Raw genomic sequence first — 72,089 nt, 5'->3', positions numbered from 1 at the left:
CATAGCTTGGCAGTAAAACTCTCAAGTGATAGAAGAAATATTGTTTTCTCTGAAAGAAATCTTACATAACATACCTCTGAATGGGAACACAGTGTAGGAAGCCGTTACTAGGAGAAACCAAACTATTGTCCCTGAGTCGGTCGCGTCGCGGAGAAACGCAACTCTGGAATATCCAAATCACCAAAAAAGCAAGGGACGTCAAACTCTTCCTCAAAGTCTCAGGGGAGATCGAGGTAGTCACGTTCCTCCTCGATAACAAGTAGAGAAACCGCCAGTGAGGAATCATTAGAAGCATCACATTTGAACCCACATCCTGGATAGTTGAATACCCGAGTTGTTAGAAAAACCTCTAAAGCTAAAAGACTACGATGGGAAGGGAGATCCCGACGAGCATGTAAAACTCGTTGACGAATATTTTAACTACTTCCACATTGATGAGGCAGCAAAGTGTAAATTACCTACACTAACATTAACGAGGGTCTGCTAAAATCTGGTTGAAAGCTCTACTAGACGATAGCATTAGGTCGTGAATCGATCAATGTGAGAGCTTCGCTGCTTATTTATCAGCTCGAAAAAGGAAACCAATATTTTAACTACTTCCACATTGATGAGGCAGCAAAGGGTAAATTACCTACACTAACATTAACGAGGGTCTGCTAGAATCTGGTTGAAAGCTCTACTAGACGATAGCATTAGGTCGTGAATCGATCCATGTGAGAGCTTCGCTGCTCATTTATCAGCCTCGAAAAAGGAAACCAATGACAATATATACTCTTGGCGGAAATGGGAAGAAAAAGAGTTTTCGGTCGTACATCGACTGTTTCACGCAAGTAGTGGTGGAAGTATAAGGAGCTGGAGAGGACCTCAAGTGTTGGATATTTGAGGATGGGCTAATACAAGATAGCTTTTTCAGGCAGAAATCGGAGGGCATGGAGATCTGTAACGTGAAAGAACTATTGAACAAAGCACAAGCCTTCATTAACCTGGAGGAGAAACTTAACCTCCTGAGTTGACAACTATGTCATAAAGGATGCATGGTCCAGAAGGTTATCCGAGAAAGTTCCAACTGACAAAGACAGGAATTCGATTGTAGAACTTATGGTTGGTACTAAAAATATACCCTTATGAACACTTCTCATGAGTAGATATGCCAGGAGTGAGTCAACATAGAATTCTGGAAGGTCGGGATTAGAAATCCATTACTTGTCATAAAATCTTGCAAAATTGATAAGACGAAATATTGTCACTTTCACATAGGCCATGGGCACACCATAAATGACTGCATCCTATAAAAAGATCCCATTTAGGGTTTAATAAAGGGGGTACGCTTGTTCGAGTATACTAAACGTATAAAGAGAGATAAAAAGCTTCTTCGGATAACAAGTCCCCATTGAAGATTATGGAGGTCGTCAATAATGGCGAGGGGACTAGTGGCGAATATAAAAGAGCAAGTAAGGGGAAGCTTCAACACATTGCGACCATTACCAGGGGAGCTCCTTAGGCGAACACCCCTATCAAATTGGACAATAAAGAGGAAGAATACGAAACTGATGGTCGTGTGTAAGAAACACGAAAACGCCTTCGCCAAGACCCTAGATAGGCCAATGCTCGAATTCCAAGATAATGAGAAAGTCAGGAACCCTAAATGATATATTACCTCTAGTCATAATTGCCAAGGTCGGCCATTTTAACCTGATGCAGATACTCATTGATGGTAGAAGCTCCGACATAATGTATTCAAAGTTATTTGAAAATATAGGCCTCAAGAAATAAAATTTTTAGCCTTATGAAGGGTCGGATTTGCAAGCGTTTAGCAACACGACTACTCACCCCTGGGATACATTGAATTAATGATATATGTGAGAGAAGGAATGGATGTCAAGATCGTCGACTCCCAGTTCGTTGTAGTTCACTTTAAGAGCATCTACTATCCGTCCCCATGGATATCCATTTACATCCCTATCTACAACTACATTCTCGGTAGACCTTTTTTTGAAGGCCCTTGATGTTGTGACTTAACTGATCCACCTAAAATTCAAATTCCACAACCTTCACCACGGCGAGCTGGTCACAATTAATGGTGACCTCGAAAGAAATAAAAAAGATCTACTAAACACTACAACGAGACCAAAGAAAGTGTGAAGCTATGGGGTCAATGTAGCTTCACTACAAAAAGAATTTATGAAATATTATATATATATATATATATATATATATATATATATTGCCGAACTAAGGGGTAGCCGAGCAAGGCAATGGCCTAAGGGTCTGTTTGTTAAGTCAAATTTTGAGCTTATAGCTTATAGCTTATAGCTTATAAGCTCATATGATAAGAAAAGACCTGTTTGGTAATGGTCTTTCTATAACGAGCTTATAGCTTATTTTACTGACTTATAGCTTATTTTCCAGACGCTATTTCAAATAGCGTTTTAGCTTATAGCTTATAGCTTATCGTTTTTTCTTCCAATTTTATCCTTATTATTTTAATTGAATTCCACTTTTATCCTTTATAATATATTTTAATATAAAATATAAAATAATTATGTATTATATTAGGCCCAACCCAATTTAATTAATAATTTAAATAAACCTAATTTTATACCGTGTGAATTGAAGCTAGGTTACCCGTGTGAATTGAAGCTAGATTTCGGCAAAGTGGAGCAGGAGCAGGTCATCAATCTCTTGCAGGTTTTTTATTCTATTATTTTTTAACTATTATTGTTATATCACTATCATCATATGATAGAGGTGTGTTTCAATATAATTCATGAATAGCAACTCTTCCTAATCATTTATTGTTTTTTTATGCAATATAAATTATATCTTTAGCAGCATGATGTGATTCTATATGGTTAAATATTTAAGAAAAGGAACTAAAAGCCATGGCGTCACGTCACCAATGAAATTAATAGAATTCTCCAGATTTTTTTAGCAGCTATGTATATAGGTGAAGCAATGTTTAAGAAAAACAACTAGTAGAAATGTTATTAATTTATTTAGAGAACTTGAATTAACACAAAATCTAATTGAATTAACACAAAATTTAATTAGAAAATTATACAAAATTAATCGCAGAACTTTAAATTCTCAAATTCAAAGTTAATATTTAATTTTAATGTTTTTTCTTCTTATTATTGGATTGTAGTTTTTTTTTAAATAAATTATTTGTTGTTTAAAAAAAAATTTGTCATTGTTTGCTTGTACACCATGTATTTTTTTTTAATTTATATGATTCAAAAGCGCTAATCTTCAATATTGTGTGTTGTCAAATTTATAAGATGGCCTCAAATAAAGATAAAATGGAAGGAATCAATTTTAAATGGTCAGATGATCCTGAGTATGAAAAGGTTTTTTGTGAGCTTTGTATCAAGTTCATTCGAAAGAATGGACGTGTATCATTTAAATGGAAAGAGATTAATCAAGAGTTTGAAGCTGCTGTCAAACGAAAATGCTTAGCAAAGACCTTGAAGAATAAGTTTGATACAATGAAGAAAGATTGGCGCATTTGGAGGTTTCTGAAGTTTAGTGAAACTGGCTTAGGATGGGATCATGTTACGGGAAAGCTTAGTTGTTCAGATGATTGGTGGGATAAAAAAATTAAGGTTAGTTTGTTTATTAAATACTTTTATTTAATTTACAATGAAAATGATTTAATATAAAATCTAAAAATTAATGGTTAATTTTTTTTTTTGTAGGAGAAACCGGAAGCTAAAAAATTTCGTAATAAATCAGTAGATCCTGCACTAGAGGAATATTGGAATCAACTATTTGATGACAATTATGCAGGCGGGGATGAGGTTGTTGCACCCTCTGTGGATCCTGAGTTGGTTCAACCTGGGGAACATGTTAATATTGAGGAAGAGGATGAAGAAAATGGTAGGGAAGATAATCATCCTTATGAGAGTGATGGAGCATATGTTTATGCAGAATATCAACGACATGCTTCTCAAGTGGAAAATTTACTTCAAGAAGAAAATTCTTTTTGGCCTGATTTTGTGAATGAGGTGGGTGGTATCCAGTTGCCTAACCAAGGTGTTGGAGGTACACAAGTACATGGTGAAGATCTTGAAGGAACTCAAGTAACTGGTCAAGACGGAGGCACAAAAAAAGTTGCACAAAACATGACTAACAAACCTATTAAAGGAAATCGTAAAAGAAAACAAACAGGAGGGGCTGCAAAACTAGGTGGTCATATAGAAACCTTGATATCTCAATCTCATAAGGCATTGGAAATAATGCAATCTGATGGAAATGCAAGTAAAGAAGTTAATGGTAGTTCCACAATTGCTAGAGCAATGGCAGTTATAAATCAGATGGTTACCAATGGTGTTTTGGAAAAGGGTAGTGAATTGTGGTGCTTTGGGGCTTGTTTGATTGAGAATGAATCAAGGCGAGAGATTTTTCTAAACATGGTGGATGACGAGTCTAGAAAATTATGGTTAACGTATATGCACTCCAAAGAGAAATGAACCTTTTATGAATATTTAGTTTTTAAGGCTTGTTCTTCTGATTTTGACTTAAAATTTGTTTCAATTTTATGAATGTTGACATTTGTTTGCAAGGCTTATGCCTCTGGTTTTGATTTGAAATTAGTTACAATTTTTTGAATGTTGAAATTTGTTTGCTTTTGGTTAAAATAAATATGCAATCTATGTTGAATTTATTGATGTTGGTGTTGAATTGTTTGTGTTGAATATGGTTATTAATAATTAAATATATTTATTTATTAGTAGGTACATCATGGATATTGCTGAAAGGGAAAAGAAGAGAAGAAACTATGCACTTTATTGGATTATAAGATCAAGTACAATAAGTGCAATTGCTACATATTATTATAAATATATTTATAAAGAACCATGTATGACTTCACTTCAAAGAGGACAAGATTGGATGAATGAGATATTGAATGGACACCCTGTTCGATGTATGAATGCCTTTAGAATGGATCCAGCTTTATTTACACAACTGTGTGAAGACTTGCAATCTAAATATGGATTACAACCAAGTAGAAGAATGACAGTTGTAGAGAAGGTGGGCATATTTGTGTATACACTTGCTATGGGTGCTTCTAATAGGGATGTTAGAGAGCGATTTCAGCATTCTGGAGAGACCATTAGTAGAGCATTTCATGAGGTTTTAGAAGCAATTAGCGGTAGAAGTAAGGGGTACCAAGGCCTAGCACGTGATATCATAAGACCAAAGGATTCAACTTTTCAGTATGTACCACCTCATATTGCTAATGATGAGCGATACATGCCTTATTTCAAGGTGTGTGTGTGTGTGTGTGTGTGTGTGTGTGTGTGTGTGTGTGTGATAGCTTATTTCTTATCATGATGGACACGCCTTTATCTTATTTTTTAACAGGATTGTATTGGATGCATTGATGGTACTCATATAGCTGCATGTATTCCTGAGGCAGAGCAAATGCGATATAGGGGTAGAAAAGGAATCCCCACCTTCAATGTCATGGCTAGTTGTGATTTTGATATGTGTTTCACATTTATATCAGTTGGATGGGAGGGATCAGCACATGACACACGTGTTTTTCTTCATGCAATCAACACACCGGCGTTAAACTTTCCAAAGCCACCAAAAGGTATTATTATATGTATTACTATAAGTTTATTTTCTTTTTCTTTTAGGGGGAGTTTGTTTTATAAAAAAATACATCTTTACTCTTTTTGTACAGGTAGATATTATTTGGTTGACAAAGGATATCCTGATAAAGAAGGATATTTGGTGCCTTATCCTAAGATAAGGTATCATCTATCGCAATTTGAAAATGAATCTCCAACTAATGCACAAGAAGCTTTTAACCGTGTACATTCATCTCTTAGAAGTTGTATAGAAAGGTCATTTGGAGTGTTAAAGAAAAGATGGAAGATACTTAATAAAATGCCGCAATTTAGTGTTAAGACTCAAATTGATGTTATAATAGCAACATTTGCATTGCATAACTATATTCGCATCAACTCACGTGATGATCCAATGTTTACCGTCCTTGACCAACATCCAAATTATGTACCTCATGATGATCTTTCAGATAGTGTTGTTGGTCCTCAAGGTGGGGACATACCAGAAGGAGACGCAGGGAGATCAACCAAGACAAAGGAAATTCGTAATAATATTGCTGCTTTAATTTGGAATAATAGGCGATAGACTTATTTTGATTATTATTGCTGTTTAATTTGGAATAATAGGCGATAGACTTATTTTAATTATTATTTTAAATTAATATAACTATTTGAGATTATCTTAATTTTTATTATATGTATTGCAACATTTACATATGTGTGTTTAATATATTTTCTTATTATGTTTAATTTTATGTATCTTAAATATTAATTTAACATACATTTTATTATAAATTAATTTTTTTTATATTAGTATATGTTTGCCAATTTCGCATGGAATCGTTTTTCAAGTTTCGTAGTTTACTATTGTATGCGTACACCTCGATATGAAACAATAATTTTTTATTATAAAATTGAAACAAATTATTTTTAAAAATATTTAGAATATGAAAATTAATATAACAATAGTATATAAAAAATTTAATAAATTTAAATTACTATATTTTAAAATAACTTAAATATAGATTGTATTAAAAATCTTAGAAATGTCCTTTTATGTCATTTTACATTAATCAGCTAGTAAACCGCTAAATTTTCCAAACACTTTAATTAGCTTATCAGCTATCAGTCATCAGCCATCAGCTATAAGCTATAAGCTATCAGCCATCAGCCATCAGTCATAAGCTATCAGACATAAGCTAGCTTATCAATCAACCGCTATTTTTACCAAACAGAGCCTAAGGCCTCCAAACTCTTTTCCAATTAGTGCTATATTTAAATTAACATCTTCTCCAAACAATATTTTATAGTATTTAAATATTATAATCACCATTACTATCTTGTTTTTTTTAATAAAAAGATTAACTTTGCGTTAAATATAAAAACTACAAAACTATTTATATATGAATATTTTTATATTTTTAATTGAAAGATGCGAGAGTATTCGTGACTGGATTTTTTTAGAAATTAAAAGTCTTTATTAATTGATATTGTCGTGTTAGAGTGTGTCCTCTCAATTCTAGTAAAAGGATTAATATATATTTTATTTATATATTAACTTTCTTTTATCTAGTTCTAATATAAAATATGCATTTTGTTTAATTTTTTCATTTTAAAATTATTGTTTTCTTATTTGTCATTATTGTAAACTAGTATTTTTACCTGTGCGATGCCCAGAAAAAATTAAGAATAAATATTTGATTTTTATAACAAAAAAATATGAATGTAAAAATATTTATATGTTTATATGTTATGAATATAAAAATAATAATAAATTAGTGGAGTGGAGTTTTTGAAATTAACAATTAATTAAGAATATGAAGAGTTTTTAGTATTGAAGGATATGAATAATTAAATGCAATTAAGTGGGATATTGATGGATTTAATGAAAAGATAGGAGGGAAATCTTGTATTTTGTCTTAATATATTAAGGATTTATTTTATTTTATTTAAAGTGCTGTCAACCAAATATTTGAATTTTCACTACTCAAAACAAAAACAAGTCGTTGAAATTTTAATTGAATGACAAAAAAAAAAGAAGCTAGTTTAACCGTAAAGTTTAGTGTCATTGAATAAATAAATTAAAAGTGCAACATCTAATAAAGAAAAAATAAAAATAAAAATTTATTATTAGAAAAATTCAAAAATATAAAATTATAAAAAAAAGTTTAAAATTTAAATAATTATGAAAATTTTAATAAGTAATTTATCAATTAAAAACTAATAATTTATTAATTAAAAGTTTAAATAAAGAATATTTTTTTATTCTTAATAACTTAAATTACTTTATAATAAAATTGGCCTTGGCCTCCATATATGTTGGACCGGTCCTATATCTATATATATATATATATATATATATATATATATATATATATATATATATATATATATATATATATATATATATATATATTACTTATGTACACAATTATCATTCAGTTGTTTACAATTTTTTTTATGTGAAATGCTAACATTATGTTATGATGATTGAGTGTAAAACAAGTTATTAGGACAAGCTGGTCATGAAGTATAATTGGATTGATGTTTGTATAAAATAAAATTTAAGAATTGATATATTATAAGGACTATGAAACTATGATTGATTTACATGCAAAATAAAAGAGTAATTCTAAATATGAATTTAAAGATTGCTTGTTTAATGTTATGACCAAAAATAGTATGTGGAACTCAGTTATAGGATCAAGACAAAACAATTTCGGCTAATAATTTTCAGTGGAGATACGAGGTTTTCTCCAAGCCTTATACTATGTCTGTTGTCCCTCTCACACCTCTATTTAAATGTCCTCATTGAACATTGAGAACCAGCTGCTTCTGGCACCTTCTCCCTCGAATTGAGAAGAAGGATCCAGGCCAGGTGTAGGCTCATACTCCTCTAGTTTCGAACCACCTTAATCATCAACGATCGCGTGTCACGTTTGTTTGATTCAAACAAACATGACCCGCCTTCGCACCATCGCATTCCTTTCCATATTATTAGTACTCTTACCTGCCATTGTCGCCGCAAAAGGTGGCAATGCTGGTAAGGGAAAGGCACAACATAACCGCGTAGCTAATATTCACAATGTTACTTATGATGGCAAGTCACTCTTTGTTAATGGAAGACGCGAGCTTCTCTTCTCCGGTTCCATCCATTACACTCGCAGCACTCCTGATGTATATAATCTCGTCTTTCTTTATTATATTCATCATTGATTATTGTTATAATAACAATGAATAATGGATTATGATGTTGTGTGCAGATGTGGCCAGTCATTCTTGAAAGAGCAAGACATGGGGGTTTGAATGTTATTCAAACTTATGTGTTTTGGAATGCTCATGAGCCAGAAGAAGGCAAGGTATATAATTTATAAAACCACGAATGTATGCAATTTGTTTATGTGATGTGAATGTGGTCGTAAACTTGCATTATTTTGCAGTTCAACTTTGAAGGCAACTGTGATTTGGTGAAGTTCATTAAGTTGGTTCAAGAGAAAGGCATGTATGTGACTCTCAGGGTTGGACCTTTCATTCAAGCCGAATGGAATCACGGGTATGTGTGTATGTATGTTTATACATTGTTTAATATTATTATGATGATTCTTTTAACTCGAGAAACAATTTTGTATATCAGAGGTCTTCCATATTGGCTAAGAGAGGTTAAGGGGATGGTATTTCGTACTGATAATGAACCATATAAGAAACACATGCAAGCATTTGTAGGAAAAGTTATACAAATGATGAAAGATGAGAAACTCTTTGCTCCCCAAGGAGGACCCATCATCTTGGCACAGATTGAAAATGAGTACAACCATGTCCAACGTGCCTATAAAGAGTTCGGAAAAAGATATGTCCAATGGGCTGCAAATATGGCAGTAGCTTTCGATGTTGGTGTTCCGTGGATCATGTGCAAGCAAACTGACGCTCCTGATCCCGTCGTAAGTTAATTGATTGAAATGTTTTTCATTATTTTATATATACAATTTCTTCTAGGTCTAATAGCCTAGTGGAAGAAATTTCACCACTTAAGGGTGAATAACAGAGATGTCGCAGATTCAAACTCGCCTCCCCTGCAATCAGATATTCCTGCACAGTTACCAACTGAACTGTCTTAACGACACTTTATATATACAATTTATGCACGAAAGAAAGTGCTAAGACTAATAATTTATTTGGCAGATCAATGCATGCAATGGAAGACATTGTGGTGATACCTTTACCGGACCAAATAAGCCATACAAGCCAGCTCTATGGACTGAAAATTGGACTGCCCAATACCGATCTTTTGGTGATTCTATATCTAAGAGATCTGCAGAAGATCTTGCCTTCTCAGTTGCCCGATTTTTCTCCAAGAATGGAAATTTGGTCAACTACTATATGGTAATTATTATTATTATTACTATATAATTGTAATGTAATGCAAATGGTGACTCAACTTAACTTGAATGAGTGATTGAATTGTAGTACCATGGTGGAACAAACTTTGGAAGAACCAGCTCCGCCTTTACAACAACTCAATACTACGACCAGGCTCCTCTCGATGAATATGGTCTTGAGAGGGAACCAAAATGGAGTCATCTTAGGGATGCACATAAGGCTATGCTCCTTTGCAGAAAGGCTATTCTTGGAGGTGTTCCCACTGTCGAGAAGATCAACGCCTTCCACGAGGTATAGTAAAGTTATGCATATGCAATACGCAGGAATCTTCATCGTAATAACTTTGAAACGTAACACATTGTGCAGGTTAGATTATTTGAGAAGAAAGAAGGAAATATCTGTGCTGCTTTTATCACTAACAACCACACTACTCAAGCAGCTACCATCAGTTTCAGAGGTTCTAACTACTTCTTGCCTGCACATTCCATCAGCGTCCTCCCCGATTGCAAGACTGTTGTTTTCAACACACAAAGCGTAATCATCTACCTATCTAACTTATGTGTTTATTGTACATTATTTCCAACCATCGAACTACGATGATAATTGATTGTTTCGTTCGTCATATAATGATCAAACAGATTGTATCCCAACATAATTCAAGGAACTTTGTGAAGTCTGCTGTCGCAAACAACTTCAAATGGGAGGTGTTTTCTGAGCCAATTGTAAATGCCAAGAAAGTCCCACCAACTGAGTTAAAACCAGTTGAGCTTTACACCATGCTTAAAGACACCTCTGATTACGGATGGTTCACCACTAGGTGAGGATTCATTCATTCAACCGTAAAATTGGCTCGCTCGTTGCTTCGCTATATCGTATATATATGTGAAATAATGTATTTTCTTCTGCAGCTTTAATTTGACTCAAGCAGACATGCCAAATAAGGGTGGAGCAACTCCGGTTCTTAGCATTGAGACACTTGGACACACACTATCCGCATTTGTTAATGGACAATACATTGGTAAGCACACAAACTTTAGTACTGAATAAATGGCTATTTCTGTAAGAGGTAAGAAATTTGATATGATTTTAACTTTCGGTTTTAAATAGGCTTTGGACATGGTTCCCATGAAAAGAAATCTTTTCTATTTGAGAAACCTGCAAACTTTAAGGTTGGAACCAACTACGTATCCCTCTTGGCTACCACTGTTGGACTACCAGTAAGACACTTTTCCCTTTTTAACTAACGACCACGACTAAACAAACTATTGTTAATGTTTTATTGCTTGAAATAATACAGGACAGTGGATCTTACATGGAAGCTAGGAGTGCAGGACCCGATACCATATTCATCATTGGTCTCGCCAGAACAATTGATCTATCAAACAACGGTTGGGGCCATAAGGTAAAATCGAAGCCGAATTTATTCATTTTTGCTATACATTCAAGTGAAGGCAGTGTCATAATATACAAAATTTGATTTTCAGGTTGGTCTCAAAGGTGAGGAACTTCGAGTTTTCACCGAGGAAGGATCAAAGAACGTTAAGTGGACTCCAGTAGCAGGGCCTGCGCGCCCTGTCTCCTGGTTTAAGACGAGATTCGCCACACCAGAAGGAAAAAGTCCAGTTGCTATCAGGATGACAGGTATGGGAAAAGGCATGATTTGGGTGAACGGTAAGAGCATCGGCCGTCACTGGATGAGCTTCCTTTCTCCTCTCGGTATACCAACTCAATCAGAGTACCATATCCCGAGATCTTACCTTAACGCCAAAGACAATTTGCTTGTTATATTGGAAGACGAAAAGGCCTCTCCCGAAAATATTGAGATAATGAATGTTGACAGAGACACTATCTGCAGTAACATCCGAGAGAACGATCCTGCCAATGTCAATTCGTGGGTATCTAGACACGGACAGTTCCGTGCAGTCACCAAAACTTCAGGGCCACAGGCTTCACTCAAATGTGCCACGGGCAAAAAGATTGTGGCTATCGAATTCGCAAGCTTTGGTAACCCTTCTGGTGTTTGTGGAATGTTTAACCTCGGAACCTGTAACGACGCTTCTGCTAAAAGCGTCGTTGAGAAGGAATGCTTGGGGAAAGAAGCATGTTTGGTTGCAGTGAACCGTGCAAACTTCAACATGAAAGGTGGTGATGCTTGCCCGGATTTGGTGAAGAATCTTGCTATACAAGCAAAGTGTTCTTACTAGAGAAGGGTTCGGTTCGATTTGATCATAAGAGCGGAGAGAAGCTTTAAAATGTCATTGTAGCAAATCAATGTATCTTTTATGCTTTTCACAGCTTCTTATAACTTCATTTAATTAAATATATATAAATATACAAGAAGTTTACAGAAATTTAGTTTTGTTTTGTATGATCTTGTTTGTGTGTGTGTGTGAGACTCACATCAATATCTCTCAATTTTGTTACTTATATAGTATCAGAATATGAAAACTTATTTTCCAAACAAATATGAATATACCATTATCTAATTTCTGTTCACTTATTTATATTACATATATTATATATCAATTATTCCATTCACAAATAGTAAAAAAATAACCCTTAGCAGACTTTAAGAAGGACACAGCTAGTTTTTCTCTTTTATCTCTTTTAGGATCTCAAATACTAGTTAGCATATGTGTCATTCATATCATCAGTTGGCATATTATTATCATATTTTCCATATTTATGATGGAAACAAGATGTGTGTCTATCTTCCTTGACTATTATGCTTTTCTCTCCTGTTTTGCTTACAGCTTAATGTGTTTATCATATTTATTTATAGACGATGATGTTAGTGGAAATGATATGTCAGATCACTCAGATGAGGCGGTTGTCCTTTTCATCACCTCTTTCTTTATTGATGCTGACGTGGCATACAGGTCATAAAAAATTTAAATAAAATTCAAAAAAATCCGCCTTCAATTCTAGGCTAAGGCAAATTTTTCGAAATTTTGTTTGGATTCATGATGACCTGTATGCCACATCAGCATCAACGAAGAAGGAGGTGATGAAAAGGACAACCACCTCAACGAACACGTTTGGCAATATTTGATAGAAAGGATTAGTTTGATACTGTTTGACAATGTATGGGACTAACTTGAACGTTTTAAAAGATATAGGACCAAAATAAACCCAAAGGTATTAGTACGGGACTAAAAAGAGTATTAAGCCTTTATAGATGATTCTATTTCATCTTAGTAGATACAGACTCAACAATCATTTATAACGTTTTAATTATTAAATTTTATTTTGACCATTTTATTTGTAGTATTGTAACTATTTAATATCTTGAAATAAGTTTAAAAGCTAAATTACAAGTTAGGGTTTCTGTTGAGCTTACTCGAAGTTGCGAGAAAGTTTGTTCGTAGACAAAGTTGAGAGTTGTTCAATGAATGCTTAGCCATTACAATCGCTCAGAACAAAAAATTAGTCGGATCAAAGGGTTGATGGCTACACACGAATACTTGGAGTAGAATTATTGTGCATGTGAAGAATCATTTGATCAAGGTTTTTTGAGATCTTGTTTTGTTAGCAGTTTAAAGTGTCAGCATCAATATTGTGGTTTATTGTTTAACATCATGTTGTTAACAAAACACTTATCAAAATAATCAAATATCATGATTATTTCTCAATGGTTTTAGCGCCATTAAAGGCTGGAGTAGAAAATGTAAGGACGACAGTCGAACCACTATATATCGTTGTGTATCTTTTCTTCTTCCCTTACCTCTTTTACTTTTCAAGCATTAACTACCTTGTTGTTGCATGTTTGCATTGATTGTATACCACATAAGTTGGAATTTTTTATAGCAATTTATTGCATAAGCTTAGGTCTGTGGTGTATCAATCTTATTGAAGTATCATGACTTAAATCATGTTTTATATAATGTATAAACTATGTGTTTTGAATAACTTTGTTGAAAGGCTAATTGTGTGGTCTTGTGATTAACGTGCATTCGAAGTAATCAAATGCATATATAACATCATGTACCATTTCATATGTATTATTTCATTGAGACGATTTCAAGCTCTCGTATTTTGTGTTTTGCTTTTGCACTTTTTAAAATCTCTGATTTCGTACATAGAACCTAAAATTATTTTCTAAAAAAGTCTAATTGGAAAAAGGGTATATTCGACCCTTTTTCTAGACCTTTGTTTTCCATATTCTCATCCAACACCAATTAATTGGCCTAATTGATTAGCTAATCAAATATGCGGTGCAAATAATCAATTATTTGTGTAAAAATAGAATATTTGGATAGTGACCAGTTACCAATCATTAAGAGACTATAATAGACTATAATAATCAATTATAGAATTAATTATGCATCATATAATTATTTAGCCTATAAATCCAATCGATTAGATAACTTAAAAATAATATTTTTTTGATTAAGCAGACAATCCCCTAATAAAAAAGCTAGGCCCAAAAAACTTTTTTTTGTTGTTTTAGTTAAAAAAAATTGAGAGGATTCTCAATGTTTTTAAGTGTGTGTGTGTGATTCAAGGAATTGTGTGAGCTTCAACAGAGATTTAACCATCACTAATGCACTAGTGGGTTTGACAGTGATAGAGGTGTTGTTGTTGTGTAGTGAAGTAGTTGAAGCAGACAACTAGCTATTTTGTTGCTTCAGTAATAGCAACAGCTATTATACTTTTAGTCCCACATCGTTTGATAAAAGAACAAAACTAATGTTTATATATCAATCAACCCTATGCACTTACGAACTAAAAGAAATGTGAGAGGAATAAAAAATGGAATCTAGGCTGCACGAGGGCTATATCAACGGAATCTAGAAATTATGAGGGTGGTTTTAAAAAAAAATCTTTTACAGGGGCTTAAACCGAATTTCGCTAATATTACATGGGGTTTGTATATTTAACCCTAAAATTTATTATAATGAAACAAAAAAATAGAAGAGACGGGAGACTAATGAAGATGAAAAAGAATTTTTTTTAGAGATTAGAGAAGAAGATGTGCGATAAAAACAAAACTGAAATACGGAACATTTATAAAAAGATGAGAAAGTGAAAAAAAGAGAATATAAGAGAATAGAAACTATAGAAGATCAGGGAAGATGTATGTGGCAAAAAAGTGTGATAGGGATTGAAATTATGTGTAAGGAATCGGAGCACAATCTTGGATAATCCAGTGTTGATAGTATATTAGAATGATATATGAACGCAAGATTGGCCCTCCGAGGCAAAAGCCAACCTGACCAACTGAAGGTTTCCTTCCTAAATTAAAGCTACAAAGTGTTGCGAATAAAAGTTAGTGGCTTCCATCGCCTCTGGAAAAATGACGGATAGCACTGTACGCACATTGATGACATCGTTAGGGGCATTATTGGGAGGGGGAAAAGGGGGTAAATCGACAAGATAAGAGTTTTGGATATCTATCCTAATACCCAACCCTTGGTTGATATATCCACCACGGCCAGCACCTAGGTTGCGACCTCCAAGACCTCGAGCGCCATGTCCGCAAGAGACACGATGGCGTGGTCCATAGTCTCCACGGATGGCTTTTAAAAAAATTCGAACCAACTAAACCAAACTAATGCGGTTTGGTTCGGTTCGGTTGGTTCGGTTTTTTACAAATATTTTACTAAGCCATACATACACATATAGATGACAACATAATTTTGTATTTAGACATTCATACACTATCTAACAACAATAAAACTCGTCATATTTTGACAAAAAATTTCTATTTAATATGTAAAAATTAAATTAGACAAAAATGGAATATTAAACAAAAAATAATAACATAAAACAATATAAACATTATTATGATGAAACAAAAAAATAGAAGAGATGAGAGATTAGTGAAGGTGAAAAAGAAGAAAAAAAGTTGAGAGTTTAGAGAAAAAGATGTGCGATAAAAACAAAACTGAAATACGGAACATTTATATAAAAATGAGAAGGTGAAAAAGAGAGTAGAAATTATTGAAGAACATAAAAGATGTATGTGGCAAAAAAAGTGCGATAATGTTATTAGATATTTGAGATGATCGGATTGAAATTATGGGTAAGGATTAAGGGTGTTTCGCGGTGCTGTTTGGACAGTTTTGACGGAAAAAAACCATCCGATCTGCAAGAGGAAAATCGTGCGGTTTGGTTTGGATTGGTTGACTTTTAAAAAACATCTGAACCAAACTAATGCGGTTTGCTTGAGTTTGGTTGGTTCAATTTTTACAAATATTTTGTTGAGCCATACATACACATATAGATGACAACATGATTTTGTATTTAGACATTCATATACTATCAAATAAAAACAAAACTCATCATATTTTGACAACAATTTTCTATTTAATATGTAAAAATTACTTTAGACAAAAGTGGAATATTAAACAAAAAATAATAGCATAAAATAATATAAAAATTATTATAATGAAACAAAAGATAGAAGATACGGGAGATTAGTGAAGGTGAAAAAGAAAAAAAAAGTTAAGAGATTAGAGAAGAAGATGTGCGATAAAAAAACTGAAATACGGAACATTTATATAAAAATGAGAAGGTGAAAGAGAGAGTAGATATTATAGAAGAACAAGAAAGATGTATGTGGCAAAAAAAGTGCGATAATTTTATTATATATTTGAGAAGATCGGATTGAAATTATATGTAAGGATTAGGGGTGTTCGCGGTGCGGTTTGGGCGGATTTGACGAAAAAACCATTCGAACCACAAGAGGAAAATCGTGCGGTTTGGTTTGGTTCGGTTTGCTTTTAAAAAAAACTGAACCAAACTAATGCGGTTTACTTCGGTTCGGTTTTTTACAAATATTTTATTCAGCCATACATACACATATAGATGACAATATGATTTTGTATTTAGACATTCATATACTATCAAATAACAACAAAACTCGTCATATTTTGACATCAATTTTCTATTTAATATGTAAAAATTAAATTAGACAAAAGAGGAATATTAAATAAAAAATAATAGCATAAAACAATATAAAAATTATTATAATGAAACAAAGAAATATAAGAGTCATGAGATTAGTGGAGATGATTTTTTTTTTTAGAGATTAGAGAAGAAGATGTGCGGTTAAAACAAAACTGAAATACAGAACATTTATATAAAAATGAGAAGGTGATAAAGAGAGAATATAAGAGAGTAGAAATTATAGAAGAACGGGGAAGATGTATGTGGGAAAAAAATTGCGATAATGTTATCAGATATTTGGGAAGATCGGGATTGAAATTATGTATAAGGAATCGAAGCACAATCTTGGATAATCTAGTGTTGATTGTATATTAGAATGATATATGAACGCAAAAATGACCCTCCGAGGTGAAAGCCAACCCGACAAACTAAAGGTTTCCTTCCAAAAATTAAAGCTACAAAGTGTTGCGCATAAAAGTTAGCGGCTTCCATCGCCTCTTGAAAAACGATGAATAGCACTGTACGCACATTGATGACATTGTTAGGGGCATTATTGGGAGGGGAAATGGGGGAAAATCGACAAGATAAGTGTTTTGGAGACCTATCCTAATACCTAGCTCTTGTTTGATATATCCACCACGGCCAGCACCTAGGTTGCGACCTCCAAGACCTCGAGCGCCACGTCCGCAAGGGACACGCTGGCGTGGTCCATAGTCTCCACGGTTGGCTTTCCAAAAAAAAATCCAAACCAACCAAACCAAACTAATGCGGTTTAGTTCGGTTCGGTTGGTTCGGTTTTTTATAAATATTTTACTAAGCTATACATACACATATAGATGACAACATAATTTTGTATTTAGACATTCATACACTATCTAACAACAACAAAACTCGTCATATTTTGACAACAATTTTCTATTTAATATGTAAAAATTAAATTAGACAAAAGTGGAATATTATACGAAAAATAATAGCATAAAACAATATAAAAATTATTATAATGAAACAACAAAATAGAGGAGACGGGAGATTGGTGAAGGTGAAAAAGAAAAAAAAAGATTTGGAGATTAGAGAAGAAGATGTGCGATAAAAACAAAACTGAAATACGGAACATTTATAAAAAGATGAGAAGGTGAAAAAGAGAGAATATAAGATTGAAGAAACTGTAGAAAAACAGGAGAGATGTATGTGGCAAAAAAAGTGTGATAATGTTATTAGATATTGGAGAGGATCAGAATTGAAATTATGTGTAAGGATGAGAAAACTGTTTGTAATCATAAGGCTATTGTATTATAGGTTTAAGTTTTGGTTGGATGAGAGTTAAGTAAAAGTTAGGTTGTAACATAATGCGGCTTGATTAAATTTACAAAATACAAACGAAACCGAACCGTGCTGTTTAGTTAAAAGATGGCCCAAACTAATCAAACCAAATGCGGTTTTTTGCGGTTTCGGTTTGGCTTGGTTTGGTTTGCGGTTTTCTATTGGGTTGATTTGGTATTCAACACCCCTAATCAAGGTACAATCTTGGATAATCCAGTGTTGATTGTATATTAGAATGATATATGAACACAAGATTGGCCCTCTGAGGCAAAAGCTTCAAAGTGTTGCGCATAAAAGTTAGCGGCTTCTATCGCCTCTAGAAAAATGACGGATATCACTATACGCACATTGATGTCACTGTTGGGGGCATTATTGGGAGGGAAAAGGGGATAACTCTACCGGATAAGAGTTTTGGAGACCTATCCTAATACCCAACCCTTGGTTGATAAGTCCACCACGGCAACACCTAGATTGCGACTTCCAAGACCTCAAGCGCCACGTCCGCAAGGGACACGCTGGCGTAGTCCATAATCTCCATGGTTGGCTTTTAAAAAAAATCCGAACCAAACCAAACCAAACTAAAGTTGTTTGGATCCGTTCGGATGGTTTGGTTTTTTACAATTATTTTATTAAGCCATACATACACATATAGATGACAACAATATTTTTGTATTTAGACATTCATACACTATCAAATAACAACAAAATTCGTCATATTTTGACAACAATTTTCTATTTAATATGTAAAAATTAAATTAGACAAAAATGGAATATTAAACAAAAAATAATAACATAAAACAATATAAAAATTATTATGATGAAACCAAAAAATAGAAGAGATGGGAGATTAGTGAAGGTGAAAAAGAAGAAAAAAAGCTGAGAGTTTAGAGAAGAAGATGTGCGATAAAAACAAAACTGAAATACGTAACATTTATATAAAAATGAGAAGGTGAAAAAGAGAGTAGAAATTATTGAAGAACAGGAAAGATGTATGTGGCAAAAAAAGTGCGATAATGTTCTTATATATTTGAGAAGATCGGATTGAAATTATGTGTAAGGATTAAGGGTGTTTCGAGGTGCTGTTTGGGCAGTTTTGACGGAAAAAAAACCATCTGAACCGCAAGAGGAAAATGGTGCGGTTTGGTTTGGATCGGTTGGCTTTTAAAAAAAATCTGAATCAAAGTAATGCGGTTTGCTTCGGTTTGGTTGGTTCAGTTTTTACAAATATTTTATTGAGCCATAAATACACATATAGATGACAACATGATTTTGCATTTAGACATTCATATACTATCAAATAACAACAAAACTCGTCATATTTTGACAACAAATTTCTATTTAATATGTAAAAATTAAATTAGACAAAAGTGGAATATTAAACAAAAAATAATATCATAAAACAATATAAAAATTATTATAATGAAACAAAAAAATATAAGAGACGGGAGATTAATGAAGATGAAAAATATTTTTTTTAGAGATTAGAGAAGAAGATGTGCGATAAAAACAACTGAAATACGGAACATTTATATAAAAATGAGAAGGTGAAAAAGAGAGAATATAAGAGAGTAAAAATTATAGAAGAACAGGGAAGATGTATGTGGGAAAAAAAGTACGATAATGTTATTAGATATTTGAGAAGATTGGGATTGAAATTATGTGTAAGGAATCGGAGCACAATCTTGGATAATCTAGTGTTGGTTATATATTAGAATGATATATGAACGCAAGATTGGCCCTCCGAGGTAAAAGCCAACCTGACCAACTAAAGGTCTCCTCCCAAAAATTAAAGCTACAAAGTGTTACACATAAAAGTTAGCGGTTTCCATCGCCTCTGAAAAATGACAGATAGCATTGTACGCACATTGATGACATCGTTAAGGGCATTATTGGGAGGGGAAAGGGGGAAATCGACAAGATAAGATTTTTAGAGACCTATCCTAATACCCAACCCTTGGTTGATATATCCACCACGGCCAACACCTAGGTTGCGACCTCCAAGACCTCGAGCGCCACGTCCGCAAAGGACACGCTGGCGTGGTCCATAGTCTCCACGGTTGGCTTTCAAAAAAAATCCGAACCAACCAAACCAAACTAATGCGGTTTGGTTCGGTTCGGTTGGTTCGGTTTTTTATAAATATTTTACTAAGCCATACCTACACGTATAGATGACAACATAAAAAGATGTGCGATACTAAGCCATACCTACACGTATATTTTGTAGTTAGACATTCATACACTATCTAACAACAAAAAAACTCGTCATATTTTGACAATAATTTTCTATTTAATATGTAAAAATTAATTTAGACAAAAGTGGAATATTAAACAAAAAATAATAGCATAAAACAATATAAAAATTATTAAAATGAAACAAAAAAATAGAAGAGACAGGAGATTAGTGAAGGTGAAAAAGAAAAAAAGGTTTAGAGATTAGAGAAGAAGATGTGCGATAAAAACAAAACTGAAATACATAACATTTATAAAAAGATGAGAAGGTGAAAAAGAGAGAATATAAGAGAGTAGAAACTATAGAATATCAGGGAAGATGTATGTGGCAAAAAAAGTGCGATAATGTTATTAGATATTTGAGAAGATCGGGATTGAAATTATTTGTAAGGAATCAGACCACAATCTTGGATAATCCAGTGTTGATTGCATATTAGAATGATATATGAACGTAAGATTGGCCCTCTGAGGCAAAAGCCAACCTGATCAACTGAAGTTCTCCTTCCCAAAATTAAAGTTCTCCTTCACTAAATTATTATTCAAAGTGTATCCATTGCACATTCGACCCATGTCATTAACTCTGAACCACTAAAATATGATTCAGAGTACATCCATTGCACAGTCGACCCATGTCGTTGACTCTAATCCACTAAAATATGACTCCAAGTACATCGACCTATATTGTAGACTCAGATCCATTAAAATATGATTCAGAGTACATCCATTGCACACTCGACTCATGTCGTAGACTCTGATCCACTAAACTATGATTCATATTACATCAATTGCACAGTAGACCCATGTCGTAGACTCTGATCCACTAAAATATGATTTCAAGTACATCCATTACACAATCGACCCATGTCATTGACTCTAATCAACTAAACTATGATTCAGAGTACATCCATTGCACAGTCGACCCATGTCGTAGACTCTGATCCACTAAAATATGATTCAGAGTACATCCATTGCGCAATCGACCCATGTCGTAGACTTTGATCCACTAAATTTTGATTCAGAGTACATCCATTGCACAGTCGACCCATGTCGTTGACTCTAATCCACTAAAATATGATTCCAAGTACATCCATTGCACAGTCGTCCCATGTCGTAGAAGCTGATCCACTATTATATGATTCCGAGTACATCCATTGCACAGTCGACCCATGTCGTTGACTCTGATCCACTAAAATATGATTCTGAGTATATCCAATGCACAATCGACCCATGTCGTTGACTCTGATCCACTAAACTATGATTGAGAGTACATCTATTGCACAGTCGACCCATGTCGTAAACTCTGATCCACTAAAATATGATTCCGAGTACATCCATTACACAGTCGACCCATGTCGTTGACTCTTATCCACTAAACTAAGATTCAGAGTACATTCATTGTACAGTCGACCCATGTGGTTGACTTTGATTCACTAAATTATGATTTAGAGTACATCCATTGCACAATCAACCCATGTAGTTGACTCTAATCCACTAAAATATGATTCAGAGTACATTCATTGCACAATCGACCCATGTCGTTGACTCTAATCCACTAAAATTTGATCTGAGTACATCCATTGCACAGTCGACCCATGTGGTTTACTTTGAACCACTAAAATATGATTCAAAGTACATCCATTGCATAATTGACCCATGTCGTAGACTCTGATCCACCAAAATATGATTTCGAGTACATCGACCCATGTCGTGGACTCTGATCCACTAAAATATGATTCCGATTACATCCATTGCACAGTCGACCCATGTCGTAGAATCTGATCCATTAAAATATGATTCCGAGTACATCCATTGCACAGTCGACCCATGTCGTTTACTCTGATCCACTAAACTATGATTCTGAATTCATCCATTGCACAGTCGACCCATGTGGTTGACTCTGATCCACTAAAATATCATGTTTATGTTTATGTAATATATAGATATGCAATGCAATTATTAAACAAAAATCTGAAGTGGCTTAACGGAAAGATATTAATGCTATGACTAAAAGGGTTAGGGTTCAAATTTCAACACTCTTTGGGACCAATTTTTAAAAATTGAATCATTTAACATTTTTATAATTAGATAATAATAAAATAGTTTCCAGTTTACGTAGAATTTTATAAAAATAAAAAGATATATGCTTGCCGCGTCAACAACGGTAGCCTAGGTAAAATTTAATTAAAATAAAAAAATAAAATGTTTGCCACGTTAGTCTTGTAGGCATTTTTGTAAAATAATTTTAACGTTAGCAACTTACGCCAACAAGAACATGAGTTATAGAAACTCAAACAAAAAATTAAATATAAATCAAAATAAAAAACTCGTTAACTTACCGGTACAGAAATCAAAAGGCTTTAAGATAAAGTAGAACATGTTTTTATAAATAAAAATCAATTTTATAGAGCAAGAAATCAATTTATGTTAATTATTCTATAAATTTATTAATATCAGGATGTGTCAAACTGACATTCCTATTTTTGCTTCATACATCGATTTTTGTGTGTTCTCTTTCAAAAATATTAACCAATTCCACATTTTGTGAAATATGAATCTGAATTCAAATCAGAAACCACATATTGTGGAGACCCGAAACCTAACATATTTAAAGGACCCTAATTCAGATATTTGCTCAAATAAACCTGTAGACAAAATATGAATTGAAACCCTAAGCTTCTCAAATATTAAAAAATTTATAAAACGTTTGATTCCCAACCAAGTTCAATTTCATTTGTTGATATGAATAAAAAAATTCGAGGAGCTTAATAACCACATTTGGTTGGTCAAATTTGCAAGTTGCTTCTATTCTTATAATTTCATAAAATAAAACAAAACAAAAAAACTAAGGTAATTTCTGTTAATTTTTCGAAAAACCAGATGGTGTGCACTGTTCTTCTGTCAACCTATTTGAGTATACATTGAATTGTTAATTAAGGTACAAGTAGATTTGATCACCGGATAAAATGGGTGATAGAGAGATTATTAAATATAAATGTCCTATAAAATAGCGGTTGATTAAAAAGTTAACTGATAGTTGATATCTTGTGGCCGATGATTGATAGTTTATAGTTTATAGTTGATGCTTGAGACTGATAGCTGATAAACTAATTGAAGTGTTTGGTAAAATTTACGGTTCAACTAATTTATAAATGTAAAACGACACAAAAAATATTTAATACATAATAATTTCATTTTAAATTATAATAAATTAAAAAGGATAAAATTGAATTTTTGTTAAAATAATAAGAATAAAAAGAGAAAAAAAAATGATAAGCTATAAGTTATAAGTTAAAACGCTATTTAAAATAAACTATAAACTATAAACTAACAAAATAAACTATAAGCTCGTGAAGAAAAAACATTACCAAACAGATCTAAATTATTATTTGAGCTTATAAACTATAAATTATAAATTCAAAAATCTATCTTATCAATCAGACCTATAATATATTGCAATAAGAGGATGTTATTTCTACAAAACCAAATGGTCCAGCACACTGTAATCCACCACAGATTAGAGAACTTAGACTTGAGACTGTGAAGGAACCTCACATCCTCCAAACCAAGCCAAACAACCAACTTGTACCAAACTTTTGCGCTAATTACACAGCTAAAAAAACATAATACAAGAAGAAATCTGCACTAGAATCCGTAGAAATGTTTCAAAATATATAATTCAAAAATATAATTACGTGCGGATGTAGATTGGATTTTTGTTCAAAAATATAATTTTCACAGCAAAATTCATAGATATCTATGCCAAATGTTTTACAAAACCATATTTCATAGGAGAATTTATTTTTTATTTAATACTATTGCAGAAAAATCCGCAAGTGTTCTTGTAGATATTCAAGAAATTTGAATATTTCTAATAATGTGATAACCAAACTCAATGTTTTATTTATTTCAAAAACACAACCCAGCAAAATATTTCTTGAGAAAATGGGTGATGCACTGACAGTGTAAAAAAGTTTTACACTGTCAACCAATCACAACCATGAATCAGGACAAGTCAGACTGTAAGTTTAAAAAAACTTATATGACATGGCAAAACGATTTGTTTCTATTGGATGACAGTGTAAAACTTACACTACCTTTAACCTCATATTTCTTCTTCTCTTTTGTTGAACAACACTAAAATTCCATCACATAAATGTTGAAAAAACTTATATCCACTTGATGGTGGTGGATCAGTAGCACTTGCACAGGCTAAAGTCAACCATAAAATTGAACACGCCTCAAACGGGTAGGCAAGCAACGTCAACATGAGGTGGGACATGATATTACATGAACCATGCAAATTAAGGAAACATGAATTCTAATGGTCCATATATGAACAGGACCACATGTTGACATTAAAACACGAGAATCACGGGCAACTACTCATTCCAATATATTTCCTCCGTCTCAAATTACCAGATATATTTTGGAAAAAAAAGTTGTCCTAAATTATACTCCCTTGGTTCCTTTTTAAACGTCATTTTTTTTTTTATAATTTTTTGTTTTTTATTAACTGTATTTTTATCAACATTACCCTTAATTATGTATTATGATAAATCAAAAAGTGACACTTAAAAAAAAATGAAGGGAGTAAGTCATTTTACATTAAAATCTTAATATAGTTTTTTTTAATATACCTTTTATCATTTATTATTTATTATTTTTTATATTTTTTTAATTTCGCGTTTAAAATATCTTATAATTTAGAACATATATAGTATATAAGATTATATTATTTCCTTCATCCCACGGTGAGTGATTCAGGCCACTATTTCACACAAAATGAATAAATATAAGAAAAAAAATTTACCCACCTCCCTATGGAGGTCACCCCCAGCGAAAACCCCACTTTACCCCTGCTTCGGAAATGCATTTCCGAAGTATTTTCTTTTTAAAAAAAAATTCAGACTTCGGAAGTGCATCTCCGAAAACACCTCATGGGGGGTGTTTTCGGAGATGCACTTCCGAAAACACCTTTTTTCAGATTTTGGGGGGTTTCGGAAATGAACTTCCGAATTATGCAGAAACTATGTTTTTTTTTATGTTTTTGGAAACAGTATCGTATTTTTAATTAAAGGAAGACGACAAATAAAATAAGCGACATATAAACAGAAAATACTAATATGATAAAAATAGTAATATATACAAGCCGATCCAAATCCAAATAATAATAGTGTGCGAAAGATACAATCCGAAAACAAAAAAAATAAACCCGACCACTACTGGATATGCCTAACTCTCTCTCCCTGGGACCTCCTCTGTCGCCTGTATGTCGCCGCACGGCCCGCATTAGTGACGATCATCTCCATCACGGAGACTGCCTCTGGACCGCCCTGATGAACGACACCTCGATCCAACGCGTCCCGCCCAAGCATCTCTATCCGCTGGCAGATCGGCAGGAGATCAATGGCGTGGTCATCCTCGGCCTGCTGGTTCTCCAGGATCTCCTCGTGTGCTGGCCTAGGAGCGCCGGGAGCGTCGGGTGTTAGCAGAGGATGTGACACCCGATAGAACCATGTGGCGTATCCCTCCACACTGTGCCAGTCTTGGGTGACCCGAATGCGACGATACTCCTCCGGTACCACATGATGCTCCCAATCCTCAAATATGGCAGTGAGCTGCACTCGGGTCACTGTGTCGGGAGCAGCCTCAAAAGGTGACCTGGGTATCATCTGCACAAATCCGAACTGCCTCATGCACCGCTCAGGGAGATACCGGACCATGGTGCTGGTCCCGCATGCCAACCAGCCAGAATATAAAGATATGCCGTCAAAGGGGACAATCTGAGTGTAGTCGCTGAATGGCCTCCAAGTGACGTCATCGTGCATCGTGCGGTCCAGGTACCCACGGTATGGTCCCACCGCATTGTTCCCCCTCTGGAGAAAGTATCTGGCGGCCCTGGGCATGGCGTCAACGTACTCAGGATCAATGTGGAAGCCGTGGATGCGGGAGAAGTAAGAGATGATCCAGCTCTGAAACACAAACACGATAATGTATTAAAAATAAATACGAAACATAAATAAATACGAAACAATTAAAATGAAACGTACCGTAAGTAGTGTGCAGGATCCGGTCAACTGCCTCGTCCTCCAGTTGGAGGCCTCATTCAGCTTCTAGTATAGGTATGCCAGAGTAACTGCCCCCCAGTTCCACTGGTGAACGGTAGTCAGGTCCATGAAGTAGCGGAGGTAGGTCACGTCGACGTACCTTGCACTCTTTATTTTTTTTTTGAAATAAAAGAGTATATAATATATTTCAAAAACAATTACAACTAGGCGATCAAGAAGATCCTGCCCCTCCTAAAACAAACTATAACATGAGCAAAGCAAGTTTGTTCCTATGTTTGGGTTTCATCCACCCTCTTTGAACTATCATATCAACTATTTTCCTAGCAACACTATCAGTATTATCAACATTTTCCCTATCAAATATATTGGTATTTCTGTATATCCACAAACCATATACAGTTTCAGCAATAGAGAGCTTAAGCATGTTCTGCATAAAACCCTTCCCACGAGTATTACTAGTTAACCATGTGATTTCTTCCAGCCAGTTACAAGGTGTATGCCTCACTTGAAGCCATTGAAGCACATTCTTCCAAACAACAGAACAGATTCTACAATCAATTAAGAGGTGATTAAAATCTTCAGGGGCCTCATTGCAAAAACTACAAAACTCACTTTGCAGAATCCCGATTCTTTTGAGTCTAACTTTGGTGGCCAAGCGATCCTGACAAGCCAACCATAAGCACACTACAGCTCTAGGCCTCGCTTGATTGTGCTGAATAAGGCTACTCCAGCTCACAGTAGGAACAACAGGGACCAAACTCTCATACATTCTTTTCATGGAGAATTTACCTATGGTCTGCATCATCTGCCAGGTTTGCTGGTACTCATGGACATCACTTCTTCTCTCAAATATAGCTTTCATGATCCAGGAACTGTTGGAACGTACCTTGCACTCTTGTCCACAAAGACTGCAGCGCCTACCACATGCATGTACCAACACCGGAGAGCGCAGCCACGGTGATACTGTGTAAATAGCTCGTCACCCGCCTGCTCGGCATCGACCGCTGCGTCCAGGTGGTGCTCGAAATATATAGCGGCTCAGTGTGGTGAACCGGATATGAGGCCCAGATGTCGTGATGCACTCGTAGTCAGCAACTTCGGGCTTCATACCCAAATAGAGCGCCATCCACTCACTGGCTTCGATCCTCTGGATCCGGGAGTGGGTCAATAGTGCCCCCTAATCGGCAGGTGGATAAGACACTGCACATCATGCAAGGTGATCGTCATCTCCCCAACCGGCAAGTGGAAAGAAGACGTCTCCTTGTGCCACCGCTCCACAAAGGCCCCCTGCATGCCGTGGCTGATGGTGGAATACCCCGTCATGCAGAGCCCACTAAGCCCTGAAGCTCTCACAGCGTCGTTAAACCACTCAGCAGTCGGTTTAAACAGACTGAAAACCTTCCGGGCGTGGTTCACCATTTTCAACGGCTCTCTCTCCTGTTACAAAAAAAACAAATAAAAAAGTATGTTAAATAGACCGCTAAGAAAATATTGAATAAACGTCTAAATTATAAACGGTTAAATAATGTAGTCGGGCAAATTATAAAAAATACCTTTCCCTCCCAGATACGTCGAGCGACGTGCTCGTGGTAGGTAAGCAGCACGGAAGTGTCACTGGGCCCTCCCGGGTAGCCGTCCTCCTGCTCATCCTCCTCCCCGAGTGGAGGGTCAACATCTGGTACCTCCTCCGCCTCGTGGTATGGCACTGCCTCCTCCTCCTCCTCCTCTCGCTGGCGGGAAGAAGATACCCGAGCCATCCGACTCCTCGATCCAGATGTAGAGGTACCCTCGTCCATCTCCACGGGAACTCGCACACATCGTCCCCGACCCTGCCCCCGTCCCTGTGTCGACGCCAGTTGCGCCGCCGCCCGCTCGCGTCTAGCCGATGCAGTCTGGGTCTCTCTACCCTGTCTGATGCGTGCTTGGTTGCCTGACATGTTCCTGAAAACAATTGAAATCGATTAATATGCGAGACAATAGGAAAAACTAAAAAAAATTGCACTTCTGATACAATTCAGAAGTTCATTTCCGAAACTGGGAATGGAGGTGTTTTCGGAAATGAACTTCCGAAACACCCCTGCGAGGAAGTTTTCTGCAACTTCCATGGCAGACCCCAAAAACAAACTTCAAAACTATGTTTACACATTCTAAACAACCTAAATATTAGTACAAACCTAACCTAATACATTTTTTGCTATTTGTAAACACCCTAATATGAATTTTAATCATAGATCTTAAAATCGAAATGCTTACCGATTGAAGAGATTGGAGGGCTTTTGAATGTAGTATAGGAAGCTTATTGGAGCCTTTGATGTAGCCTTGGAAGTGTTTGCACAAATTTTCTCTGGGGTTGTGTTTGATGTTGAATTAGGGTAAATGAATGGGGGAGGAGACTGTTTTGCTTAATCTACAAAACGCGCAATATTTCGGAAATGAACTTCCGAAATGGTGTTTTCGGAAATGCATTTCCGAAATAAGTCAAATTAAAAAAAAAGCGCTTTCGGAGATGCATCTCCGAAAACACCTTTTTCTTGCATTTCGGAAATGCATTTCTGAAGTCAGGGGTATATGTGGTTTTTCACCAGAGGTGACCTAGAAGGTTGGGAGGTGAGCAAAGAATTTTTCAAAAATAATAAAGAGAATAGTATATTTACTATAGTACCCCTACCCTTATTATGTATTGAGAATGATGAATTTTTTTATTAATTATAAGATAAAATTGTAAAAGGGTATTGAAAACTGAAACGAGTCATTCATTTTGAGACATCATTTTATTTCAAATGAATTACTCATTATTATAGGACGGAAGAAGTAATTAATATTATCCGATAGTTATTTTTTTATAAGCAAAAAATATTTATTAATTGGAATGAATATTAGAAATACTTAATCCGGCATATACAAGATGAGATTAATTAAGTGCTCTAATTATATCCTTAATTTTATCTTTGAATAACACTTATTTTTACTATACACCAAATCAACCAATGAGGAAGGATTCTTTCCATTTCTCAAAAGAAATGGAGATATCCATTATTATAATTTTTGTGTATAGATTTGTAATTAATATGTTATATTTTTAAAAATGTATGAAAATATATTTTTTTATTTACACCAAAATTATAGTAATGGATATTTCTATTTCTCTTTTTTAAGAAATGCAAAATATCCTTACTACACATTGAAATAGATAATAAGTCACTGAAATCCCTCGTAATATTAACTTTAAAATATGTCTTTATCTCTACATGAATGCTGATCCATGCTAGGATTATTTTTTTTTTCACGTGACCTTAACCTACTGTATTAATTAATATTTAACTTTTTTGATAAATATTTTTAAGATTGATTATATGTATGGTGCAACTTCCATCTTCGTAATAAGTTTTACTCCCATAATCTTGCAATACACCTTGAATCAATCAATGTTAATAATAATACTCTTGTAGTAACCAATATTTTGTGCAATTATGATTGTATTTAGATGTCATTGACTTTCGGTCAAAAAAAAATGTCATTCATTGACTTGAATATTGCAAATGTCAATAACTATTTCTCCATCAATTTTCTCTTACACAAACTGTATAATGGAATTTGTGATTACAACACAATCACACAATAATGTTAAACTTCAAAAACTGAAGAAAAAACAACAGATGTCGTCATATTACACATAATACATCCACAACCACCCCTTATAAAATACAACCTAGTAACAAACCCGTGCGTTCACACGGGTTCTGGTATGGGACGCGCATTTGTTTTAAATGTATATTTTTTAATAGAAAATGTCTGGTATTCGTAAAAAAAATTTTAAATGTATAGAAAAAAATCTGGTACCCGTAAAAAAATAATAATTGAATGTATAGGAAAATGTATGGTACCCGTGAAAAATAATAATCAAATGTTAAGAAAAATGTCTAGTACCCGTAAAAATATTTAGATCAATAAGACTATGTTAATATATCCAAAAATAAATACTAAAAAATTTAGTAATATAAATAATTATAAAAACAACAAAATTTATTCTGTGTTTGGATTGATACATTAATTTTAAATATATTTAGTTTAGGATATTACAATTTTATATTCTTATTATTTATTACAAATCTGAAACATATTTTTATTTATTAATTATGTACAATTGTATATGATTTTTCTCATATGATTGATTTGTTAAGTTAAGAGTCTTTGTTAAGAAAATTTGTATTAACTATTTTAATTTTGAAAAAATTATCAAATTCAACCATCATATATAAATATTTAACATTTTTACTTTCATATATTTACAATCATATCTAGAACAAAAATTGTTAACATTATGAAGATTATTCTATATATTAAAAAATTATCAATAATTGTATTAATTTAGATTTAGAAATACTATCAATTTGAAATAACTATTATTGAATGATGAATGATGTGTTTCTCACTATCATAAATAAATACTATAAAATAAAATATAAAAAAGAGATTTGTATATAAAATAAGAAATAGAGAACATAATATAATAATAGTGATTATTAGTTAGTGTTTAATTTTGTAATAATGGTCATTAAGTATCATTTGATTTTGTAATGGATTTAAATATGTAAAATTGCTTCCATTAAATGCATAAAAATTTATGTTGTGCACCTATACAATGATATTGATAAGGAATATAGATACAAAATAATTATCAGAATATATTATACTCCTATTTGTTATCAACATTATGACAATAGTATTATTTCTCTTTACATGTATTAATTTATCAATGTGACATAAAAATATTTAAATTAAATAGTATGATTTTTCCCGCATATTTTTAATTTACAATTAAGTTTGTTTTCATTATTATTCAATTCTATATCAATGGCTTAATTTTCCTGTTTCATATAATTTGTATATTAAGAAAAAACAATAAAAAAATTATTTTTATTATAAAGAGAAAGTCTATTTTAATCATTTTAAATGATTCTTAATTTACATTTAAAATAATATTTAATTTTTAAAAGTTAACTTAATTGTATTTATTACACCAATTGAATTTTATAACAGAAAAAATAACTTAATATTATTTTTAATTTAAGATGCAATATTTTTAATAACATAATAATATTGAGAGGTATTAGACTTTTATAATTATAATTCAAAATAAAATTAAAATGTTATAGTATTACATTTTAATCAAAATATAGTATGGGGAAAAGGGAATATATCTTTCTTGGGTGAGAATGAAAAGAAGATCTTAAAAATAAAGTATTGATGTGATTATACAAAAAGCAAACTGAGTGACTTGACAATGTCATTATTACATACTATTACATATTCATCTTACACTTCTATTATCTATTATTTCTAACTAACCGCAATTATACAGCATTTTTCTTATAATATCTAATATTTCTATTAACATAATTTTTAGGCTTAATTGCAACTTTAGTCCCCCTATTTTGTCTTTTTCTTGATTTTGATCCCTCTATTTTAAAAACCACTATTTTAGTCCCCTTTTTAAATTTTTCTGTGCAATTTTTGTCCCCCTATTTTGCTTTTTTCTGCAAAATTAGTCCCTATTTATGTCTCTTTTTCAACAGAAAATTCAGAAGGGGGACCAAAATCGTGGTTTTAAAAATGGAGGGACCAAAATCGAAAAAAAGACAAAATGGAGGGACCAAAGTTGCAATTAAGCCTAATTTTTATTTAAGTAAACAACACTATATTTTTGCTAATATAGATTTTGTAATTACATGTCATATTATCTTATAAATAAGCTAATTGTACTTGTTTGTCTGTCCTTCAGACTCACAAACCAAATACACACTGCACCACTTAATAAAATATTATGTTAAAACACTTAATAAAGTTTTGATAAGATAGAATATTTTGTCTTGAAGAAAAATAAATTTATCATTGATGGTACCAATAGCACTGTTGGATAGTGACGTGACAATGTAAGGACTGCACTTGATAGTATCATGTTGCCTTCATCTACAGCTTTGGACAACTCATGGGGTTCTGCGTTAAACTCCCTTGTATTTTATCTTATTGCTCTATCACTCTTCAACATTTTTCTCTATGCAAAAGTTGAGAAATAAAATGAAGGTTTTATGAACTATCTTCGTGTTAATTCTGCATTTTTTCTAATAATAATAGTCAAAATTTTGTTATTTTCTTATATAATAATAATCATAATTTTGTTATATAGTAATTAAAGTTAATTCAATTAATTTTTTTTAAAGGCGAAAGCAAAGAAAAATTATATTAAATAGTAGGTTTAAGAAATGTCTGAAGAAAATATAAATACAATGAACCATCGTATACTTGTTTCTAAAACTTTAGAGAAATAAGACAAACCAACTACCCCTATTTACTCTACTTTAATGACAAACCTTATATCAAACCCCTATTGTTACTGCAGTAGAAACCCTAATGTTACGGCAGTAGAAATAAACAAAAATTATATTTAATATTTTATAATATTTATTATCTTTTTAAAAAGTAATAGTAACTAAACAAATTTAAAATTTAATAAAAAATTAATATATTGTACATTATAATGTAATAAAGTTCTCTGAAAAATATGTATCAATTAGACATAAATTTATAATCATAATCGTATAGTAAAAAATATACAAAATAATAGTACCAATTTGCCATATATTTAAATTTAATATATTTTTATACCAAAATAGTTTTATACAAAAATAATAATATTATTATTAATTATATTTTAATATGTGTTAGTATTAGTCATTGTAGTTAATAGAGGACATATCATATGAGAATGACTTATTTATATGAGAATGTGAGAATGAATCTGAACCATTGGGTTTTAAAATAAATGGTGGAGATTATAGGTGAATATTTTTTTTCTCTCTCATACATTTTGAAATAAATGAAGTAGGAGAGAGAAAAAAAAGATCCAGCTATAATCTCCACCATTTATTTTAAAATGCAATGGTTCAGATTCATTCTCACATTCTCATATAAATATGGCATTCTCATATGATATGCCCTCGTAGTTAATATATTGTATTTTAGAAAAAGAAACATCAAATAAACAATCATATACTTAAAAAAATAAATTAAATATTTATTTTTTATATTTTTTTAAAATTTATTAATTTAAATTAATTAATAGTTAAATATTAAAATTATACTTTTAATAATATTTTAACATTTTATCATGTCATAAAAAGTTATTTAAAATATCTACTATCAACTTTTGTAAGAAAAACATATATTAAAATTGGTAATAAAATATTTCGAGTTTCAATAATTTTATAAACATTAAGTCTATTATTTAATATAAAATGAAATATTTAATAAAAAATAAAATATAATCCTTAACATATTTAATAAAAAACATGACGCATATATAATTAATAAAATATATATGATAGAGTATAAAGATAAAACTTAATTGAATGTGTAAAAAAATTGATATAAGATACACTTATGAGATTACATTGTATATGTCAAATCATAGCATTCCTAGGTTGAAAAGAGAAAAGAAAGTGTAAAGAAAAAGAAAACATCATTGTTTGGTTCCATCATTGTCACTATTTTGTCTCAACTCAATCCAAAGTAGGGATGTCAACTTGCCTCTGTTAGCGGGGATCTCCGTGGGGATTCTCCGTTTGGGGCCCCAAAGATGGGGAATTTTCCCCCCGCGGGGATGGGGATGGGGATCAAAGTCTCCCCGAAGGCACTTCGGGGACGGGGGTGGCGTAAATATCCCCCGCCCCGTGGAGTCCCCGCCCCGAATAAAATAGCATAATGTCCTTAATTTATATATAATTTTAAATTATTATGTAAGTTTATTTGACATTTTATATAATTAATCTTATACACAAATTTAAAATATATATGTATTGTTAGTAAAAGAGTGATATAAATGATTTTTTCATTTTTTTTAGTTTGAAAATTTTGTTCGATATTATAGATTAAATATTGTAAAAACAATATATTTATTGGTTAATTTTTGAGGCTTTTACTATTAATTTGGTTTAAAATTATATATAAAAAAAATCATGTTTATAGATCTCCGCATGAACCGTGGGGACCCGCGGGGATCCGCGGGGACGGGGATGGGGGACAAAATCCCCCCGAAGCGGGGACCCGAAGTGGGGATGGGGAATAGATTCAATGGCGGGGATTGTGATGGGAATGTATCCCCCGTCCCCGCCCCGCCCCATTGACATCCCTAATCCAAAGATATGGTATAATTTTATATGGTATAATTTCAGATCTGAAAATTTTTGTTCCATCTCATTATAGTCCACATCTACAAAAATTAGCACCCAAAATATTAATGAAATGCAAAAAAAAAATCTTTTCAAAAAAGTAATAAATATAATGGTTGAATCTTCAAAGTAACAACACAAAAAAGATAGTAACTTAAAAATCATAAAAGTGAATGGAAAATATAGAGATTAGAAAGAGAAGAAGAGATATGAAGTAAATATTTTCTAAAAAACCATGTTTGAGATGAAACACAACATAAAGATTGAATCTTTAAGCAAGAGGTTAGGGAAGAAAGAAGAGAGAATGTTGAGATAAAAAAGAAAGATGCAGTAAACAAAGAGAGAGAGAAGAGAGAAAGAAAAGTGGATGGAAAAAAATGAGAATAAAATATTAATCCATGCTAAACATGCAAATGGTAGAAGTAACAAATGGTTTTGGGAAAAGGCAAGTTGTGTAAAGTTATGGAAATGGAAAAGAAGAAAGTAGAGGGTGTCCACGTGAACAGCTTCATTGATGAGTATTGGGAAAAAGGGCAAAAATGGTATTTCAAGAACATCTATATTTCTTATATGATAGATATTTAACTAAATCTTACCATACTTTTATATAAAAATATAAGAAAAAAAGTCAAATACAAATTTAAAATATTTTTCATAAATGTATTTTATAATAAAAAACTTAAATATATTATATAGCATTAAACTCTTCTATAACTAGTAACAAACCCGTGCGTTCGCACGGGTTCTGGTATGGGACGCGCATTTGTTTCAAATATATATATTTTTTTAATAAAAAGTATTTGGTTACCCGTGAAAAATAATAATTAAATATATAATTAATAAAAAATATTTTGATCAGTAACTTCATGTCCCGTTAATAATCAATATTTTGATTAATAACTTCATGTCCCGTTTCAATGTACATTCTTTTTTAAAATTATTTGGGAAATAAATAATCAACATTAAGTAACTTCATGTCCCATTAAAAAATTATTTTGATCAGTAACTTTATGTTCCGTTAATAAAAAATATTTTGATCAGTAACTCCATGTCCCGTTATTAATCAACATTAAGTAACTTCATGTCCCGTTAAAAAATATTTGTAAATATTAATATTCATTTTGCTCGTAATAAATGTGGATCAATAGTTAAGTTGTTCCATTTTATTAAAATTTTACTGACTCACTATAGTTTTGAACGCGTATTTGTTTGATTTAAAAACACATGCCTTTATATTTTTTGCATATAAAAATATTTGAATAGTTAATATATTTTTTCTCGTACATAAATATTATTTATTTTAGCATTAATTAAAAATATATTTATTTCTCATTTATAAAAATAACATTGTTTAAAAAAATCCGGATAAACAATATTTTTTTCCTATATAAAAACATTTACATAAATAATACATTTGTTACCTTATTTGTAAATGTACATCATATAATATTTTAAAAAAAACATCAAATAACTATATATTAAAAAAAAACTAAAATTTGACTATTATAAAACTTTTATATATATAATGTGGCTATTAATTTAATGTGGCTATTAATAGAGAGAATGTTAATAATTTAATGTGGCTATTAACTTCTCTCTCTTGGTAAATTCAATGGTTGATATTTGTTCCTCTCATCTCTCATTATAAAATGCTCTCACTTGATATGCTCCATATATATATATATAACACTTAAAATTATTAAAATTTATAACTGTTATAACACTTGTTCCGGCTATTACTAAAAAAAATTTAATCTAAAATTTATATTGATATAGGATAATTATGAACCTATTTAATCAAATAGGTAATCAAATTATGAACCTATTGTGTTGGGACATGAGATAAAAGTTTTTTTTAACTGATATATTAAGAGAAAAGAAAACAGATACAAAAAGGATAGGGGGACCAGACCAAAACCCTATCAAGAATTCACAAACCTAACGAACGACAAACTTAAAGTAGAAGCATATGTGTGATAGTAATAAATAAGGAATAAGTAAAGTAGAATAATATTATTTGAAATGATGTAGACATAATGTTATTATATCTTACAAAAATATTATATCTTAAATTAAAAGTTTATTCAAACTATTTTTCTTTGTTGTAAAAAAATTAGTAAAAATAATATTTAATTTTTGTGTTAATTTTTTAATCTAAACAACAAAATTAAAATATAATATTTTTTAAATATTTAAAAACAATTTTTAAGCTGATTTATAAAAACAATAGTTGTAGAGACAAAGTGAAAAAAAATTGTTTTCTTTTGTTTTTAAAAAGCCTCATGTCTTGAATAATAAATACTATAGAGTTAGAGATTGGTATAGTATAGCAATATGTAGATATCCATAGAGTTAGAGATTGATAACTGTGCAATTTGAAAAACTAATATATTAAAATGCAAAGAATTGTTACTTTTGAGGAGATGTAGAAGTGTTGTCATCTCATAGCAGTAAAAAGGATGAGAAAATTAAATCATGATACACAATAGTATAAGTCATAGGGCATAACATATATCTTAAGATACATGACCCATTATATGGTGTATTACTCTCTCATTTAAATTAATTATGATAATTATTTTATAAAAAAATAATAAATACAATTATTTTTATTATTGTCTAATATCTTTTCCTTAATGGGAGAAAATTATATTCTCTAATTAATTAATTGATTTAAATTCTACAATTTGACAATATCAAATCATAAATTTATATTAAAAATATGTATAATACATATTTATTTATAGAAAAAAATTATATAAAGATGATAAATGATAGTCTAATTTATTATGCATTTATTAAAAATCATTTGCAATGCTAATTTAATTATAGAAAAACGTGTGAGACACGCAAATGATAACATCTACTAGAAATATTAAGAGAATAGTAGTACGAATTATTTGACTTAACAAAAAAATTCAAATAAATATAGATTTTGAATAATTAATTTAATATTATTAATATTATCATTTATTATTAATATGAATATCTTAACATATTATTGTACATGTGTAGCATACTCCAACACATTCTAGTAGATCTTTACTCTATAATATATTTTATAATTACTTTTGTCTTGAGACACACAATTTATAACCAATGTGTCTTTGATACTCATCTCAATATTTTACTTCAATGTCATATTTACATATTTTAATTCATCATTAAATATATTTTATATGACATAAACATATTTATATATTCATAATCAAAATAAATTCAATAATAAAGCAAAATAAAATAATGACAAATTAATGATATTTAAGTATATTTAATTTCATAAAAAAATTATAGAAATCAATCAAAGGCATGTTATAAATAAATGATAAAAATAAAATAAAGGGGTATTCAAAATAATATGGCTTGACTCTCTTATATTTTTTTATTCCTCAGAACAACTTTATTCATTTAGTCCTACATCAAAACCAGAGTTTTATTTTTTTCAAGGCATACAATAGAATGAAATCAGCAGATAAATATGTGCTATAATAAAGATGATGAACATATAAATTAGTCCTGCATCAAAATCAGAGTTTTATTTTTTGTAACTCTCCATGAAATCAAATATAATATCAATAATGTTTAAAGATACAACACTTCAGTTATTAGTTCCAGATCCAAAATGTAATTTTTTTTTTTAGATTCGAAGAAGAAAATAGTAGATCAACAATGTTTTTTAGATTTGAAGAAAAAAAGAAGACTAAGAAAGAGTTGATGATATTTATTGTTGGAGTAAAAAACTTCAACAAATAAAACTTCTGGAACGAATAAAACTTCTGCAACAAATTGTTGAGACTCACAGCAAGAGGAAATACAATTACAAAAATATATTTGGTCTCTCTTTAAATTCATTTTCAAATTAAAATCTGCAAGTTTATAACAAATTATTTTTATAGATCTGGATTTAAAATATAAAGTAAATATCAATATATAGCTTAAAGAAGAGAACCAAGAAAAATATGCTTAGAATTTGAAATGGAAGAAACATAATAGAAATTTAGAGAGATTTTACCTTGTTTAACAAAGAAAAAATCCTTTGACAAACTTGCATGAATCTTAATTGCATGTTGAGATCTTGTGAAATATCTACAAAAATAAAAACAAAAATGATCAAAACAAAAATTATAAAAAAATACGTAGATGAGAACATAAAATAATAGGAGAAAATGAAAAGAGAGGTGAGAGAATAAGAGAAAAGAGGAGAGAGAAAGAAGTGTGATGGAAGAAGACAAATAGTTTAATAATTAGATAAAAAAGTTTATGTCAAAAAGTTGATAAAATTTGACTTTTCAAATCAATAACATGTGAACAACTTGATAAATTAGTGAATAAAATAAAATAAAAGAAAGTAAATTATAGGAGCTATCCACGTGGCAGCATAAAGAAGCAGCACGACATATAAGTATTTTCCACAGCATTTAATTTTCTTATATGATATATTTACAAAAGTAACCTAATCGAAAAAATTTTAACATTTATTTTTTCAGCGGACACCAAAACTCACCTCATGTTCTCTAATATTCAACAATTTAGTTTATATTTTTTTTCTATTACTTCATTAATTTTTTCATATTTATCCTAACACTTTCCTTTTATCTCTTTTATAAGGTGTAGTTGGTATACACTTGTACGAAGTATATACACCAAACACTTTTCTTTATCATCCCTCCGCCGGTGAGACTTATTCTTGGTCGGGCGACTAGACTTTGTCTTGGCGAAAGTTGGATTGTCAGATAAGACATTCAAAATTTCTTCTAGGATCTTGCAAGACTAAGCCATGCTCAGCATCTTCTAAGTGGTTCGTACTTTTTTTTTTTGGTTTATAACCACCGATTTAGTCTGGTTCGGGGGTCAGTTCTGACATAAAGTGGTTCCAGCCTCCTCCCGATCGTAGTTGCGGGGGATCAAACAGTGGTCCTCCCCACCAAATTCAACGTCAATCACCACTGAAGGGATGTTCCACAAAAGGCCATTTTTATTGATCAAACACTCAAGGCTTTCTTCGGCTCCCTCGGTTTCAACTGTAACTTGCGTAAATCGGTCGATATAGGACTGCATGCTTTACTTCTTCCCTAGAATAATCCTGCTCAAAGCAGTTACAATCATCGATATTTTGGAGAAGTAAAGTGCATAGAGAATCGTTCGCAGAAATCTACCCATGATTCAATGCTCCCGTCCGACAGTCCATTAAACCATAGTCTTGTTAGCCCAAAAAAATTTAATGCAAATAACTTGTATTTGGAGGCTTCGTCAGAAAATATTCTCAACTTACCCTATTGTTGTAAACACTTAATGCAGTTGCATAATAGAGAATAAAATCACAGTTTGTGGTTAGAGAGAAACTCTGCAGAAATATTCTCTTCTTCCTTTTGTTCAAACCCTAATTTTCTCTCTTCTCCAATTCATCTTTTCTTTCTTTTTCCATTAACAATTGCGCATCAGAATCATCTTGCAATCAATGTTGGTTGATTCACTCGAATAAAGAGTGAAGAACAAGAGGCGAATATCGACCGATTAATTGAATCTTGTTCATCAAGATTGATTTGGAATACTCTATATTTTTGGTATAATTTCGACAACTGTTTGGATTAGGGATGACAAGCAGACCCAAACCCGTGGAGCCCACCCGCACCCGAACCCGAGTTGACTGGGTTCGGGTGCCACCCGATATTTTGGGTGCGGGTTTGGGTAGTGTGAAACCCGCGTCCGAAACCCGAACTCACACTCGCTTATATATATTGGAAAGTTGTAGAAAAATTGTAGGAAAAATATATTTTATATATTTTGTTACGGGTTTGGGTGAAAAAACCCGAATTCAACGGATATGAGTGTGAGTGTTATTTTGCCATTAGAATAGTCTTTAGATTCGAGTTCGAATTCGAATGGTGATTTTAAGTGCGAGTTTGGATATTGTGATCTACGGTACATGTTAGTGTCTACGGTGTAGGTGTAACATTTGATATATGAATAACATTTTTCTAACAAAAATTGGCCATGCAAATTAATACTGTTACATCAACTTCAGGTGGGACCTTATATTACATCAACCATGCAAATTAAGGAAACATGAATTCTGATGGTCCATATATGAACAGGACCACATGTTAGACATTAAAACACGAGAATCATGAGCAACTACTCAAATTATCAGATATTTGTCAGTTAAATTTCACCCTGCAAGTTTTGAATATTCAAACTTTTCTAGGTAAAATTCACCCAACAAGTCACTGAATATACTGCTACGCCTGCTCTGAACCAATTGTGCCACCTTCTCTGAACAAGCTATTTCACATGGAATGTATGTTATCTACAAGTCTTAGAAAGTGTGTTTGCCGGAGTGCATATAATCTGATAACATTGGGGTGTAAAAACCACCTGGCAATGTAGTCAGATTATATGCACTCCCGCAAACACGCTTTCAGAGCAGGTGTAACATTTGATGTATAAATAACATTTTTCTAACAAAAACTTTGATGTATGTGAAAGTGTTAGTCACAACTTTTTGCAAAGGTATATGCACCTACAACATCTAGTATAATCTGACAACATCCGATAAAAACCAATTACAGTGTCTATGGTGTAGGTGTAACATTTGATGTATGAATAACATTTTTCTAACAAAAATTGGCCATGCAAATTAACACTGTTAAATCAACTTCAGGTGGGACGTTATATTACATCAACCATGCAAATTAAGGACCACACATTGAGATTAAAACACGAGAAACACAAACGGCTACTCATTTATGAAAAATTCTTGCATGGAAACAACCCTAAATTCACATTTTTATGAACAGCTAATTAGAAGAGAGAAATTTTTTAATTTGTCTAAACTTTAATTTTTTTTTAATTGGATTCATGAGGTGGTTGTGATTATGAATGAGAAAAAAAATGGTTTATTTATTTTTTAATTAATTAAAATTTTATGATTAATTGTATGTAAAAGAATTTATTATGCAGTTGCTGTGTTTAGGTAGGAATTTTCCCTCATTTATTATGCAGTTGCTGTGTATTCATAATGCATACTTTACTTTCTTTAACTTATTGTTATAATTATGTTGTAGTATTATTAATACTATCAAGATGAATGCATGATTGTTAACTTGTTTTTTTAGTAAGCAAAAGATTTAGTTTTTTTCTACGTTTCCTTTATAATATTTTTGGGTAGATTACTCATTTGAGTAGGCACTAGTTAAAACAAACAATGTGTGTTTCAAATGATTTATTTATTTTTTTACAGATTTTGTATAAACATTTTGGTGAATTCTTGACCGTCAGTACATATATTTTTTCTCTAAAATATATATAAATATTGATAAATTAAATTTTCAATTGGTGCCACGTGAGATTGGGTAATTTACCCACAGTTCTATCCAGGTAAACTTAACTAGTATTAGCATAAAAAAAAAACCTTAACTATTACCATATTTAATCATTAAAGATAGAGTTTTGAAGCATATAAATAGTAGATAGAGGAGGGAGTTAGCATATACAAATTCACAAACAATCATGATGATATTGAAAACCAATCCATTCTCTGTAGTAGTAGTGATACTACTTGCTATAGGATCATCAAGATGGTGTCTGGCAGATCTAGATCCGCCGCAATGCGGAATTCAAGCTGGTGGTGCATTGTGCCGTGATCAGTTATGTTGCAGTGCATGGGGTTTTTGTGGATCAACCCCAATCTACTGCGGCGATGGTTGCCAGAGTCAATGTCCCGGAACCAGCCCTCCTCTTGCTCCTCCTTTATTACCTCCATCTTTTCGTCCTCCTCCTCCTCCACCACCTCCTTCTCCTCCTCCACCACCTCCACCACCACCTCCATCTCCTATAGAAGAGTATCTCATCTCCAGAAAAGATTTCAACGAGATGCTCAAGAATCGGGACGATAATAGATGCGAGGGGAGAGGATTTTACACATATGAAGCATTCGTGGAAGCTGCCAAGACATTCCCCAAGTTCGGTAATGAAGGAAACAGTGAAGATGATAAAAAAAGAGACATTGCTGCTTTCTTTGGTCAAAGTTCTCACGAAACGAGCGGTAGACCAAGGGAATTTCTAGGACCATTTGAATGGGGATATTGTAATGTGACGCAAAGAAATCCGAGCAACAACTACTGCGAACCAAGCTCTGAATTCCCATGTGCTCCCGGAAAGAATTACTACGGTAGGGGTCCATTTCACCTACGCGGGAATGAATTATACGGAAAATGTGGAAAAGCCATAGGTGTTGATTTGCTGAATAATCCAGAACTTGTAGCCACTGACCCTGTTATATCCTTCAAGTCCGCTATATGGTTTTGGATGACACCTCCTCCGCAGTTCAACCGTGAGTATCTGCCACCCGGGCACGATGTTATGGTGGGAATATGGGTCCCAGCTAGTTATGATATTGAAGAACGGAGGTTTCCAGGATATGGGATGACGTCGTACGTGTTGGCGGCCGTTATTAGATCATCCGGCATCTGTGGATGGAAGATCGGAACTGTAGATGAGAGTAATCGCGTTGGATATTATATGAGATATTGTGATATACTTGGAGTTGAATACGGAGATAATCTTCGCTGTTTTAATTATACGACACCGGGAATCCCCCGAGCTTATGGTTCTTCCTATTACTTTTAAAATATGAATCCAAATATTATTTGGGTTACAAACCTATAATAACTACTACTTGGATGTGGTAAGTGTGTATCATATATCACATTTCTATCATTTAGATGTGGTAAGTGTGTATGTTAAGTACCATATGTGGTAAGTGTGTATGTTGTATGTTAAGTAAGATATGTGGTAAGTGTGTATCACATTCCAATAAATATGTTACTACTTTATGATTTTCTTATAAATGCTTTTCCACAATTTTAAAATTTTGTTTTTTCCTACAATACTTCTATTCATTTATAATATCTTATATCTTGTTCACTATAATAAATAATTAAGGGAATTAGGAACAAAACAATATATATAAATCAATTTTTGTATTTAATTTTAAAAATGTTAAATAAATAGAAACAAAATGATTCTCGATAAGTAATAAGGAATGGATGGTGTAGATTAATTATTCATAATTTTAAGCAAATAATTAATTGAATTGATGTTAAAAATAAAAATTATATCATTTATTAAAATGAATGTATTAATAATAGTTATTAAAATAATAAAATTAGATAACATTCAATTAATTAAAATATTGTGAAGACAAGCTTCTCCATGATCCATGATGAATATGTTTTGATGAAGACAAATCCAATAGTAATAAGAAAGGTAAAGATGATCTCGATTAAACACGTTGAGTCAAGAATACGAGTTATTCAAAATGCACCCCAGAGAATCCATCCTCGACATGCAGAAAAGATTAATGCACTTAGTAAATAACTTGAAAGCACTTGGTAAGACTCTAACTATCGAGGAACTCAATCTTAAAGTGCTTAGACACTTAACCATGGAATGACAACCAAAAGTGACGGCAATATCCGAGAAAAAAATTCTATCGAGAATGACTTCTACAACATTGTTTGGAAAACTTCAAGAATAAGAAACGAAATCGGAAGACTTGAAAACATAAAATTTAAGTAAAAGATTTAAAAGACATTGCCTTAAAGACGATATTCAAACATCATGATAGCAATCAAGAGGATGAGTCCACTAGTGAAGAAGATGATGTTCTTATCAAGAAGTTTGAAAAGTTTCTAAGAAAATAAAGAAAAAAGGAGATCATTAAAAAAGAAGCACCAACAATGAAGGTTACATGCTTTGAATGTGGAGAAAAAGACAAGTGAATGCCTTACACTTGAAAAGAATAATAAATACTTCAAGAGAAAGAAGGATAAAAATTCAAATTAAGAAAGCATATGTAGCATGGGAAGATAATGAAATAAGTTCATCTTCTGATTCCAAAACCAAAGAATGTGAAAATCTAGCATTAATGACTTCACACCATTTCGACGATGAAGACGATGAGGTTAGTAATGAATTTTACCTTTATACTAATGATACACAAGGTGTTATAGATGAAATCTTAAACGAATGCAAAATTCTATACAAAAATATATCATCTCAAAAGAAACAGATTTATCTCTAGAAAAAAAAGTTGAGACAATGGAAAAAGATTTCAAAAACAGAATTTTGTGTGCAACAATTGGGAATTACTTTCTTTCTAAATTTTCCAATTAAAGAGAATTATTGAAATGTATGAAAAATGAAAAATTGGGTTGGAGGGTGTCTTAGTCAACAAATATATTTCAACGATAAAAGTGAGCTTGGTTATTCAAAGTTTTCAAAACCAAATTCTAACAAAACTATCTTTGTTAAGGCTAGTGACAAAATATCCCAAAAGAAAGTGAACAAGTATAAAGTGGTTCATCATTAACATAAGAAGATATTTCCTAAAAATAAATCCTATGTTCCTAAATATAGAAGTAACTTTGTTCCTACATGTTTTTATTGTGGTATATGTGGCCATACACATAATGCTTTTTATGTTAGAAACTTTAGTGTAGCAAATTGGTATTATGTGTGGGTAAAGAAAGGGAGTAACTATGAAGGACTAAAGGCACATTGGATACCAAATATAACTTAATTTTTGTTTTGTAGCTTTTCTTGAGGACTACTTAAAATCTATGATGTTTTGATAAGTGGTGGTTCTAAGCATTTAATGGGAGATATAAACTATTTTTCATATCTAGTTTTAAAAGCCCAAAGGTTATTTCACATATAAGGAATACCTTAAAGGAAGAATTCCTGGCATTGACAAAGTTGGAGTACTAACTTTCACATCTAATTGAAGATGTACTTTATGTTGAAAGACTAAAGCAAAATCTTTTAAGGAAAAGCCAACTTTGTGACAAAAGCTTCAAAATTCATCAAGGATGAATGTTTGATAATAAATGAAGTCTCCAATGGGGTAAAATTTAAAGGTAAATGAATTAATAATATTTTTTATTTTTATATTTCATGTGATTTTGGTTTTCCTCAAAAACCTATATGCATATCAAATTATTATCTTTCACCCATCTTTTCCTTCTTTTTGATAATGTCAAAGGGGGAGAAATGTGTTATATATTATGCTTGTATATTTCCCTGTTTTAAAATTTTATGGTACAAATACTCCTTCAAGATGATCAAATGCAAATATTATTAAGCTTCACATATTAATGGGGAGTTATACATCTTAAAGGGAGAAGTATTCCAGAAATAACAAAGCATAAAGGAAGAATGTTTGTCATCATAAAAAAGGGGGAGAATGTAAAGACAAGCTTCTCCATAATCCTTAGGATATGAAATACTCGAGTATTGCATGTGAGTGACTTGTCACGATTAATAGAGTCTATTTTTTTGCACTATCATATGATTCTTGAAGAGTTAATATCGCGTTTCTTTGAGTCAATTTTCTAGTTATTGTTATCCAGCTCTTTGATATTTTTCTTTCCTGCATCTAAAAAATTTAGTACTTCATGGGTAAAAAAACACATAAGAGTGTTCAAAACTCCTAGAAGAATACTCAATCTTCGTGTTATTATTTATAATAAAATAAAGTTAAAAAATCAAATTCAAAGAAAAATATTTTAAAAATAACGTGGAGATTCTATGGTGCATGGGTCCTCTAAAATGGTAACATTTATACTAAAAAAAAAGATATAATATTTGTTTTAACAATGATGTATAGAAATCACAACTTTTTAATAAAAAAAAGGATAATTATATATTTATTTTATTATGTATTGAATATTTATAAGAAATATGAATAAATGTAAAGGTATAATATATGAATTTTATATTCATATGATATTTTTGTTAATGTAAATTCATACTATATGAATTTTATTGTAGATGTTTTTCACGTTGGCTGCATTTGTGGTAAAACATACCTGGGTGTTTAAATGTCTTGACTGATGTCATGATATGATTTATATTGAGTTATGCAGGTTGCATATGTGTTAAGCTAATAGAGGTTCTGTTAGTGAATGTCATGACTGATGTCATGACATCCTTGTCTGACAGCAGAAGCTGTTATGTTTTATTATTGTGTTTCCTGATTTCTCTCAATCTACAATTTAGGAAACCTTTTATTGTGTGCTGAATATTTTGTCTAGAAGATTTCGCTGACAGAACATTCTGTAACAACCAGATGACGTGTAAATTAGGTTAACTTTGTTAACCATAATTTAACTCTTGAGAAGCCCAAGGCCCAAGAGCTGCATATAAGAAGACTGCAATCCTAATTTGGAACACAGAGAAAATTTGTTAATTGTGAAGAACCGTAGTTCTGTAGCCGTGTGTTTAGTCTCTTGTACTCCAAGCAATTGTCTTTTGATGATTGTATTGGAATTACATTGGGTAGGTCTTAAGTGAGGAGTTGTAAACGGGGGAGTTTAACTCTGAATTAATTCTGCTTATATTGGATTTCCTCCCTGGCTTGGTAGCCCCCAGAGTAGGTATTGTTGTATACCGAACTGGGTGAACAATTTGATGTGTTCTTTACTGTTTTTGTGTGTTTCCGTTTTAACGTTTTGTATTGTGTAATTGTGGATGTTGATCGGTAAAATAGCAAGTGTACTATTTTGCCTCTGTAGTAATAATAGGGAAATTCCCCGAATGTCGATCTCAAGGACTGCACGTTAATATTGAGTTTCAATAGTGGTTCAATTAAACAAAAACTAATGTTGGGGTTGTGTTTGGAAATTGTGACTAAACAATAATTAAAATAAGCAGAAAAGTAAATTGGCTTTTTGACAAATATGAGTATTATGCTAGGGTAAAGTGTGTGATTGTTCCTGTAATAACCTTGGATTTAGATCTCCTCAACAAGTTCATACTATTCAATTACCAGCCCTTTAGGATATTTTCCCCTAATTCCTTAGCGGGAAAACTTTTGAACATTCATCCTAAATCCTAAGTCCTTAGAGAATTATGATGAAAACAAGCCTTTATTTTATCAAGAGCTAACCGGTAACTATAGGGTATCCCTAGTCCTAGGTGATATCTACTATAGTCTAATTGTACAAAAACCTTAACAACCGCTGTCCAGCTGGTTGTTAACCGTAAAACAATCTTGTTGATCCGACAAAGAAAGCATAAAAACCTTATACAATTAAATTAAATAAGAAAACAAATCTATTGATGAATTCAGGAATTCAAAATCATTACAGAATCAAATCAGGGACACCCCCTAGCATTAGGGTTTAGTTACTCATATTGTTCAAAGAAAACAAAATATAAAATAGAGACATTACAAGAATTGATATGAAAGTTGATCTTCAATCGCTTCCGTTCATGAAAACCTTCTTCTCTCCCAAACCCTTGTTTTCTCCAATCTTCAATCTTGTCTCTTCTCTCGGCCAAAAAGTCCTCTAATTCATCGTTAAAACTCTTCTAAATAGTGCAAACTCACTTAGGTTGGTTGGAAGTACCCAAAATACCCCCTTGGGTCAACACTTAATAAAAAATCAGCAAAATCAACGTTTTAGCCAACACTGCCCGTGTCAGGCAACACGGGTGGTCGTGTTGGCCCTCTGAACTGAAATTTTCAAAATCACTCCCAGCACTGCTGACACGGGTGCCCGTGTTAGGTAACACGGGCCTTGTTACTCCTTAACTTCAGAATTTGGCTTTGAGTTCTTCAGCAAAGTTGTAGCCCTTTTCGTTAGCAAAATTTTGCCACCGGAACCGCGTCATTCCGAGTTACGAAGCTCTAGTTATGATCAAAATACTACACACCTATCACGATGAGAAACATGCTGAAAATTTCCAGATCTCACACTTGCTAACACGAGCCGTGTCAGCCCCGTGACTTTCATCTCTTTTGCATTTTCTTGGCCACGCTTCATCCTAACACGGCCAGTTTCAGGTGACACAGGTGGTCGTGTCAGACCTCATGTAGCTTGATTTTTCACTTCCTTCGAAACTCCCCTTTTTGTACTTTTTCGCAATTATTTGTCTCGATTTATTCCTTTGAGCCTGCAAACAGTAAAATACACAACCAAAGCATAAAATGTAGAAGAATGAAGTAAAACACTTGACAATATAAAGCAAAGACGACTAAAATCAACGGTAACTAAACGTGTAAAAACCACTAATCAGATGTCATAAAATCGAGTACGACATCGCGTGTGAGAGTTACTAGAATTTTCACTTATGTATGTTTGTAAAAAATAATTCTTAATTTTAAAACTTGACTCAATAAATAAAAATTATTTTTAATATTTTCAAAATTCTATCTCAAAAGTCAATATTTTTTAAAAAAATAAATGAATTATCAATTTTTTTATTGAAACGTTTTAAATGAGAGAAAATATTTTTATTATGTATAAAATTCTCTTTAATCCTTTTATACCGTGCCTCACACGAAGACGGTTCAAGGTCGTGAGTATATCCTTAATCATTATATAATTATTTTAAATTTCGTATAGTCATACTAATCAAAATTAATCATACTATATTTAAACTCGTGCCTCGCACAAGTATACTCTAGTTGGTCATTAAATTAAGATACTAGAATTAATAAAAATTCGATTGAAAAACTTTAATAATTTGAACAAGGTGGTTTTTTTTTCTGTCATGGAAAAGTCGTCTTTTTTTTACTTAAAATACCAGGTAATTTGGTTGTTTTCAGTATACAAAGTGAGAAGAAAATTAAAATCTCATCAAAATACTTGTTCTCTTTTTGTTGAAGAACATTAAAATTCCATCACATAAATTTTGAGTAAAAAATTACTTAAAGTTATATTTTTATTTTTCTTATCTTCATCCAATTTTTTCATACCCAGATTTAAAATTTTTGTTTGTTTTTTAGAAAAACTCAGATCCACTTGTTAGTGCTGGATCAGTTGCACATGCTATTGTACGATGGAGGATTAAAACACGTGACCATAAAATTGAACACGCCTGGTAATAATCAGACGGGTAGGCAAGCAACATCAACATCAGGTGGGACGTGATATTACATAGGCCATGCAATTAAGGAAACTTGAATTCTGATGGTCCATGAATGAACAGGACCACACGATGAGATTAAAACACGAGAATCACGACTACTCATTCTAATATACTATCTTCCTCTCAAATTATAAGATATTTTTGGTATTTCATACCGAGACGGTTCCAAGGCCAAGTGATCTAGAGTACGCGTCCGAACTCAACCCTTATTTTTTTTATATTCCTTCAATTTAATAGTCGATTTTTAGACAAAATCAGAAGTAAAATTATGGGTAAAATTATAAAAATAGGAGTGAAAATTAAAATAGATGAATAATCAACGATATAAAGTTTTTGTCTAAACTTTTTAAAATTTTTGACTCCGCTAGTGTTTCATACTAATTACAAAATATAATTATTACTCTATAAAAAAATAAAATGATTGTAGTATAGCTTTATAAAATATCCTTCAATAATTATATAAGAAAACCAAATTAAAAGAAGAGTGATAAATGATATAATGTGTATTAGAAAAAGATGTATTAATGTTGTATTGAAATTATAACGTGATTTATAAACGTACTATAGTTTAAGAGAAATATATATATATATATATATATATATATATATATATATATATATATATATATATATATATATATATATATATAATTAAAATAATTAATATTATCTGATGCACGCAGGATAGTTTTTTTTTATATAAAAAAAGTTTTATTAATTGAAATGAATATTAGAAATACTCATACTTTAATAATTATTTCAATTAAATAAATTTCTTTTACCCTTGAATAACACTTATTTTAAACTATATCCTTAATTCTATCCTTGAATAACAATTATTTTTACTATCCAAATACACTGAAATAGATAATAGGTCACTGAATTTTATATTTAATCTTCCAATTGTATTCTTCAATAAATATTTTTAATTTATTTTTTTCTCACTTAATATTAATGTTATTTCAAATACATTAATAGTTAATCAGGTAAACTTAGTAATGTCACAATTTTCTCTCTTTTATTTATTGTTGTTTCTTAATCGGTATGAAGTGAGCTATTAGGACAAATAATTTGGAACGGAAAAGAGTATAAAAGATGTCTTTATCTCTTCATGGATGTTTTTTTTTTTGACATTTGACATTTGACATTTACCAACGGTAAAAATCAGTTGGTAAAGGTCCAAAAACCGTTGGTAAAAGTCAGAAAACCTATACCAACGGACGTTTGTTTCCGTCAACTATAATTTCCTATACCGTCGGAAAATTACCGTCCCAATATCTTATACCAACGGCGATTTTGTGGCGTTGGTCAAAATTTTAAGGCTATAGCAACGGTCAATTACACTATTTAATAGTTTTATCCACCATGTATTTCCGTTGGTATAGGTGAAATTAAGTGTTGGTATATATGTCTCTGTTTTTTTACAATTATTTAATTCCTATAATTTATATTTTTTAATAATCAAAATTTGGCAATATTTTCTATATGCATCACACAAAATTTAAAGTAACGTCAAATAAATTTTCAATTATATTGTCAAAATAGTAAGCCTTACAAATGTATCAAAATAACGAAAAAAACGAGATTTTGTCTAAAAGATAAAAGCACCAAAATAGATGTTACAAAAAATTTAAAATAAAAAAAAACGCATATCTAAGATAAAAGAAGCCTTTAATCTTCCTCTCTTCAATCTTCATCCGGACATGAACTTCGAAATTTTTTCTCGTTTGGAACATTAGAAGCATCCATATCCTATTGAAATGAGCATGAAAACATGAATTAAAAAAAGACTTTTTAATGGACACACATCCAACAACTATGTGTATGATCTACAATTCAATTAACTCCCATATACAAACACAGGTTTCAAATAAGAGCAAATACTAAGTGTCAATTGTCATGCATTCATGATAGCACTTCCATTAGCACATGATATATAAGAATCTACAAGCACAATTGTAAATATTATTGACAATAATTTGAATTATAAACTGCATAAGGATCAATAGAACTGTACACAATCAGCTATAAGGAAAAATAAAATTGACAATATACAAGAATGATAAATTGCATTTTACATTTTCACCTTAACCATCCTCATACTAATACATACAAACTCAATTCAAACCAAATTTGATCATTCAACTAACAAACCCTTTACGTAGGAGTCAATATTAGCAATGTTTTCAGAGTTTGACCAGCCATTAGGTGATAAAATGCGAAGAAATGTAAAAATGTCATTCACCTAAAATCCTCTGAAGTGTCTGCATGGAAGGATCCATTTTGTAGCACCACCAAATAGAACCAACACACGCAAAGCTTAAAGAATAGCAATAAGGGAGAGATAATGAGAAAAGAAAAGAAGTGTATACATGGCAGGGCAGAAAAACTGTGAATCACATAAAGCAATCTAAATTTCAAACATTCAAAATAGATATTATGAAATTTGTAATGAGCAAAGGGTGAAATACCTCATTGAATTGGTCCTTAAGATGTTCCAGTTGCTCTTTTAGCAGCTCTACTTCTATCTCTGCATTATTAGCTTGCATTCCACTTGTTCAAGCTACAATAACAAAATTATACAATTTAAAGAATTATTCATAGATGTAAACGACCATTAGTTTGAACACTAGCAACAAATATGGCAACCTGCATTTGCATTTATTTAGAAATAGAAAACTCTGAGTCACTTTTTAGTTGTGAATTATCATCCTGAACTCTATTTTATTCACTCTCTCTATGCTCTCTGAAAGCTGGCCTAACCTACCTTCTAAAGATGCTTCTTTCTCTTCAACTGAGGCAGCATGAGACTCAGCTTTTATGCGAAGGTTTGTCTCGTACCTAAATTTCATATGTAAGAATCAAACATCAAACGAGCTTTAACAAAAAATTTGGAAAATATCATTACATGTTATCATCAGACCAGATCAATAAATCAACATTCCTTCATGTGATCCTAGTAGTGAGGTATTTTTGGAACTCGGTCATCCATTCCTTCATGTGATCCTCAAAGAACTCAGGGAGCTCTTGAAAATTCAATGACATAAATAAACTACAACACAATTTATGCGACTAAACCAGATTTGCCGCAGGTGGTGATGGTACCACAGTTGCAGCAAGGACAATTAACGATGCAGACTTAAGAAAAATTTCAAGCAAAGGGAGCAGCAAAATTATCGAGACAATACTTTAAATTAATCCAGAGATCGGAGGATTTATATTGTTTACGAAATTTACTGAAAATCGAATTAGCAGTACCTAGAATACCATTAATGGAAGCGTATTTGTTAACTTGAGATGCATTTTGGAGATAGACGACGAGTTCAGGTAGAGCGATGGCCATGATTTGGAGAAATCATGGTTGTCAACGATAGCTAGGGTTTCACTAAACTGAGATTGGATTTTGGGAGTAGCGGAGAGCATTAGAGAGACGATTGGGATTTTGATCTGTTCCATCTTGAAATCAAGGATCGAACTGTCTTTTAACACCCATCGGAGACGGAGGTGGTTTTTTAAGTTGACGACGGTGGATTAATGGATCTGCTCACCAACAGCTTGTTCGAGGACAAGACGGAGTAAGACGAGGTAGAAGTTTGGAAGATCGGCTGCTTCAACTAGGGAGGATTCGGCGCGGTGGCGAGGCTCGGGTGCTTGAGAGAGAGTGTTGAGGAAGCATTGGGAGACGAGTTGAAGAGTTTGAGGTTCCATTCCATCGTGCTTGTGAGACAGTGATTTTCTAATTTTATTTTCTTTTTTTAATTAAAAAAATTAAAGAGGTGAAAATTGAGCGCCTTTGGTGAAAATTGAGCGGCTTTTTTTCCAAATCATATACCAACGGTTGACTTATAATTCCAGTCTCTAAATACTCTTTATACCAACGCTTTTTTTACAGTTGCTAAAGGTGTCCGTTGGTATATGGCAGGTTTCTTGTAGTGGTACTAGGGGTACTCACAACCCAATACAAATACATAAACAGAATTCATAACCATGTTAACAATGTTTTATGGCCTCCACCGGAGCTTGAAACCAAGAGAAAAAAGGAATGAACCTGCATTTTTTCATTCCAATTGAAAACCATAGCCAAGAAACAAGCTTAATACCGGCAATAACGTCATCTAAAACAATAGCTGTATTGTTGAAGATGAAATTTTTTCTTGCGTTCCAAATCGACCAAATTGTTGATAACCAAATCAGGCACCGTTTCTTCTTTTTAAACTTTCCAATCAGCTGCTGAATGAAACCAGAAAAATGCGAAGAAGCTGTCCCCGTACCCCCCATGCCCACATCCAGCCATGTGCAAATATTTTCTCACACTCTGAGTGAAAATGAACAATTAAAAAACAGATGATCCAAATCTTCAGCAGCTATTAAACACAAAGCACATTTTTTATCCTCCTCCCTATGAATTATATTTCTTTTTGCGAGTTGATCTTTTGTTGGTAGTCTGTTAAGCATCACCCTCCACCCAAATATCTTTATTTTTGAAGGAACATCAGTTGCCCAAAACCAGTTGATAGCTGTTAGCTTATCATGCTCAACCACCTCCTCCGATTGGATGTCTCTAGATAAAGCATAACAACTTTTGACCGAAAACTTGCCGTCTGTATTTGGCCACCATTTGATCACATCTTTGGCTCCTGCAACAGGAAAAATACCGCCCAGTAATTCTATTAACTCCACCGCTTCCTGTATTGCTCCGGGAAATTCCAATAGAGCATCCGTTGGTACATGGAAATCCCACTGCCACTGCTGTCCGCTACGATTGCCCATTTCCCCAATGCTGCCCAATTGATTAGCTGACAGATTGAAAAGAAGGGGAAAGAGATCCTTGAAAGGAGTCCCACCGTGCCACCTGCCAAACCAGAATAAGATTTTGTTACCCGCTCCAAGACCGCAACTTATGTGACCTGCAAAACAATCAGCATTGTTAGTTTTTGATATACTTGCTGCCATCACATCTTTCCACCACACAGAATCATGCTTTTTCAACTTAAACTCATCCCCCATAATCACAACTTTTTGAACCTCCCCATATCTCGCTTCCAATATGTTCTTCCAAATTGAATCTTCTTCATTCAGCAGCCTCCACTTCCATTTGGTCAGTAGGGAATTGTTAAAGCGCCCAATGTGCTTAACACCCAAACCACCATCCTTTTTAGGTCTGCAAATGTCGGACCAACTGACCCAACTAATACACCTTTTCTCTTCTTTACCACACCACAAGAAACAGCTTTGAATGCGAATAATGTCTTTAATAATTTTTTGCGGAGCTTTATAAAAAGACATCGTGTAAATTGGCAAACTTGACAAAATAGCATTAAGAAGAGTAACTCTTCCACCTATAGATAATAGCCTTGATTTCCACAGAGATAACTTGGATTTCAAGCTGTTTGGAACAGAATTCCATGCGTCACCACGTCTTGGATTAATCCCGACTTGAATTCCCAAAAATTTGAAAGGTAATTTCTCCCTGTTGCAGCACAAAAATTGTGATGCTTCCTCCATAAAGCTCTCCGCCAGATTCACACCAACCACCCGACTCTTGTGGAAATTCACTTTTAAGCCGGAAATCAATTCGAAACCTCTGAAAATGGCTTTAATGCTCCACAAATTCTGCCAACATCCTTTTCCAACGATAACTGTGTCATCTGCAAATTGTAACAGCTTGATGTCCACCTCGCTACTTAGATTATAACCAACAAAGTTACCAGCTTCTATTGCAGAATTAACTAAAACTGCCAGCCCTTCAGCGACCAAAGTGAATAGAAATGGTGACAATGGATCGCCTTGTCGCAATCCTCTTTCCACCGTAAAATCTTTCGTTGGACTCCCATTAACCAAAACTGACAAGGAACTATTGAAAATACATGCCTCCATCCATTTGCACCAGATGACTCCAAAATTGTATTTTCGGAACAGAAATCTCAAGAATTGCCAGCTTACGCAGTCGTAGGCTTGCTGAAAATCAACCTTAAAAATGAAGCATTCCTTCTTAGTTTTTTTCGCATGATCTATAATTTCATTTAGTGCCAACACCCCGTCTAGAATTTGTCGGCCTGGAACAAAAGCTGATTGGGAAGGAGAAATAATATTCTTCAGCACTTTCTTGATCCTGTTTGCCAATACCTTCGAAATGATTTTATACAGGCAACCAATCAAACATATGGGGCGATATTCATTGAGTCCCTGAGGATTCACATTTTTGGGAATCAATGCTATGAATGACGCAGTAATTGCCTTTGGAAGGGGAGCAGATTTATGAAACTCCTGCACAAAGTTATAAACATCCTCTTGTAACACACTCCAACATTCCTGTATAAACCTGAGATTAAAACCGTCAGGGCCCGGGCTTTTGTCCCCATCTGAATCCCAAACCGCCGCTCTAATCTCCTCCCTCGAAAATTCTGCTTCTAAACCGGTTCTATCTGCCACTGACAGACTAGAAAAACTGTTGTTATCCAAAGCAGGCCTGTTTGCCATTGGCTCCTTGAACCTACCCTCAAACATTTTCAGAACCTCATCTCGAACCCCTACCACATCTTCAATAACAGAGTCGTCTTCAGCTTGAACAGACACAATGTTATTACGACACCTTTGGTTTTTGATCACGTGATGGAAATACTTCGAGTTTGAGTCACCATCCTTCAACCATTTTTGTCTTGACTTTTGGCGTAACAAACTCTCCTTTAGATGTAAATGTTTCCATAATGCATCCTTTGCCTCACAACATTCCTCTACTGACACATGCCTACTATTAATCGTCTTCGAAGCTTCATCAATATTCAAATCTATCCAACCAAATGTCTCTTTATTCCACAAACGCATAAGGCTTCTCATACGTTTGAACTTTTCCTTCAGCACGTACGCCCGATTACCCTCCACCTGTATGCTATTCCAAGAAACCTCTATGAAGTTTTTGAACTCTGCGTGCTCGAACCAAATGTTATTCACTCTAAAGGGTTTGGGGCCCCAATCTTTATCATTAGCTTTTAACCAAATTGGGGCATGGTCTGAAATGTCCCAATCGCCCACCTTTTGACCCACAATCTTCCAGCCATCGATTAGCTCCGCTGACAAGAGAAATCTGTCCAATCTGCTCTTTGAATTACCCTCCTTGTTCGACCATGTAAATCGTTTGCCAATAGACGGGATGTCCACCAATTCCAACAAATCTATAAATTCATTAAACTCAGTGATTTCATTCATCCTACAGCCTGAGCTTCTACCATGCCTTTCACTCCCGTCTCTAATGGAATTAAAATCTCCACCCACACACCACCATCCAGAATTGAATTTGTTCTTCAGCTCCACTAATTCAGCCCATAACCTTCTTTTTCCAGCTAAATGACAGGCAGAGTAAACATTTACAAAAAAGCATACCTGTCCTTTAAATTCAGCTCCAATCCCAACAGCTCCCTCTGTTTTAAAACTGAATAATGGTACAATGATGCCTTTCTTCCACATAATAATTAAGCCCCCTGAAGCCCCAACTGAGTCTTTTCTGGACCATTCGCAATCGTCCGACCCCCATAGACCTCGAACCAGATTATTATTCAGAGATTGGTACTTTGTTTCTTGCAGAAAAATCATATTCGCCATCCCCATACCAATCAGCTTCCTCAAACATCTTTTCTTTATGTTACTGCCACACCCTCTAATATTAAAAGACCTTATATTCATTGAGAACCTGATTTTTTCGCCAGCCTTTCCTTCAATCTTTCAGCATCATTCCTTTCCAACCCCCTTATTGCTTCCACATATAATTCTTTTCTTGCCCCCCCGAAATTCCTAATGCTGACACTTCCTTCCACACCTTTTCTGCAACATCCTGCGACGCTCCCTCCTTCCGTATCTCAACACCCCCAGATGAGATTTGGTCATTCATAGATTTGCTGCAAAGAGTAGAACCATCTGATGAATGTGATGAACTGCCTTGCATACCCTGTCCTCTAGACGACTCCCCAATATGTAAGGTTCTTGGACGAGCCAGAATTGAAAAATATGATTTTGAGATCTCAAAATTAGCCTCATGTGTCCGGTAATTGGAGATAACCGTACTCTTGCCTTTACCCAATTCCTTGTTTAGACTCTGGGCCTTTTCAGCCCTGAAATCACCATCCACACTTTGGGCCCTTTTTGTCCCCACAAATTGAGCCATAACGTTGGGCCTCTGGATCTTGGCCCAATCCGCAAGATCCCCTTCTGAACACGCCTTTTTGCACCCCAGGCCCACACTACGAATGCCACCTTTTCCCAAACCCCTAATTGCACATCAGATATTGTATTTGACTTTTTGACGCTGTTTTCCTTAAAGCGCGTTACCCACCTTTTTTCTTCTGCCAGTAGCTTCTCCCTTTCCATGGCTTTTTGAAACATCAATTCGTTCTCACGTCCAGTTTGACCCATCGTACATGCATTTAATGTTGTTTCTCTCAAGGCACGTCTCCCTGCCGCCGTACCAAAGGTTTCATCTTCAGACTCTTGGACAAAAGATAGCATATTTTCTTCTGAATCTTTATTGCTCCAGCTATCAATGTCATCGTCTGAACACTCACCAGGCAAATCACTACACTTCCCTCCATGATTCAACGAAATTCGCAATGGACCATGGTTATCTTCTACCACCTTAATCCTAAAGACGTTATCATTAATGGAGATATTGTAGGTCTCGTTCAAGACCAAACAATATTTAGTTCTGATTAAAATCCTGGCTACATCGAAGCTCCTTTGCTTTATCGTATCATCGTCTGCACATATGAAGACCCCAACAGACGTTGTAATGAAGTCAAAAACTTTATCCTGCCATGCATGGCAAGGCAAGCCATAGACTCTCAACCATGTTACTCTTTCATTATCAACCTCGTTGGGTCGCCAAGGTCTGATTTCATCGAACCATTTATGGATCCAAACTGGAGCTTCTGCAATGATATCCTTCAGAATACCTTCTTCGCCTTCCTCCAGTAAACAAAAGTTTGCCCCCAATGGAGTAACCCTAACTCCAAAGTATCCTTCCTTGTTAAATCTTTCTTGCATATTAGACGTTTCTCCCGGAGTCTCCATTACTCCCACGTATGCTTTTTGGAAACGAATCAGATCTTCTTCCTTCACATTGTACTCCAAATGAGCAAATGGAATCTTCTTGCTATGTAATTGACCGTCCACCACAAGCTGTCTGCCTTGGTCCACTTTAACAGTTTGAACGTAAGACTTCCTAAGGACACCACCATGAGGTCCTGGATTATTGAGTTCTCCCATATTCCTACGCCCATTTTGAATGCTTGTTTTCACCTCACCTCTTCCCCCCATCGTCCTCCCAATCCTCCCTTGATTCTGATGGATCGCACCCCTCTCTACACCTCCCACCCTCTCTCTGTTGAACCTCGGAAGATTTGCGTGTAACTTTCTGGACTCGATAATGATGTTGTCAAGCTTAACCGCCAACACCCTCTCATCAGATACATTAAAGAACCTTGCAAAACCAAACCGTTTGCCCCGTTTATCTCTTCTGGATGGTAATATGACTTCATCAATATCCCCAAATTTTTTGAATATGTTATATAAATCCTTTGCTCCATATTTTTCAGGAAACTCTGTGATAAAGAATGTCGTAGTTGGCGCCATCCCCCTCCCTCCACCTCGACCTCCATTGGCCATATCCCACCGAGGATAACTGTTTACCCCAGACTTCCTCCTTCTTGAAACTTCTATCCATTCCGACTCACCCTTCCTTGCCATGGATCAATGGTTGAGTTCAAATCAGCTGTGATTTAGGTTTTTTGTTTAAGTTGAGGACACTCCTATTTTTCTCTCTTTTTAGAGAGAAGTCTAACCTTCTCTCTATATGCATAGCGTTTGTGATGTACACTGAAGCATACCTCGAGGTGTAAGTGACATTTTAATATACCTCGAAGTAATAGACTTACGGGGAGTGTAATTTTCCTTTAAAGTTATTAAATAAGAAAAAGAAAGAAAAATAACTTGTTAGAGTTTATAATTATAGGGATATCATCTTCTCTTCATGGATGCTGGCCCTGCCTGGATTATAAAAATCTTTTTTCACGTGACCTCAACCTGCTTTATTAATTAATGTTTAGCTTTTTATGGTAAATATAATGTTTTTAAGATTGATTATATCTATGGTGCAACTTCCATCTAGAAGTAATACAGTTACTCCCATAATCTTGCAATACACCTTGAATCAATGTTAATAACACTCATGTAATTAATAACAATATCATGTGCAATTATGATTGTATTTACATGTCATCGAGTTGAATATTTCACATGTCATAAGTTATTCCTTCATCCATTTTCTCTTACACAAATTGCACAATAAAATATGTGACTATAACATAATCACAATACAGATATAACGTTAAACTTCAAAAAAAAAAAATGAAAGAAATAAAAATAACATTCTAATATAACAATCAGAATAATATTATCTATTTTCTCCATCTCATATTATTTATCACAATATTTCACATAGATTAAAAAATAATAATAAATGAAAAAGAGAATAATAATTTTATAAAATTATTTTAATTAACTATGGTATCCTCAAATTAACATTAATATTAAGTGAAAAAATAATAAATAAAAGTATTTATTAAAAGATACAATTGGATGATTAAATCTAAAATTGTATTGATAATCTAAAGTGGCAAGTATTTTAGGACTTTTTTTTTTCTCTAAATGTAATAATTATTTTGGGGGTAAAATTTATTACAACAGACATGATCTATCCACAACCATCCCTTACAAAATACAAATATTTAACTAAATTTTACAACAGTGTTACATAAAAATATATATAAAAAAAAAAGCCAAATACAAATTTAAAATATTTTTAACATTTATTTTTTCAACGGACACCAAAACTCACCTCATGTTCTTTAATATTCAACAACTTATTTTATATTTTTTTTCTACCATTTCTATAATTTTTCATATTGATCCTAACACTTTTCTTTTATCTCTTTATAAGGTGTAGTTGGTATACACCTGTACGAAGTATATACACCAAACATGCATTATCTTTTTAAAATGAATATACGTTTGTAATAAATTGATTTTTTTTTCTTTCTTTTTTAGTTTATAATATCTTTTATAAGAACTTATCTATAAATAGATAGAGGAGGAAGAGTTGGTATGTGCACTTTCACAAACAAACATTCTCTCAAAGATGAAGAGATTTGCAGTCAATGAATTCTCAGTAGTAGTAGTGATACTACTTGCTATAGGATCATCAAGATGGTGTCTGGCAGATCTAGATCCGCCTCAATGCGGAATTCAAGCTGGTGGTGCATTGTGCCGTGATCAGTTATGTTGCAGTGCATGGGGTTTTTGTGGATCTACTGATGTCTACTGCGGCGTTGGGTGCCAGAGTCAATGTACCGGACTAAGCCCTCCACCACCTTCTCCTCCACCTCCATCTCCTCCTCCACCGCCTCCTTCTCCTCCACCGCCACCGCCTCCTTCACCTCCACCACCCCCTCCATGTCCTCCTCCACCACAAGAGCAATGCGGAAGACAGGCGGGTGGTGCAGTGTGTCGTGATCAATTATGTTGCAGTGCATGGGGGTTTTGTGGATCAACCCCAATCTACTGCGGTGATGGTTGCCAGAGCCAATGTACCGGAAGCAGCCCTCCTATTGCTCCTGCTCTACTACCACCTCCGTTTATTCGTCCTCCTCCTCCTCCTCGTTCTTCTTCTGATGTGACATACTTGGAGATGAATAAGGAGAATTTCTTAGATGCTCTAATATAAGAAGAGAACACATTTCCTCATTGGCTATGCCTAGCCTATCATCTATCAATAAAATTACTACTACTATTTGTATGTTGCTTTCTGCAACATACCTCTTATCTTAATTATCATCATCAATAAAAGGCGTTCTCTTTAGTTTTATCTATTATTTCTATCCATTATTATCTTTGTTTTTCCTAAGATATTCATTTATTATCTCTTCTCATCTAGTTTATTTTACTTTTGACTATAAATAGTTATGAAGATTAAAACTATAATAAATGTTTGTTGAATTTTGAATATGATAAATAAACGAGAGAGTGTGTATTTAAATTGTCAGTGTAAAACGTTTTACACTGACAGTCCATCACAACCATTCATAAAATAAAAGTCAAACATAACTTAAAATCTGACGGTTACAATTTATTGACGGTATTCTCATTAAATTTTAAGTTTTATTTATAGAATATATGTAATGAATAAAAAAACAATATGGAATCTATTCATTAATTAAATAGAAGCAATATTAATATCAATTATAGCAGTATAATTTTATAATAATATTATCAAAATGTTATTTGAACATTAAAATGGACACCTACACCTTATAATGATGAGGTTTTTGTTATGCGTACTACAAGAAAAGTGTGATATAGCCACCTGATTTTGCGACCTGATTATCAGGTCACTATAAGTTTTTAATATTAAAAAACTAAAATCAACGTTGGCACATGTGGTGTCAGAAACATTATTTTAAAAAAATATTTGCAAAGTAAAAATCACGTCGCAACCACTAAATAAAATAAAATAAATGCAAAATAGGTAAAGTAGACTGACGTTTCAAAGGGGGGAATTTCAAATTTTCATTTTTTTTTGTTGCGGCGTGTATATCACGTCGCAAACGTTTTAGTATATCACGCCCATTTATGTCTGCTGTCATGTGTGCAGTTGACTGACACATTTATGTCTGTTAGGATGTTGCGACGTGATTTTCATGTCGCTACCTAGACACGTGAAAATCATGTCGCTAAATGTGATATACTCATTTGCGTTCCGCTCCTCTTCCCATAACCCCCATTTCAGTGTTTCTTCTTTCTTCCCCTAAACCCTCTTTCCTCTCCTCCCTCTTCAACCCACCATTTTTCAGGTATACTTAAGTTATTGTTATTGTTATTGTTATTTAAATGACTTTTTCACTACAATTATCTAACTTTTATTTTATCAACTTTTATTGCAGGGAAAATATGTGTGGGAACCAATGAAAGAGAGACAGATTAAAAAAAATTATTATGGCAGAACTGCAAGACGACTTTCTGACATGCTACGACGTGTTAGAAAGCGTTGGGAACTTCATGGCATCCGTCCCAGTTGGATAGGAGAAGAAATCTTTCGGGAACTTCTTAAATATTGGGATAGTGATGAGTTTGCGGCCAAATCTGAAAAGGGTGGTTGCCTTAATGTTGTTGGAAGTATAAGCACTGCTGAGCATGTTCGACGCCTAGTAATAATTATTACCACTTCTTAAAGTTATAATTTCAATTAATAATTGATATTATTAATTATAGTTTATTTTGTTATTTAGACTAAGGAATTAAATAGACCACCACTTATGACCGAGCTGGTTGCGAGGACTCGGAAAAAGAAAACAGGAGCTTTTGTTGACAATCGTACACAAAAAGCTATGGTAAGTTATTTAAGTTGGGTATTATATTTGGTTAAGCTATCGGTATTATATTTGGTTAAGCTATCGGTATTATTTGGTTAAGTTGGGTATTATATTTGGTTAAGCTATTGGTATTATATTTGGTTAAGCTATCGGTATTATTTGTTTAAGTTGGATATTATATTTGGTTAACCTATCGGTATTATATTTGGTTAATCTATCGGTATTATTTGGTTAAGTTGGGTATTATATTTGGTTAAACTATCCGTATTATATTTGGTTAAGCTATCGGTATTATTTGGTTAAGTTGGGTATTATATTTGGTTAAGCTATCCGTATTATATTTGGTTAAGCTATCCGTATTATTTGGTTAAGTTGGGTATTATATTTGGTTAAGCTATTGGTATTATATTTGGTTAAGCTATCGGTATTATTTGTTTAAGTTGGATATTATATTTGGTTAACCTATCGGTATTATATTTGGTTAATCTATCGGTATTATTTGGTTAAGTTGGGTATTATATTTGGTTAAGCTATCCGTATTATATTTGGTTAAGCTATCGGTATTATTTGGTTAAGTTGGGTATTATATTTGGTTAAGCTATCCGTATTATATTTGGTTAAGCTATCCGTATTATTTGGTTAAGTTGGGTATTATATTTAGTTAACCTATCGGTATTATTTTTTAAGCTATCGGTATTTCTTTAAGCGATGAATTGTGATGTATTTGGTGGCGATTGTGAAGTGCCGATAAAGTGTTGATATATATGAATTAAATTGGTGATAAAAGTGCCGATTCTGAACTGATGTAAATGTTTATGTATGGCATAAACGATAATGTATCCTCTGCCGTGGGCATATATATATATATATATATATATATATATATATATATGTGTGTGTGTGTGTGTGTGTGTGTGTGTGTGTGTGTGTGTGTGTGTGTGTGTGTGTGTGTGTGTGTGTGCGCGTGCGCGCGCTTATGTGATGATTGATGATATGATCGGTATATCCGAATGAATATTAACCTGATGATGCAAAAAATGTTGTAAAGTGGAAACCATGAATATGTGATTCCTTGATTTGTTGATGAAGTTTTATTATTCTGATTTATTAATTAATTCCGACAGGTAGAATTGGGGTGTTATAATTTTCATGTGGCATGTGAGATGTTGTGGCGTGAAAATAATGTGGCAACTAAATTTGTGGCGTGAAATTCATGTGGCAACTAAATTATATTTAACTTTTTTTTGTATGTGTAGGATGATTATCAAGCATTGCTTGTACAATTTCTGACTGTTAATCCTCAGTATACTCCAAGACCGGGAGAGCCGCTTCATCCGGATGTGGAATTTTATCTTTGGACTAAAGTCATTGGCGGCAAGGGGCCTAACAGGTGTTTTTTTGGTGGTGGAAATTTGGCAGGCACCTTGAGACCTGATGATAGAACTCTATATCAAAGAGTTCTCGACGGGGAAGGAGGTTCACGTCCTGTAACTTTAACAGATGAACAGAGAGAAACCGTAAGATAATTGGCGGTAAATGAGGTGAGGCGTGAGGCGGCGGAACGTGAAGCAGCACTGAAAGCCCAAATGATGGTAATGCGGAATGATCATCAGCGGGAAATGGAGGTCATGGCGAAAAGACAATTGGATATGGAGGCACAAACGCGACAATTTATGCAATCCTCTGGTGGAAACCAAAATATGGGGGGTTCTGCGCCGACTGATCAGGTAAATCTAAATGAGGATGAGTTTCCCGACCCGGACTGATTGTTGATTTAATTTAGTTTTTATTTTGTTGTTACTTTTGATTTTGAATTTGTGTAAACTATTAATTAAATTATAATTACATTTAGTAATATTAGATTTATAATTTTAGTTTCTTAATTTTTATATTTTAGTATATTTAGTTTATTGAATTAATTTATAAATTTTATAAATTTTATTATATTTAGTTTATTAATTTAATTATATATATATATATATATATATATATATATATATATATTTATATATATATATATATATATATATTTGGTTTTTGTAAAAAAAAATTAGTGACGTGATTTCCATGTCACTAAGTAGTGACATGCAAATCACGTCGCAACATTACACATTTAAATGCGCTTTTCATTTACTCCTAGGCCAATTTAGTGACGTGATTTTCATGTCACTAGGTAGTGACATGTGTCATATGAAGGATAGAAAAACACTTAGAAAGAGGGGGGGGGGGGTTGAATAAGTGCAGTCTAAAAACTTGAACGATAAAAACAATATGCACAGTTATTTTTGTCCTGGTTCGTTGTTAACTAAACTACTCCAGTCCACCCCCACGGAGTGATTTACCTCACCTGAGGATTTAATCCACTAATCGCAACAGATTACAATGGTTTTCCACTTAGCCCACGACTAAGTCTTCTAGAGTATCCTGATCACAACCTGATCACTCTAGGAACAAATGCTTAGACACAAGCTAAGACTTTCTTAGAGTATCCTGACCACCACGTGATCACTCTAATTACAACTGCTTAGACACAAGCTAAGACTTCCTAGAGTATCCTGATCAACACTTGATCACTCTAGTTACTTACAAATTAATGTAATCAAATAAGAGTTTTACAATGCTTCTTAAAAGCTATAATCACAACAGTGATATTTCTCTTAACGTTTAAGCTTAATCTCACTAATATATTACAACAGCAATGTAGTGAGCTTTGATGAAGATGAAGTTTCTGAGCTTTGAATTTGAACAGCGTTTCAGCAAGTCTTTCAGAATAATTTCGTTCAGAATTGGTAACCTTGCTTCTCATCAGAACTTCATATTTATAGGCGTTTGAGAAGATGACCGTTGGGCGCATTTAATGCTTTGCGTATTCCGTACAGCATTGCATTTAATGTTTCACGCTTTTGTCAACTACCTCGAGCCTTGTTCACGCTGTGTCTACTGACGTTGCCTTTAATAGCTTCCAATGTTCCTTTTGTCAGTCAGCTTAGCCTGCCACTTATACTTTCTTCTGATCTGATGTTTGTGAATAAAATATTTGAATATCATCAGAGTCAAACAGCTTGGTGCATAGCATCTTCTTGTCTTCTGACCTTGAAGTGCTTCTGAGTGTGATACCATGAGAACTTCAGTGCTTCTGCTTCTGATCTCAAGTTCTTCTGATGCTTTCATAGACCCATGTTCTGATTCTGCCTTGACCATCTTCTGATGTCTTGCCAGACCATGTTCTGATGTTGCATGCTGAACCTTCTGAGACAAAGCTTCTGAGCGCTGATTTGTGCATACTCTTTATATATTTCCTGAAATGGAAATTGCAATGTATTAGAGTACCACATTATCTCACACAAAATTCATATCCTTGTTATCATCAAAACTAAGAATATTGATCAGAACAAATCTTGTTCTAACAATCTCCCCCTTTTTGATGATGACAAAAACATATATAAATGATATGAATTTGCGATCAGAAAGAGCAGACGGCTAAAGACAAATTACACAGCTATAGCATAAGCATGTGAATATGTCTCCCCCTGAGATTAACAATCTCCCCCTGAGATGAATATTCTCCCCCTGAAATAAATACTCGAAGAAATTTAATAATAAAAGACTTCCCTGATTATTTCGGTAGAGACGATCACATAAGCTTCTGTCTTCAGATAATTCATAGCTTCTGACTTCTGCTTCCATTGGACAGCTTCAGAACTTGAATTTCTTTAGATCCCTAGAACACTCACAGCTTTTGATTCCCGCTTCCATTTAGGACAACTTCAGAACTTGAATTTCTTTGATCTTCAGAACATTCACAGCTTCTGATTCATGCTTCCATTTAGGACAGCTTCAGAACTTGAGTTTTCTGGATCTTTAGAACATTCACAGCTTCTGATTTCTGCTTCCCTCGGATATCTTCAGAGCTTTGAATTTCTTCTTACATCACTTCATGCTAGATTGTATCAGAACATTGTTGAATGTACCAGAGCATCATCAGAGCATCTCTACATCCTGAAATGTTACAGAACAAAACTAAACGACAAAAGTCAGCATGAATGAGTTAGAACATAAAATGTGTATCAGAACACAAAATATGTATCAGAGCCATATAAGCCATATAGAATATATCAGATCCAGTAGAAAATGTATCAGAGCAAATAGACAATGATTTGGATCATATTCTATTATCAGAATTTCTGATCATTCTTCCTTCTTGCTTCTGATTCTGAAGCTTCCTAGCACCCAGCTTGCTTCAAGAATCCAAGAGCTATTTCTGATCATTTTTCCTTCTTGCTTCTGATTCTGAAGCTTCCTAGCACTCAGCTTGCTTCAAGAATCCAAGAGCTATTTCTAATCATTCTTCCTTCTTTCTTCTGATTCTGAAGCTTCCTAGCACTCAGCTTGCTTCAAGAATCCAAGAGCTATTTCTGATCATTTTTCCTTCTTGCTTCTGATTCTGAAGCTTCCTAGCACTCAGCTTGCTTCAAGAATCCAAGAGCTTGATTCATTTTGTTGCTTTTTATGTTGATCTTGAATCTTTGATTCCTGCAACAACACAACTTAAAAACATAGAACTTTGCAAGTTCTGTTAGTAAATGTGGAGCCTTTTTACTCGGTAACTGATAATATTAATCAGATCATTTATCATATATTTTCTCCCCCTTTTTGTCATAACATCAAAAAGCATAAAAGATTCAGATGTAAAGCAAGAGACAAAAGGAAAGAAACATAAATAACTTTTCATTGATTTCAACAAGAAGGATTACAAAAGGTGTATGCAGAAAACAGATGCAACAAGGAAAGAAAACTACAAAGACTTAAAGCCTAAGACTCTATCCTACGCAAAGACTGCGCAAACAACTCAAGAACCCTCTGGTCTTCAGTTTGTTCAGCCATGAAAGCTTGAAAACTCTTCATGCCTGTCCAGACTAGAACCTCCACTGTAGGAGAGATCCAAGAGACCAAAGAGGAAGTGAGGGACAGTTCATAGACAGGGAGCTAATGTTGCAAACGGGCTCCAGTGACTCAAGAAGGTCTTCTTCCTTTGGATAAATGTTGATAACAGCATCAAAGAAGAGATCTGTCTTGAAAGAGACTTGGAGAGCCATCCCAAGATATGCTTCACATCCTGTAACTGATTAACCCTTCCATCCGTTCTCATTGAGTTGAAAGGATTCATGATGAACGCTAGGTTGAAGATGAATGTACTGGGGTTTATGCCAAAGAAAAAATTTGTTGGACAAGAGAGAAAAAGAAAGAGAAAGAGAGCCAAGACTTATTGAAAAAAAAATGCAACGAAATGAAGGAATAAATAGAGGGAAACGTTCGAGGAATATAAAAAAGAAAAGAAGGACAATAAAAGAAATGATGAATGGCATTTAATGTAACATGACGTGAGGAGAGATAATAATGACAAAAGACGAGATTTGCACAGTTACCTAAGTAGACGTCCCCTCAACTGCACGCACGCTTGTCCAGAAATAGTGAACACGTGTTTACCATCTGGATAGCCAGTTACAGCTGTTTTGCTTTTAAAGAGATTCTGAATCAACTTAGACAATGAAACGTTAGTAATAACTGAATCACAATTTCTAATTGATTTCAATCAGAACTTCTTAAAAAAAATCCAATTTCATTTCAGAAGATACTCATACATAAGATCTTCTCATCTTCTCATTCTGGGCATAAATCCATACTGATATTCTTCAGAATGAACTTAAACCTATCTTCAGCAAGGGGTTTTGTAAAGATATCAGCTCATTGATGGTCTGTATCCACAAAGTTTAAAGATATAACACCCTTCTGAACATAGTCCCTTATGAAATGATGTTTAATCTCAATATGTTTAGCTTTTGAATGTAAAATAGGATTCTTAGATAAACATATAGCAGAAATATTATCACAGAAAATAGGAATGTTACTCTCATATATCTGATAATCTTCCAGCTGACTTCTTATCCAGAGCATTTGTGTGCTACAACCAGCAGCAGCAACATATTCTGCTTCTGTTGTTGAGAGGGCAATAATAGCTTGCTTCTTGCTGTACCATGAGATCAGATGACTTCCAAGAAATTGACAACTTCCAGAAGTGCTCTTTCTTTCTATTCTATCTCCAGCATAGTCAGCATCACAGAATCCTACTAAGTTGTAATCTTTAGATCTTCTGTAAACTAAACCAACATTAGTAGTACCTTTCAGATACCTTAGAATTCTCTTAACCGCTGTTAAATGAGATTCTCTTGGATCTGATTGGAATCGAGCACACAAACAAACACTAAAGAGAATGTCAGGTCTAGAAGCAGTTAGATATAGAAGAGATCCAATCATACCTCTGTACAACTTCTGATCTACCTTCTTACTTACCTCATCCTTACCCAGTACACATGTTGGATGCATAGGAGTTTTGGCTTCTTTGCTTTCAGAAAGATTAAACTTCTTCAGAAGTTCTTTCACATACTTCGTTTGATGAACATAGGTTCCATCGGAAGTTTGGTTGATTTGAATCCCAAGGAAATACTTGAGTTCTCCCATCATGCTCATTTCAAATTCAGCCTGCATAGACTCAGCAAACTCCTTTCCAAGTGTAGCATTAGATGTTCCAAAGATAATATCATCAACATATATTTGACAAATTAAAATATCCTTTTTAAATGTTTTACAAAAGAGAGTAGTGTCCACTTTTCCTCTAGTGAAATCATTTTCCAGAAGGAAAGAACTCAAACGTTCATACCAAGCTCTGGGAGCTTGTTTCAATCCGTATAATGATTTCTTTAATTTGAAAACATGATTTGGAGACATGGAGTCTTCAAAACCAGGAGGTTGGTGAACATAAACTTCTTCATCTATATAACCATTTAAGAAGGCACTCTTGACATCCATCTGATAAAGAGTGATGTTGTGTTGAGTGGCAAAAGAAATTAATAGACGAATAGATTCTAACCTGGCCACTGGTGCAAAGGTTTCTGTATAATCAATCCCTTCTTGCTGACTATAACCCTCAGCAACCAGTCTGGCTTTGTTTCTTACCACTTCACCTTTTTCACTTAGTTTGTTTCTGAAAACCCACTTAGTACCGATGATGTTAAATCCTTTTGGTCTAGGAACCAAGTCCCATACATCATTCCTTGTAAACTGATTTAGTTCTTCTTGCATGGCAATTATCCAGTCTGGATCTTCTAGAGCTTGATCAACAGAAGTTGGCTCGATCAAAGAAACAAGACCTAATTGACATTCTGCATTGTTCTTAAGGAATGCCCTTGTTCTGATGGGATCATCTTTCTTTCCAAGGATCACATCTTCTGAATGAGCTGAGGCAAGTCTAGGTGATCTTCTGATAGTTGGTTCTTCAGAAATCCTAAGATTCTCTAAAGATGCAGCAACTTGATCTTCTGATCCATTGCTTCTGAGACTGCCGGCTTCTGCAGCTTTGCTTCTTGGTTCTACTGCTTCTGATATATCAATATCAAAATCTGCAAAATTCTCAAACTGCTTTGGTTTTTCAAGACCAAGCTTATCATCAAACCTGATATTGATTGATTCTTCTACAATCAATGTTTCAGTATTGTATACTCTGTAGCCTTTAGAGCGTTCAGAATATCCAAGAAGGAAACATTTTTGTGCTTTGGAATCAAACTTACCAAGATGATCTTTAGTATTCAGAATAAAACATACACATCCAAAAGGATGGAAATATGAAATGTTGGGCTTTATGTTCTTCCACAATTCATAAGGAGTCTTATTTAGAATAGGTCTGATAGAGATTCTATTCTGAATATAACATGCAGTGTTTATTGCTTCTGCCCAGAAATGCTTAGCCATATTGGTTTCATTGATCATGGTTCTGGCCATTTCTTGTAGAGTCCTATTCTTTCGCTCTACAACTCCATTTTGCTGTGGAGTTCTGGGGCAAGAGAAATCATGGGCAATACCATTTTCTTTGAAGAACTCCTCAAAGAATCTGTTCTCAAATTCGCCACCATGATCACTTCTGACCTTTATGATTTTACACTCTTTCTCAGATTGAATCTGAGTGCAGAATTCAAAGAACACTGAATGAGACTCATCCTTGTGTTTCAAGAACTTTACCCACGTCCAGCGGCTATAATCATCAACGATGACTAATCCATATTTCTTCCCTCTGACAGATGCTGTTTTGACTGGGCCAAACAGATCAATGTGTAAGAGTTCTAACGGCCTTGAGGAAGAAACAACATTCTTAGACTTGAATGCAGGTCTGGAGAACTTGCCCTTCTGACATGCTTCACAAAGAGCATCTGATTTGAATTTCAGATTTGGGAGTCCTCTGACCAGATTTAGTTTGTTAATCTGAGAAATCTTTCTCAAACTAGCATGTCCTAATCTTCTGTGCCAGACCCATTGCTCTTCAGAAACAGACATAAGACAAGTCACCTTCTGATTCTTAAGATCCTGAAGATCTGTCTTATAAATGTTGTTCTTTCTCTTGCCTGTAAATAGGATTGAGCCATCCTTCTAACTTACAGCCTTGCAAGACTTTTGATTGAAGATTATATCATAACCATTGTCACTTGATTGACTTATGGACAATAAGTTATGCGTTAATCCTTCTACAAGAAGTACATTAGTTATGGAAGGAGAGTTACCAAGACTTATGGTTCCAGAGCCAATGATTTTGCCCTTCTGATCTCCTCCAAACTTAACTTCTCCACCTGGTTTAAGCACCAGGTCTTGGAATGTAGACCTTCTTCCCGTCATGTGTCGCGAGCACCCAGAGTCCAGGTACCATGACATTTTGCTTTCTGTCCTCTTTGCCGCCAAGGATATCTGCAACAGAAATTATCTTCTCCTTAGGTACCCACAATTTCTTGGGTCCTTTCTTGTTAGTTCTCCTCAAGTTCTGATTGAACTTGGGTTTAGCAAAATATTTAACAGGAGGAACAGTATGATACTTCTTATTCTGAGTTCCATGATATTTCTTAGGTTGTGTCACATGCTTCTTGGTGTGTGTTATGTGAAAACTTTGTGCATGTGATGTGTGCTTAATATCATGGGAGTGGCCAAATTTAAATTGGTTATACAGAGGCT

At 33.4% G+C, this 72,089-nt stretch overlaps 4 protein-coding genes and 1 long non-coding RNA gene across 8 annotated transcripts; 3 read left to right on the top strand and 2 right to left on the bottom strand.

Moving 5' to 3' along the window:
* Positions 1–8,389: 8,389 nt before the first annotated feature.
* On the top strand, positions 8,390–12,301 carry LOC131655022 (beta-galactosidase 13-like). Its single transcript, XM_058924931.1, has 12 exons — positions 8,390–8,750; positions 8,837–8,932; positions 9,014–9,126; positions 9,208–9,511; positions 9,753–9,953; positions 10,038–10,241; positions 10,317–10,484; positions 10,589–10,767; positions 10,859–10,968; positions 11,058–11,167; positions 11,248–11,352; positions 11,435–12,301. The coding sequence occupies exons 1-12, from the start codon at positions 8,532–8,534 to the stop codon at positions 12,152–12,154; spliced, it is 2,529 nt and encodes an 842-aa protein (XP_058780914.1). The 5' UTR covers positions 8,390–8,531; the 3' UTR covers positions 12,155–12,301.
* A 14,398-nt stretch (positions 12,302–26,699) lies between these two features.
* On the bottom strand, positions 26,700–27,320 carry LOC131657645 (uncharacterized). The gene has a single exon (XM_058927017.1). It carries the CDS (start codon positions 27,318–27,320, stop codon positions 26,700–26,702), a length of 621 nt encoding a protein of 206 aa, XP_058783000.1.
* A 14,847-nt stretch (positions 27,321–42,167) lies between these two features.
* Positions 42,168–43,535, top strand: LOC131655021 (endochitinase-like). The gene has a single exon (XM_058924930.1). The coding sequence runs from the start codon at positions 42,196–42,198 to the stop codon at positions 43,312–43,314; it is 1,119 nt and encodes a 372-aa protein (XP_058780913.1). The 5' UTR covers positions 42,168–42,195; the 3' UTR covers positions 43,315–43,535.
* Positions 43,536–50,765: 7,230 nt separating this feature from the next.
* Positions 50,766–53,338, bottom strand: LOC131655020 (uncharacterized). Of its 4 annotated transcripts, XR_009299628.1 has the most exons (5): positions 52,882–53,338; positions 52,391–52,464; positions 52,095–52,186; positions 51,869–51,942; positions 50,766–51,375 (listed from the first exon to the last, which is right to left on the bottom strand). It is a non-coding gene; the product is annotated as an uncharacterized LOC131655020 (long non-coding RNA). The 4 variants fall into 4 exon arrangements; XR_009299627.1 differs by having other exon boundaries at positions 50,766–51,942; positions 52,273–52,464; XR_009299626.1 differs by having other exon boundaries at positions 50,766–51,942.
* Positions 53,339–60,781: 7,443 nt separating this feature from the next.
* LOC131655019 (mulatexin-like) lies at positions 60,782–61,513 on the top strand. The gene has a single exon (XM_058924929.1). The coding sequence runs from the start codon at positions 60,809–60,811 to the stop codon at positions 61,391–61,393; it is 585 nt and encodes a 194-aa protein (XP_058780912.1). The 5' UTR covers positions 60,782–60,808; the 3' UTR covers positions 61,394–61,513.
* The last annotated feature ends 10,576 nt before the right edge of the window (positions 61,514–72,089 follow it).

This window comes from Vicia villosa, linkage group LG3 (genome assembly GCF_029867415.1).
Source record: "Vicia villosa cultivar HV-30 ecotype Madison, WI linkage group LG3, Vvil1.0, whole genome shotgun sequence".
In the NCBI taxonomy this organism is placed as follows: domain Eukaryota; kingdom Viridiplantae; phylum Streptophyta; class Magnoliopsida; order Fabales; family Fabaceae; genus Vicia; species Vicia villosa.
The sequence above is the reverse complement of the archived record's forward strand: the minus strand, read 5'-3'. Positions and strand labels throughout refer to the sequence as shown.

Excerpts from the sequence above, each read along its gene's own strand:
- LOC131657645 (XM_058927017.1), bottom strand. The coding sequence starts at position 27,320 with ATGAAAGCTATATTTGAGAGAAGAAGTGATGTCCATGAGTACCAGCAA.
- LOC131655022 (XM_058924931.1), top strand. The coding sequence starts at position 8,532 with ATGACCCGCCTTCGCACCATCGCATTCCTTTCCATATTATTAGTACTC. Across the intron at positions 9,954-10,037 it reads ATTTGGTCAACTACTATATG|TACCATGGTGGAACAAACTT; the intron begins GTAATTATTATT and ends ATTGAATTGTAG. Across the intron at positions 11,168-11,247 it reads CTACCACTGTTGGACTACCA|GACAGTGGATCTTACATGGA; the intron begins GTAAGACACTTT and ends GAAATAATACAG.
- LOC131655019 (XM_058924929.1), top strand. The coding sequence starts at position 60,809 with ATGAAGAGATTTGCAGTCAATGAATTCTCAGTAGTAGTAGTGATACTA.
- LOC131655021 (XM_058924930.1), top strand. The coding sequence starts at position 42,196 with ATGATGATATTGAAAACCAATCCATTCTCTGTAGTAGTAGTGATACTA.